This window comes from Actinia tenebrosa, unplaced genomic scaffold, assembly GCF_029948245.1.
Source record: "Actinia tenebrosa isolate PJP-AT-01 unplaced genomic scaffold, QUT_ActTen_1.0 PGA_scaffold4__44_contigs__length_22323623, whole genome shotgun sequence".
NCBI classification, from domain to species: Eukaryota; Metazoa; Cnidaria; class Anthozoa; order Actiniaria; family Actiniidae; genus Actinia; species Actinia tenebrosa.
Genome location: NW_028292581.1, coordinates 8,145,119 through 8,216,183, shown reverse-complemented (window position 1 = coordinate 8,216,183; position 71,065 = coordinate 8,145,119). Strand labels below are relative to the sequence as shown.

The 71,065-nt window shown below is 36.2% G+C and overlaps 5 protein-coding genes across 9 annotated transcripts in view; all 5 read right to left on the bottom strand.

The window, feature by feature from the left end:
• Nucleotides 1–3,184: 3,184 nt before the first annotated feature.
• Nucleotides 3,185–3,955, bottom strand: LOC148906949 (uncharacterized). Its single transcript, XM_089036395.1, has 2 exons — nucleotides 3,735–3,955; nucleotides 3,185–3,582 (listed from the first exon to the last, which is right to left on the bottom strand). The coding sequence occupies exons 1-2, from the start codon at nucleotides 3,742–3,744 to the stop codon at nucleotides 3,185–3,187; spliced, it is 408 nt and encodes a 135-aa protein (XP_088892521.1). The 5' UTR covers nucleotides 3,745–3,955.
• An 8,025-nt stretch (nucleotides 3,956–11,980) lies between these two features.
• LOC116288328 (receptor-type tyrosine-protein phosphatase mu) lies at nucleotides 11,981–38,067 on the bottom strand. 3 transcript variants are annotated; one of them, XM_089036204.1, is made up of 36 exons: nucleotides 37,825–38,067; nucleotides 37,278–37,426; nucleotides 36,317–36,443; nucleotides 34,765–35,111; nucleotides 34,271–34,415; nucleotides 32,978–33,238; nucleotides 31,885–31,955; nucleotides 31,075–31,297; nucleotides 30,406–30,717; nucleotides 29,875–30,218; nucleotides 29,646–29,784; nucleotides 29,070–29,339; nucleotides 28,384–28,454; nucleotides 28,025–28,259; nucleotides 27,622–27,692; nucleotides 27,036–27,255; nucleotides 22,240–22,548; nucleotides 20,326–20,443; nucleotides 19,957–20,084; nucleotides 19,445–19,584; nucleotides 19,238–19,325; nucleotides 18,676–18,752; nucleotides 18,505–18,544; nucleotides 17,925–18,022; nucleotides 17,683–17,799; nucleotides 17,462–17,616; nucleotides 16,650–16,785; nucleotides 15,606–15,755; nucleotides 15,423–15,525; nucleotides 14,981–15,057; nucleotides 14,843–14,890; nucleotides 14,617–14,751; nucleotides 14,048–14,173; nucleotides 13,720–13,865; nucleotides 13,386–13,521; nucleotides 11,981–13,140 (listed from the first exon to the last, which is right to left on the bottom strand). In XM_089036204.1, the coding sequence occupies exons 3-36, from the start codon at nucleotides 36,402–36,404 to the stop codon at nucleotides 13,060–13,062; spliced, it is 5,205 nt and encodes a 1,734-aa protein (XP_088892330.1). In that variant the 5' UTR covers nucleotides 36,405–36,443; nucleotides 37,278–37,426; nucleotides 37,825–38,067; the 3' UTR covers nucleotides 11,981–13,059. The 3 variants fall into 3 exon arrangements, with proteins under 3 accessions (XP_088892330.1, XP_088892331.1, XP_088892332.1); XM_089036205.1 differs by having other exon boundaries at nucleotides 29,881–30,218; XM_089036206.1 differs by lacking the exons at nucleotides 37,278–37,426; nucleotides 37,825–38,067 and having other exon boundaries at nucleotides 34,765–34,941; nucleotides 36,317–36,435.
• A 4,478-nt stretch (nucleotides 38,068–42,545) lies between these two features.
• LOC116293001 (protein sidekick-1-like) lies at nucleotides 42,546–48,791 on the bottom strand. Its single transcript, XM_089036221.1, has 11 exons — nucleotides 48,677–48,791; nucleotides 47,601–47,932; nucleotides 47,083–47,227; nucleotides 46,740–47,000; nucleotides 46,366–46,659; nucleotides 45,645–45,991; nucleotides 44,969–45,110; nucleotides 44,124–44,384; nucleotides 43,869–43,939; nucleotides 43,516–43,735; nucleotides 42,546–43,369 (listed from the first exon to the last, which is right to left on the bottom strand). The coding sequence occupies exons 1-11, from the start codon at nucleotides 48,753–48,755 to the stop codon at nucleotides 42,972–42,974; spliced, it is 2,550 nt and encodes an 849-aa protein (XP_088892347.1). The 5' UTR covers nucleotides 48,756–48,791; the 3' UTR covers nucleotides 42,546–42,971.
• Nucleotides 48,792–50,942: 2,151 nt separating this feature from the next.
• On the bottom strand, nucleotides 50,943–63,800 carry LOC116288481 (uncharacterized). Its single transcript, XM_089036479.1, has 26 exons — nucleotides 63,613–63,800; nucleotides 62,823–63,163; nucleotides 62,162–62,303; nucleotides 61,287–61,547; nucleotides 60,569–60,636; nucleotides 59,951–60,173; nucleotides 59,232–59,534; nucleotides 59,005–59,131; nucleotides 58,772–58,920; nucleotides 58,353–58,480; nucleotides 58,067–58,154; nucleotides 57,756–57,832; nucleotides 57,568–57,607; nucleotides 57,133–57,230; nucleotides 56,926–57,045; nucleotides 56,692–56,843; nucleotides 56,258–56,396; nucleotides 55,827–55,976; nucleotides 55,523–55,622; nucleotides 55,257–55,336; nucleotides 54,980–55,027; nucleotides 54,772–54,924; nucleotides 52,622–52,744; nucleotides 51,896–52,041; nucleotides 51,678–51,813; nucleotides 50,943–51,255 (listed from the first exon to the last, which is right to left on the bottom strand). Exons 1-26 carry the CDS (start codon nucleotides 63,728–63,730, stop codon nucleotides 51,172–51,174), a joined length of 3,594 nt encoding a protein of 1,197 aa, XP_088892605.1. The 5' UTR covers nucleotides 63,731–63,800; the 3' UTR covers nucleotides 50,943–51,171.
• A 5,078-nt stretch (nucleotides 63,801–68,878) lies between these two features.
• The window catches only part of LOC116289217 (uncharacterized), an 18,194-nt gene continuing 16,007 nt past the window's right edge, over nucleotides 68,879–71,065 (bottom strand). For all 3 annotated transcript variants that reach the window (XM_089036209.1, XM_089036208.1, XM_089036210.1), the window contains 5 exons: nucleotides 70,891–71,025; nucleotides 70,535–70,657; nucleotides 69,825–69,970; nucleotides 69,610–69,745; nucleotides 68,879–69,144 (listed from right to left, as the gene is read on the bottom strand). In XM_089036209.1, the coding sequence (XP_088892335.1) occupies nucleotides 69,061–69,144; nucleotides 69,610–69,745; nucleotides 69,825–69,970; nucleotides 70,535–70,657; nucleotides 70,891–71,025 (624 nt within the window). In that variant the 3' untranslated portion in view covers nucleotides 68,879–69,060. The remainder of the gene's footprint in view (nucleotides 69,145–69,609; nucleotides 69,746–69,824; nucleotides 69,971–70,534; nucleotides 70,658–70,890; nucleotides 71,026–71,065) is intronic.

Sequence of the window (71,065 nt, the reverse complement as noted above, 5' to 3'; positions counted from 1 at the left end):
AACTCAGTACCCTTATCCTTAAGTTGGACAAGGTAGTAGGACATGTTTAACGAATCGAAGTGTCTTTTCTACGGTCGGTCCTCCTATTGAAGAATGGCGTCGGCAAATAATCCAAACTAAAGTGCATGGAGCGCAGCGAAAAAAAGATATTAAAAATGTGCGGCAAAAGTTTGAAATAACGGTTTCAAGCGCGCGCTTGAAAATCCCTTTCATTTCCTTTCCATAAAAAATCCCTTTCATTTCCTTTCCACAAAAAATCCCTTTCAATTATACTTTATGCAACAAAAAATCCCTCAAACACTTAATACGCAACAAAAAATCCCTCAAATACTTAATACGCATCAAAAAATCCCTTTCATTTCCTTTCCACAAAAAAATCCCTTCATTTACTTTACATAACACAATCTCTTTCATTTACTTTACATAAAATTACTGAATGTGTGAAACTGAAATGCAATTCGATATCCGACATCGTTATTATTAAATGTCAGACCCCGAGAATTAGTGTCAGACCACGAGAATGGAATACCGGACTTGGATAATAAAGTCAGACCACAAGAATGGAATACCGGACTTGGATAATAAAGTTCAGACCCCGAGAATGGAAAACCGGATATGGATAATAAAGTTCAGACCACGCGAACGGAATACCCGATATCGATAATAGAGTCAGACCTCGATAATGCAATACCCGACATCGATAATTGAATAACCGATATCGATAATAACCCGGATGAATTTTGAACGGTTTCGTACGTCATATGTATCCGAATTTTTTCGGATACGATGACGTCATGATTGTCATGGGAATATGGCGGGAAGGCTAAAAATTAACTGCGGGCTCAATTTCAGCTTCGATGCACATGCTCAGATGTGCAATGAAGCGTAAAGTGTGGACGCGAAACATTTTATTCGTTTTCATGTGTGGACGGAAAACTTTTTTTTCGGTTTCGGTATGAAAATTTCGGATTCAAATTCATCCGGCATAGTGTGGACGGGGCCTTAGAATAGTAGCACTCTTACCGAAAGCAAAACGCTGGTAGAAAACATGTAGACCAGGCTATCGTTTGTCGCTTTGGCGACCTGCAGGTTTTAAAACATTAAAAAATCGATAGCAGCTTTGCTTTCACTTTTACTTAGAAACATTTATACTATACAAGAAGCAATTAATTAATGAGGCAAAGGGGTCTCTAGTAAAGAAAGCACTGTTTCTGAACAGGTCTGGCATGAGAACAAGAACATAATCAAAATGTATCCTGACTTATCCATTTGGGTCTTGTCAATTAAACTAAATGTATTATGGTTAAAATTTCATTGCTAAGATCAAGCTACGATTTTAAAATTGATAGAAAACAATAACGAGAGCGAACATGCAATTTCAACATTTTGTAAAAAAATTTCAAAAAAATTCTTCGTTATCTCTTTTTAACTTTGACAGCTGAATACAGTATATGAGAGTATATTTACCATGTGATGTTTTCATTATTATTCTTTTGCTTGGATAGTTATTAAAGATGTGAATTATTTTTCTTCAAGCAAATTTTTCTCGTAAAGAAATTCGAACACTTGACATTCTGTTTGATAGTCAGACGCATAAGCATCTGAGCTGTCACAATCAAATTCCACTTCGAGAGGATATCGAACAGCCGTCCGTCCTCACCAACAAGAGGTCTAGCAGCTCAGTTGGTTAGAGCGTCCATTTTGTTTGGTTGCAGTATTAATAGCCTTATTGGTTATTTTATCAACCAAAATGAATCTGTTAATAGCAACCATCCTTATATTGGTCATTTCATCAACCAAATGTACTGGTTGTTTTAACCAAAATGAATCTGGTAATAACGACCATCTTGATATTGGTCATTTTATCAACCAAATGTAGTTTGTTTTTACCAAAATAAAATTTGGTAATAACGACCATCTTGTTATTGGTCATTTTATCAACCAATAACAAATTAGTCAATTTTTGAAATTATAACCCTAAAAGATTGGTTGATGTGATCAATTATTATTCAGAAAGACACTTCAACACTTACCTCAATGACTCTCAGTCTTAAACGAAGGGCTTTATTTTCTCTTGCAGGTTTCCTACAAAACTTTGAGCCAAACCTGAACCTGAGAGAACTCCACTTTTTCAAGATCAGAAAAGGTTTGTTTCAATTTTTCGATAATGCAGTACCGAACGAAAGCTGGATTTTTATTGCTCCCTAAGCCCGGTCCCTAAGTACAGTACCGCTTTTGTAAGGTTAGGCTGAGTGCTAGTTTTTTAATCGAATTATGCAGCTCGTTCCAAGCGGTGCTACCTGGCTTCAATTCTTCTGTCAACCTTTCCTAAGACTAAGCTAGTCTAATCTGTTTTAAAATAGTATATTGTATGCCCAAGTTTATTTTATAGTATACCTTTCATGTAGTATATACTTTCATAGGTATATGCTTTCATATACTATGAAAGGTATGAGAAGCATACACAATGAAATGTATGACTACAAGTATATACTATGAAATGTTTGGCAAGCATCAATGAAATTTATGACATGTATATACTGTGAAAGGTATGACAAGTATATACATTTGAAAGTGTTTACAAAATATTGAGCTGAAATACTTAAAGCTGTCCTTATGGCGAAAGGTTAAAACCCGTTTTTCTGCCCTGTCATATGCTATGAAATGTATAACAAGTATATACTATGCTGAAATGTATGGCAAGTATATCACAGCATATACTTATACCTTTCATAGTATATACTTGTCATATATTACGTAGTATATATTATATTTGTTATTCTTGGGATGACTTAATGACTTTTTGATAGTGATTTTGTCTCGTATTGGGGCTATAATTCTTTTTGGTATGCTCAATGCCAGACTTTGTAGTCTGATTTACAAAATAAAATGGATCTACTTCAATTTGTATACGACTGCAAACCCAGTGAGGAAACAATGTATATCGTAAATATTGGGGTTTAAAAACCACATGTACATTCACTTACAGTGCTACAATCAGGCCGTTTGCATGATGGTGTCATTTTACTATCACAACCAAAAGGATTTGCAAATTTTCTTTTTTTGTTCAAATTTGTATTTCCTCGTGAGAATGGTAAGACAATTGCTGCTAATTAATTGAACAAAGGAAAGTATTCAAGGCCGAATTCTGATAATGGTAAAATGACACCATAATGCAAGTGTCCTATTGAGCTACTAGCTTGGGAATGAAAAAAACAAACAAACAAACAAACGAACAAACAAGCAGCTGCAACTTTAAACACAATGAAAATATAAATATCTTACGCCGATATTCGAGCAGGATTTCTCCTACTGCATGAGGTCCTTCCTTGATTGTAGTCGCACTAACATTGTATGACAGCATGCCCCTCCTTGCTGTATTAATGATACAGAGATCATTTGCACCATTGACGTTGACGATGGTTTTGTTTGAAGTATCCTTGTTGTAGTAATATACAATGGTGTACTTCCTGATTATGCCATTCGGGTCACGTGGTCTATTCCATGTGATTAAGACACGTGATGTAGTTGAATCTTTTGAAGGTATCAAAGTGGCCATGACATTAGCTGGAGCTGAGGGGGCTATTTAAATTAAAAAAAGGAGATATTCAAGAATATGCTATATCCCAAAGATTGTGAATTGGAAAAAAAAAAAGAAAGAAAAAAAAAATGAAAATGAAAATGACTAGAAAGAAAGAAAGAAAGAAAGAATTTAAAATTTCGAGTAATCTCACCGTCCTCCATTGTTCTCACTCTTCGCTCTGTACTTGGTGAACCAATGTACTTTGTGTTTCTGACTGCTATAGTGATGACGTAAGTTGTATACTTGAGTAGTGACGTCAGGGTAAAGTTTGTGACATCCCCTACGTCAATTATATTGGTCTTTCCTCCTCGTGGTGCATAAGTTATCCTGTATCCCTTTATCGGTCCATTAACCAATTCTTGCCTCTCAAGCTTCAATAGATTTTAGGAAATATTTAAAACATTTATTACATGCAATAAATATGGTAAATATGCTAAACATAAATATGGTAACTATTAATTAAAATTAAAAAGAAAAAAAGGAACACACAACTAAATTATTTACCTTCCATTTAAGTAAAACTTTAAGAGATGAAGTTGCTTCAGTGGTATTCAAGAAAGGAATCGCATCTGGTTCTAAATGAAATATTATTCAATTAGTAGCGACCATTTTAAACTATTCTTAAATTCAAATTTCTTTCACAATAACAAATATTTTTCTTTCTAATGCATTCCAATTATCAATTGAAAAGAACTATGTAAACCTGTTTGAACTGGGCATGGTATCTTCACTAATGGAAAATCAAATTATATTTCGCACCTGCAATAGCAGTTCTGATTGTTGTGACGTTGCTCCATACTCCATACCCTACTTGCTTGATGGCCTTTATTGAGACATTGTATTCAGTGTATGGCTTTAAGTCGGTCACATTATAGCTGAGGTTATCGCCAATGACTTTATGGGTTCTGTTTCCCACTTTCACTAGGTATCCAGTGATATGGTCAGTAGGACTGCATTTTTCGTAGGTCCACGTTAATGTTATTGAACGTTTGTTAGGAACGAATCCCATGCGAGGTGGTTCTGGTTGAAAAAATAGTGCTTAATTATTTCCAGCATAAGAGATAATATAATTTGTTTTTATTAGGAACATTTAAAGAATCCTAGTCAACTATAATGCACTGCGCGCCGGAAACAATAAAATTCGAAGGAAAGCGCCATTTTCTCTGCCAGGCAAAATGGTGGTTTCGTAGTCGAAGTTTGGGAATCCAGTTCCATAATCCAGTTTTCGAGTCATTTTAGTTTATAGCCAAATAAGTAAATCTTTCGTTATAACAACACACCTTGGTTAGTAACGTAAACGTTGACTCTCATTGTTTTCCATTTACGATATTCCACTGGTACAAATCGAATGTATCTTGCCAGTTGAGGGTTAGTAAGATCATGACGTACTACACTGTTAGAGTCGGTGTTTCCTTTGAAGAGCTAAAAAATATAAAAGTAGACGACGCAAATCCTTCTTTATGCAGTCACAACCTAGAAACCATACAGTTAATAGTAAAATTGTTTGCCTATCCGGGATTCCGAAAACAATACCTTCGCGGGCTAACCCTAATATCTACCAGAATAGCCTTGAAGCATTTAGTAAAGCTAGCAGCTCCTGAGCATCCTGGGAGCGTGCACAACAACGGTGTAGGGAATGACAAGTTAGTTGATTGCGCTGCGGGGCCGCTTCGTCCTGATTTCAATTTGAAACCATCTGGATTTTTGACAATAAAATATCTTACGCGGTGACAAAATACATAATAATGAATTAGTTGTTTCCCTATTTTGGCGAAGCACCATTCGGTTCATTAATTAGTTTTGATTATATTTATGTATCAATGCAGATGTGAGAACCCATTTGCTTTACACCTCCAGTCACGTGTGGATTAAAGCAACGCGGATCTGTTATTGTTGGTTGTGGAAGATTCTAATTAACAAACGAAGCATAAAGAAATAAACAAAGTGCTCCTACCTTGAAATTTCCAAATCCACCTTTATAAGTATACCACCGCGTTATGTTATTTGGTGCTAAATACAGCTTGTATTTTGTCACCCATTCTCTATTCGCAGTGCGACCACTTCCTTATGTTGCTACAGCAGTAATAACACGTGTAGTACCGAGGTCAATCTGCAGGTAATCATCAGGATTATTATTACCTCTTGCTGCCCATCCATATGAACCATTCAGCTTGGCGTTGTAAGGTACGTATCGAACATCGCCTGAGATGCTTGAGTTTTTATGATATGATGATGCTGTATAACTGCTATCTAATATATTCAGATTGTTTTTTCCTACAAGAGATTGCTCTACACAACCTAAAAGGCAATTAAATAAATATATCAATATTGAATAGACATTTTCTAGGTACATTATGGTCTAGCTTCGGTACAAACATCTTTTGTTCATCGTACCTTATATGGTGCAATACCAAAACTATGCCACAGTACGTAAGATTTAAGAGGATTTAGGAGCTCAAAAAACGCTTATGATGGAAAGTATACAGGCTTTCTACAGTCAAAGTTAGAAAACCATGAAAATCTAAAAAAATTTCTTGAATGTTTGACATCGTGTTCTAACCAATCACACGAAATGAATTCATTCTCGCAAGCGATTGGTCAAAACATTTTTAAACTAAAAATCGTGTTTTTTTATTTCGTGTTTTATTTTTTATTTTTTATCACTAGCTATCATAATAATAATATTTATTATTATTATTATTATTATATCATAATAATAAGGCAGATAGTCATCACACATCCTTTCCTCTGCATGCGGTTTCGCTATTTGTTATTTTTCTTCCCTTATATCCCACCCTTCCACTCATTCAAAGTGGTACTGTTCATTTGCTCCGCCAGTTAATAATAATAATAATAAACTTTATTTAACACAGAATCCATAAAGTTAAAACTTATTTACAATGGAGCTGTGTAAAATACACACACACACACACACACACACACACACACACACACACACACAAAAAAAAAAAAAAGATTAAATATTATGTAACTATATAAATATAAGAATAAATAAATATGAATATATATATACACCTACCCGCAAGAACGCTGCCACAGGAAAAGAAACATCAGCAATTCAGCGAGAAAGGAATAAACCACAAGACAAAGAAGATCTCTGAAGCCGAACTCCAAGAGACAAAGGAAAGAGTTCAGCCTCAGCGACCCTCCCCCGCCATGCTGATTCATTCACCCCCACCAAACCACAAAAACCACAAACGTCCCCTCCCCCATGACAACGCCCTCGCAAGCAGGCACACATATGTATATATAGAGGATATTACATGGGTGCGCGGAGATACGAAATTTATCTTCGAGTGTTGAAAAGATCTCTCACAAGTGAGCGCAGCGAACGAGTGAGAGATTTTCAACACGAGAAGATAGATTTCGTATCTCCAAGCGCCCATGTAATATTCTGTTTATTATATTATTATCAATGAAGTATGTTTTGGCTTTTTCAAACAATTCTTTCCGTGTATTTTTGAATAGCCATCGCAATGGTGTTATTTTCACGTGTGAAGATATCAATTTTTCGAAATAGAGAAAAATAGATACTTCATTGGTAATTATATAATAAAATATGATATTAATTATAAATGTCATAAGATATAAACCCCCTGCCTCCCCCCCCCCCCCCCCCCCAAATTGAATTTATGACCAATAAGTAATTAGCCCTAACTACGTAACTTTGTGGATATGAAGAATATTTCTAGAACGAGTATCATACTTATGTACTAAAATTAAATTAAAGACCAATAAGTATTTGTGAAAGCCCTAACTGAAGAAGATTTCTTGACACTATCATCAAGACTGTTAAACAGTTTAGCAGCAGAAAAGGAAAAAGAACGAAGGCCTGACTTAGACGAAACTTTGTGCATATGAATATTATTTCTAGAACGAGTATTATACTTATGTACTTCTGAATTCAGACAAAAAATGTTGGATAAATAAGAAGGACAAAAGCCATTTAAGCATTTAAAAACAGTCAAACATTTTTGAAAGTTCCATCTGGCGGTTAAACTAACCCAGCCAAGACTTCTAAACAATGTTTCTGTACGATCTTCTCTGACTCTCTTCTTTAAGATAATGCGAGTGCCTCTTCTCTGTAAACGATGGAGTCTTTCAAGACTTGTAGGATCTGCATTAGTCCAAATTACATCACAATACTCGTACAAGGGCTGGATTAGGGACGTATGCAACTGACGACAGGTGTCCTCGTTCAGGTATTTTCTAATCCTACTCAGTAGACTTAGCCGGCGTGAAACCTTTGAAGCAACCGAGTCAATATGGGAGTGCCAATTCATAACAGAGTCGAATGTCAAACCAAGGTACTTCATGGTTTCAGTGAAGTCAAGAGCAGATCCATTAAAGGAAAGAACAGGTTGAGCACATCTGGCAAGTCTCTGTCTGCTTCCAAACAACATTACCTTCGTCTTCTTGCAATTTACTATCAACTCGTTGACATTGAACCAATCATTCAAACGGTTTAGATCACGCTGTAGAGTAGACTGTATGGTACCAACATCTTTATTTAACATCTTTCTGCTCATATATACTTATAGATGAGGCAGTGATAGGTTACCTCAAGAGAAAATAAACTAGCTCATATTCTCTTGGTTACCTTGTTCTGTAGCTTTATCACACAAAATCGGACCACGTTCTTAACTATTTATGTCTAATCCACGTAAAAAAATTCAAATCACATAATATTGAAATATATTTCTAGTACCTGTATTTTTCTTGCCTGGAATGGTTAAAATTAAGCCAAAGTGATAAAATATCAGGGTAAGAAGTATTATCTTGTCCATGATCAACGGTATCTGGTATGCGAACTGACCATTTCTCTTAAGGGGTTAAAATTAATAGCAAGAGTATTCAATATAAACGAAACAGCTATGCTAATATTACTCGTATCAGGTCGGTCAGAATATTTTGTTATGCGCTTTAATTCACGGCTGTAACAAAACAAAATTAATGTTCTATTATTATTATTATTATTATTATTATTATTATTATTACTATTATTATTATTATTATTATTATTATTACTATTATTATTATCATTATTATTATGGTTTAACCGGCCAAAACCTGAGAGATCAAGCCTCAAGACTGCAAAACACACAGAATCGCTCTAATATGACGATTTTAACACAAGAAACCGAAGAAAATATCGAAAATATCGAACAAAATGAGGACGAATATGCAGCTAATCAACCAAGACCGACACCGAATTTGCATACTAGTGTATTGCAATCCCCTGAGGCATTTCTCGACAAATAAGGAAAAACGTCAAGCAAAATTCAGCCAAATCTACCTGACTTTGATGTGCTTCCCTCTAAAATAAAAGAGAAAAGTTGGGGGACCATAACTCAAGAACAGTTCTGTAAACAAATCCAGGACATCTACGATGAAATTGTTCAGTGCTTATAACCTTTATAGGATTATAATCAATTTTGATTTTCTGTGTGCTGGAGATGAATAAACAAAAAAAAATTTTTCGATTGACTAAATATTCTCGGAGATATAACGCCCTAAAGTACGCAGTTTTGCCACGCCCCATCAATTTGGACGGGATTGCGAGGTCTGGTACCTAGTTGGCGTCAAATGACGTCACAACAAGAACAACTCGGCTCCCAATAAGTAAAACAAAGTAGAGCTTGACTGTTCCTTCCAGTGTTTTTACCTGTTTTGGTCGCTTTATTTGCCTCTTTGTATGTTTGAAATTAACCAGTTGTCAAAGAAAGGCTGTAAGATGGAATCCACTGATAATGCTGATGAATACTTTGATTCAAGCGACGAGAATGAGAGTATTTACGACCTCGAGGACGAAGAATTAGACGAAGCCGTTCATGGATATCCCGAACAGGAATATTCTGATTAAGAAGTTTATGACACTTGGGTTATATCCTGTCAAATAGTTCCATGCTAGTTTCTTTCATTGTTTATAGCTGGCCCCAGTTTTATAGTTACTTAAAAATAGGACTTACTGAATCAACAAAAGAAAACTTTTCCCTACAACTAACCACCAAATGTTGTATTAGATTAAAATTATTGTTGTTGTTCGACCACTTCTCGCACCGGCAACTCAACTTCTTTCGGTGAAGACACGGAGGCAATTGCATCTTTTAAAACCATTGGAAAATAGATAATTTAAACAGTTTGAAAAATAAAATCAGGGAATTAGAACTATCGAAAAAGTAAACATTCCTGGAGATTTGACCAGCGACACTTTTCGGCGATTACGATCCGAAAGTTAGGTTTGCTTTTCATGGTTGCAGACATACATCCTTGGGATGGCAACAGTCCCAGCCTCATCTTTAACTAACTGAGGACGATTTTACGAGACAAAATCAAATCTCTGATTATAATCCTCTGATAGGAAGTGTGTAGAAAATATGACGGAGGTAGCCGAGGGGTTGAAATTTGCTTGCTTTCTCTTCACAAAATCAATCCATCTTTGCTTCTGGGCGATTGTCGTTATGAAATGGGATCTTATGTAAGTATATACCTTTCGTAAAATCTGGGGTGTTTGAGCACCCAGCAACAACATATCTAGTCGGCATTTTCTCATATTCTGACCGAAGAACTAGTAAGAATCTTTGCTTATCAAAACATTCGTTCTTGTTGTGACGTCACCACTCAGCGAGACTGCTCGGTCCCAGTTTCCCTTTATCCCGTCCAAATTGATGGGGCGTGGCAAAACTGCGTACATTAGGGCGTTATATCTCTGAGAATATTTAGTCAATCGAAAATTTTTTTTTTGTTTATTCATCTCCAGCACACAGAAAATCAAAATTGATCATAATCCTATAAAGGTTATAGGCACTTTAAACGAAATATCTTCAATATACCATCGGGTAAAGCAGGCAAGAATTTCATAACCGAATTGACGTATTGGCTAAAGCAATTCAATTCTAATGCAGATCTAAATTATATTGCCTTGAAAGCCTTTATGGTGCTCCCAATGTTGATTCTACAAAAACCCTCAGCGACATCCCAAAAGCAAGGAACACAGTGAGGCTATTGAACGGAGGTTGTCCTTATGGAGAGCGGGGGATCTATCTCTCCTGTTGAAAGAAATAAGGTTCATACAGAGCAGGTTTAGCAAGACGAGGAAAGCAAGATCCATGGAAGATATATCCAAAGTATTCGCCAATCTAGTTATGCAAAGAAAGCTATCAGCCGCTATAAAACTTCTTGACAGAGAGACATCTACAGATGTCCTTACTTTATCACCCGAAGTCTTATTTGCACTTTCGTAAGTCGTTATGGTTATGTTGCACTTCTAAGTATTAACCACGCTTGAGTAAATGTAATTTTAAGAATGTTTAGACCACTCTTTAGAATAGCTCTCGTTTTGTTGGTTTTAAAAATACAGTTTCGAAAACGAAACATTTATTTGTGGTTGGGAATGGGCGAATGAGGATTGCTGAAAAGGAAATGAAAGACAAAACTGTTGCATTTTATTGAATCATATTCTCTTTATTTGTTTGTTACTATTTACTATAATGGATAGTTGAAATCTCTCTTAGCTGTCAAAACGATACTGCCAACAATTAATGCAATTAATGAAAAGATACAATAATAATCAATAATACTATAACTAAACAAACCGATCGTATCACCTCTTGCTGAGTGTTATTTGGCAGCACTTGTGAATAATAATGACATTTTCACCGCAAACACAAAATATCTGACACCTTTTGGCGCATGCTCGTGCATTAGTCAAGTCCATCAATCTCGTACCCAGAGCCGGCGTTTCTTCTGACCTGCGGCGAAGAACGAGGGCTCTGGGATAATCCATATTTTGGCGCATGCGCAATTTTCGAAAAGTGATATATAACCTATCAAAATAATCAAAGTAAATATTAAATCAAAGAAAGAAAACAACAACAAAAAAAAACAACAAAAAACAAAGTAAAAATCAAATTAAAGATCATAGTAAAAATTTGAAATCGGGAAAATATTTTTTAATTTTTGGCAAGTCTTCGCACACATGCGCTGTTATACCGGAAGTCCAAGAAACCCTTGGTTCAAAAAATGGATTATGCCAGAGCCCTCGTTCTTCGCCGCAGGCCAGAAGAAACGCAGGCTCTGGGTACGAGATTGCCAAGTCCATATGATCTGAGTACTGATGTGTGGCTACCAAACCAAAAACGGCTTCAAAAACGATTGCAGATACAATTTTTTTCAAGAGACGTTTTCATCAGTCGAGCGGTATATTGCGTAATCTCATAGTTACGCAGCCGCTTTCAGGAGACTATATATTGCGGGACTTTGCATATCACTGTGACTAATCTGCATAGAGCAAAAACACTTGAACTGTGAAATAGAATCAAACTAGTTACTAACAAATAGTTAGTTTATGACACAACAAGAAATACACAAGAGACCAATACAAAAATGTTTTTATTCAGTTTTATTCTAAGCATTAGTGATATTTCTGTAAGGCAGTCAAGGCATGGAAGCAAAACGCTGAGATGTTCAAGATATACTCGCGTGAAACTGAGGGAGGAAGGACATTTACAGTGACGGCAGTGAGGGAGTGGAACCAACTCCCTATTTCTATTAGATGCAGCAAAAATGTTAAATTATTTAAACAAAATTATGTAAATTCCCTTAAGGAATCTTATGTGGGGCTAGATTGTTTCCCTTTTTCTTAATTTACTCTTAGTTTATAATTTGTTTATATTTGTTCTAAACTGGGGATGGGTGAATGGATAGTTGGGGTGCAGTAGAATAATACAATCATATTTTTTCTTAATTATCCTATGTATGCATGCAAATGTATGTATGTACGTTGTGTGTACTGGTGTGTATAGATATATGCCTAGATATATGTATAGATATATGCCTAGATATGTGTGTGTATATGCCTGTATATTTATATATATATGTGTGCATATGTATATATATTCTTAGAAATTTTTTTAATACTCATATTATTGTTATTCATTATATTTATATATAGCTTGAGGGCCACTAGTTTATCAGTTTATAACTGTAAAGTGTTCTTACCCTCTGTAAATAGAGTTATAAAGTTGGGGAAGACGGCAGTCCCATAAGAGGCTGAATTAATATTCTCGGTATTTCCTGTTCTAATAGTTCCTTGAAACTCTGATTCAATCTTAAACTGCTATCATATTAAAACCACAATGTTGGTGTCATATAACACAGTACTCTCTGATCGATGTTTTATTGGTGAGTTCTTGAGTCCTGTATAAACAACTAACGCATGCATGATGACCATAATTAAGGTACCACCCACCCCACTCAACACCAACACTCTAAACTAGTCACAGGCACCTTAAGAGCATTTTTAACAATTTTGCACAACCACTTTAGACTCGCTTTAAAAGTCATGCGAAAATTCAAGTAAAATCTTGATACAGATTAACAAACTCTAATTTAACTTTGCTACGCATATATAGAATGGCATATGACTTATACTGTTCAGTTTATTATAAGTAAAGTTAAATGTCCCCAAAATTGGCATAATCACGGAACGAATCCAGATATTTTTGGATGATGTTGTAACAGAAGACATACTGAGCCTGTAAATAGATGGAAAGATAACAAAAGGTTATATTAAATATTCAGCAATACTATCTTAATACCAATATGATCGTTTTTGATTCAGTTAGTAAAGCATGCGATCGATTTGCTGGGATGGAATTTTCATTGTGGTACCGCGGTTGTACAACTCTTGTGCTTTCACGTCTTCTTCAGCATATTTTAATAGAAAATAACTTTTTTCTATCTTTTTTTCCCGGAAAGTCAATTTGCTCTTAGTACTTACCAATGTTTCTACAGCTCCTGGTCTGTTGACACGAATACTCTTAATAGTCTGAAAGACGTCCAGTACTTGTTCTTGTTTGACTCGTTCAAGACACGAAGCAATAGCACAGAATGTACCGCTACGACCAACACCGTTGCTAAAATTAGGCAAGGAATATAGTATGATAAGTAGGTCGCTTTGGTCAAGTATTGTGTGGTCTACCCGACTGTCTGTCCGCCTCCTCCTCCTTCCCTAGGAACTCTTCTTTTCGTGTCACTAAACAGCAAGCGGTCCTTGCAACGAATCGTTGCTGAAAAGGCGATCAACGATGGACAAATACGAAAACTTGACATACCTGCACTGAACGACTATTGGTGAATTCCCACTCTTTTGCTGTGACTTTTGTACTTCATGAAGCAGCGTCAATACACTCTGTGGATTTGTTGGAACGCATTCGTTTTCCCAAGTCAAGTGCTGGAAGTGATTTACCGTGAGTTGTTTCTAGAATAAAAAAGTTAAAAGTATATATCATGGAAAAGAGAGAGATTGGGACAATTTCTATTCTCTTCCTTACATCACGGGGACACCAAAAACAAACGAGTTAGCCATAAGATTAGAGTCGCCCTACCACTGTTATTGTTTGATTTACGAGTACAATAAGGTTCATGAGTTTCTTCGCTTACCTTTCGGTTCGAGACTTTAAGAATTCTTAGAATGATGTTGCCAGCAAGATGCTTAGTTTCTACCAAACGAACCTTGATGCTGTCATAGGTTTTAGCTTCATGTAGCGGCCAGTACTGAGGAAACACCTTTATAAAACACGGAAAATATACGATTACTAGTTTAATTTCTAAAATATTCATTAAATACATCGAATACAGTATAATTTAACAAAGAAGAAAAAGCTTTCATAATTAATGCTACCAGCAAGGCCGACTGGTATTTTTTTAATTGTCTTTTGAAACTCAAGTAAGTAACATTAATTGCATAAAAGATGCAAAAAGCTGACAAGTAAATCGTTTTTTCTTTTAACCAGTTTAACGTTGTATGCACAAGTTTGTTGAGAGACAAAGCGTGAAGTAGATTTTGACTTACGCCATCGTGTGCCAATAGTATTCCACGTTCCCACGGGTCGTTGTGAGAACTGGGTATAATAGGCCTAGGGCTCCTTCTGCTTTCAAAACGAACCCTTATCTATGGCATTGATCCATACATATGTCGCTGACGTGCAGTCATTTTAACTCAGTCTTACCTCACGTTCTTCTTCCGAATTGTTCAGCATGACGATGGTTCCGATCTTGTAGTCCATAACCATTCTCCAGAAATCTGCTATCGTGTTTTCCATAGGAGCTTGTGTCATTATAAAAGCATTATGTTCCCTGTAAGTCTTAAAAATAGCGATGTGCACAATTTAAAAATGTTCGTGGAGTTCACGGTAGCTTCTTATTTACATGAAGGTTTGCTTCCTAAACACTTACATCCACAAATGAAGCATTGATGTAGTCCCCCTTGCGTTCCTTGTAAGCCTATGCAGAAATTCAACAAGCGTTTTATTAGCGCAAACATAGCTTTTTTTTCTAGTTTCTCTTCATGACAGAGTTGAAAATTATACTAACCTCGATAACTGAAGAATTGATGTAGTCTCCGATCTCAGTATCGTTCTCTGTACTGAGAATCACCCGATTTCCATTTGCTGTAAATGTTAATGACAAAGAAGAATTTTACTAGACGAAGACATAGATGCTCATAAAGCATGCGATATGAAGTTGGTATTCAGTTCTTTGTCTTCGTTACTGAGTATGACTCTTTCTTTCGACTAACACGAAATTGAAAAAATAGAAAACGCGCGCGCGTGCTGTGTGCAGTTATAAAGCACGCGGGGATTGGCCAATCCCCGCGTGCTTTATAACTGCACATAGCACAGAGGGCAAGTTTTTTATTTCTTTTATAAAATGCAAAGGGCGCTTACGTGCTGTGTGCTCTCATAAAGTACGCGCTCCCAACCAATCCGAATGCGAGATTTATGACAGTTATTTCATAAAATATATTGTAACTTACCAGCAACAATGTTCGGGTATCTGTTTTTCTTGACGTTTTTTCTTGATAGTCCAACATCAAAATTGCCTGATTGTATGTCTTCCGATGTAACATCCTCTAAACGCTAACATTAATTTGTTGTAGCGGTTATTATGAAGAACGAGACATAATTTTCGAGGTCTAATACAGATGGACTTTACTTACCTGAAACTCCAGTGCATAACCAGTAAGCTTGTGACGCCTGTCCACGACGGATAGTTGCTGTATGGCATAAAGCAGATTTTGAACTGGTACTTCTGTGTTTCCACAAGTGAGAGCATCGTAAATAGCCATGTTCACGAATATGTATTGTTCCTGTTAAAGACACATAAAAAGTAAAACATTACAATACTGATCCAATACTGTGCGGATACTCCAACCGGGACCACTATGATAAATTAGTATCATTAACGAAAAGAAAACTATTGCGACATTAAGTTCAATATTTTAACCGGCCAATCAGATAGCGCATCGATATAATAAGAGCATGAAAACGTGATAATATGATTGGCTAACACTGTTATCAGTTCAATTTCTGTCTAGTTTAGCGTTATCTCATTGGTCAGTTTTATTCAAGAGGTCCCGGTTAGTGTGTCCGCACAGTAAAAACATTTTCTATGAAATAAAACTGTCAAAGAAAAGTTTTTCCTGGGTTTTCACGATTTGAAAATATTTCGATGTCGTCGTTGCTTTGCACCAATTTTGCTTCCTCTTTTCTTTCTTTCAAACTTGTTTTCTTTTGTCAGGTCTTGTCTTGTTATGTTTTATTTTGTTTACTTTTTCTACCCTGACTTTTCCTTTCTTTTATTTCTTGAAAGATAAAGTAAATAGCTGCCTTCTTCTAAATATGAGAGTAAAAAAAACAACAGACAAAGAAACCAACAATAACAACAACAAAAGACCAAACAAAACAACAAACAAAATTATAACGGTTAATATTTACTTTGGTTTTCTCGACCCACCCCAAGCAGAGATTTGATGTTGTTGTTAAGTGTATGCTACATCTACCTCCTCCCGTAAATCCTCAGTGACCGTGCGGTTATGAGATCTCGTCTAGCAAACGAGTGCTCAGTGGTTCGAGTCTCGCGAGAACCCAACCGAGGCAGATTTTTTAATCTGCTTATACACTCGATGTAGCATACACTTAACATATAGATCTTTACCGAGTGACAAAAACACATTTCATAGATTTGATGTTGTTTTACTTACAACAGTCTGAACCATATACGGCCTATCATTTCTTATGGTTCTTAGGTAATCGAGAATGTCAACATGTTGTTGCTCTTCCGCTTGACGTAGCATTGCGTCAATCATGATATAGGTACCAGTCCTCCCAACGCCAGCACTGAAAGTGAAGAAACAAAGGAAACATCAATAGGAGTGGATCGACCATTTACTAACTTTGTTACTCTTGCTGCCAAAAAGAATCAAAAAAATATCGGATATTTTTCATGAGCAATGTGATCTTATAGACGAGGAAAGCCTTCTTAACTGACACTATTGCTTATATGTCAGATTAGCATTATTTGAGGTTTTGTGAAAACAAGGTTTCGTGAAAACAGAGCGTGCGTTTTAGTGCAAACCTTCACGCCAAATTTACTGGATCTCATCCTAAGCCATGGAGAGTCGCAAAGGGACATGCAGCAAAATCACTAGGCCTTCGTGCATGTAACCGTGGCCAAGGTAAAAAAAAAGGTGAGTGGTCAGTACCTTGATGGGTGACCTGTAACTTGCTTCCTACTAAAAAATTTATTCCTGTTTTACCAATTTTCTTTTTAATTCGTTTTAAATGTATGTATTTGTTTTGTTTTGTTTTTGTTTTGTTTTGTTGTTGTTTTGTTTTGTTGTTGTTGTTGTTTTGTTTTTGTTTTGTTGTTGTTTTTTTTTATTTTAGCCGATTTCTGTCTACCATTTGTAAATTGTTTCCCAGTTTTCACCAAGGCATATAAGTCCCCAATTTCCCATTCGTTTCTGTAAAGGCAATGGACAATGAATGACATGAAAAACTAGTTGCATCTTACCTGCAATGGACAACTGTTGGTCTGCTGTTGTCGCTTGAAGACAATGCAAGCACCTTTCGTCTAAATGAGAGTACGGCTGTTGCATGGTCAGGAACTCCTTTATCAGGCCAGGCGGTGAAATGAAATTGTCGAACACGTCGATTTTGTGAGCCAGTCTGCAAGAGATTAGAGATTAAAAGAATACACCATTGAACCATGTTCAACGCCATGCCTTCATTTACCTTTGATAGAAAGAAAGTCCGGATGGTGAAGTCTGCAAAAACTTCAGTCTTGTGATTGGTGATTGTGATGTCTGAGTACTGATCATAGTCATCAGGCCAGTACTGATAACACTTTTTCTGTTGAAAAATGGAATTATACTCTATTTTAAATCTGTTTCATTTAATAAAATATTGGAACAATTTCTTCATACGAATCTAGAGCAAAACAAGTGTGTATATATTTCTTTTCGATTTCGACATACCTTTCCTAGCTCCCGAAGATTGGTCAGCATTACGATTGAAGATACGCTTTGCTCCCAAATCATTCGCCAAAAGTCGTTCAAAGTATTATCCAAAGGACCTTTGTAAATTGTGCATTGCAAAGATTAGTATAGGTAATGATATGATTTCGAGTTCAATTTGGGATCAATTCAGTTCCCTCAATTCATGTCATACTTTGTTTTCTTCTCACTATTTCTTCCATATATTCAGCAATAACGATATACTTTTACTTGTGTATTCTTTTTTGAACTGTTTTTTTAGTTCTTTGATAGTAAAATCCGTAAAATCTTTGCTTACTTTCACCTAAGATAAAATGGCTGCCATTTTCCCTCTCGATTTGCTTCAAATTTTCCTCTGAAATTCTCAGTCATAAAAATCTGTAATCTTAGGTACGAGTGATGCTTCGAAAGTTCTTGTAATTGCACGAGCCTTTAGGCAAGTGGAATTTAAGAACTTTCAAAACATTACGAGTACCTATTATTCAAAGCAAGTAGAGAAAAAAAGTAAAGTAATTCGACATCGTATATATGCCTCCTAAAGAGCTTGATTTTAAATCCGTACCTTGAGTTGCAATGTAAACCTCAGGAGTGCCGTCATAACCCTAAACATGGTATTTCATTTGGAGGAAAAAACGGTAGGAAAGAAATTAAACCCTGGTCATATATAAGTGCTCAAGGGCAAGATGGTTCCATTTTCATGAAAGTGCCATATATTGCTGGTCAAAATACTTACATGGATGTAGTTAGCATTTATGTAAAAGGATTCCGAGTCGCCATAAACCCATTCCAAGGTAACAAGCGAATGGTCATCTAAAATTTAAAGAAGTATTCAAACTAACTAATCAAGAGTTAGATAATGAACCCAAGGTGTTAGTTATGAGATGTATTATATATCCCGAGCATTGAATACAAAGGCTGCGAAGCCTGAAGACCAATTCAACGGCAGCAACTTCATTTGTACCATAAACACCAGGATTGCATACGTACAAATGTACGAATAAAAGGCCAAAACACTATAGAGACAGATATTTAGTGTCAGCTTTCCCTGCTAGTACAGACTCCCCGCCCCCCCCCCCCCTTATTGGCAATTATTGGCAGAGAAAATGTTCTCTGGCCAAGAATCACCAACAGCGGAGACCCTACTACCAGGTAAGTGTCAGCTGGACAGACACAACAATTCTACTCTTTATGAGAGGTCTGTGTTACATGTAGGCACATGCATAAGTCTTTGCAGATAGTAACCGCACCTATCGAATCAACGACATATATTAGTTAGTATGAATGGCATTACTTACATGCAATAATGTTCTTGTAGCGGTTTTTGACCTTATTTGCTGATTTGGTTCCTTCTTTGCAGTCAAATCTTGGCTCTACTGGAATACTCTATAACAATACATCATAAAAAACAAGGGTACTGGCTATTAGATGGGTTGTTATCCCCTTGATGAAAAGCGTATATGCAGAAGTGTCGAGCGTCCTTTGCTTCTCGGGAAATGTCTCACCTTGAATTCCTTTTTCAGTTTGTTTATATCTGGGGCGGGAAACTCAATAGGACGTTTAATTGACTTGAAGGACGCTGATCTATAAGAAGGCCTTCTAGATGATCGATGCCTTTCCATTTCTGCACTGAACACTGAAGGAGCTAAAAATAATACAATATATTACGATAAAACACTTACGTCTCAAAACTAATATCATGTAGTTCACTTTCCAGTGGCTTTCTGCATTTTGTCGCATGTGATACACATATCATTCAATGTCATCCTTATGGCTTTCATTATAGGCCAAGCAAGAAACAAAGGTAGTACTCACAAAGGTAGGCACAAGACTAGAAGCCATTAAAGTTCCCTGCTTCTGTTCCGGGCAACACTCTATTTCATGCCGCCTCATATATTAACGCATAAAAAAGGCAATAAAAAGCGTTATGCGATGCACCCTCCAAACTCCTGCGATAGATTACATCCTGCAAAAGTTCATAAATTCTGGATCACTTGATGGCTTTCTATATACCAACCTATTTCTGGGGCTGTTTCCTGTAAGAAATTGGAGTTGCTAGTTGCTGAAGGAGATGTATCATCCACCATTGCCACTTCCAAGGGTAATGGCTCTGCAGCCTCATACTTTCCGTGGTGGGTATGCTTGCTACAATAGGAATGAAATTTAATGTCGCGCTAGCTTCTCAAACATTAAGAAATTTTCCCCCTTACTATGCACACATATCCAGCATTTAAAAGTACTACTGCAAGAATTAACGATCGTTCTTTGTATCCCATGAGAACTCAACTCTCTGAAACTGAAGGCCTTTAATATTTAGACAGTGACGTCGTTCAATTCCAGATTATATTCATGGTATAGTAGAGCAGAATTAGTTATTAGTTATTACCGTTTCCAAATTAAGAATAGGAGGACGAGGAACAAGATTATGAGAATAATTCCTACAACTAGACCTGCTGCCAAGCCACTTGCGGCAGATCCACCTTGGGTATTCTTTTGGGATGTTCCTGAAAGTACATTCAATGAAGTACATTATTGTGCAATCGCTACAATAATTATGTAAAAATGACCTGATTCAAACTACCAATTGAAATGGTTATAACCATTTCACATTCATTTGGTTAAAGCTACCTATTCCTAAATTGGCTAAACATGTAACCATAAGATATGGTAGATGAACAAATCATTATTGCTTTAAATAACCTTTGACGTTGGTTGTATTAAACTACCACAATACATATGTTAAAACTACCAAATATCAGATAAACTACAGCCTGAAAGCCGATAAATGGCTTATTTCACTACACCGGAGAGGTTTTCTGACTACCATAATAATAAAGTCATGCTTGCCACTTTAGTGACACTCTGGTTACAATATTTAAAGAAAGAAAAGAAAGGACAACGCGACGTTCCAAAGAATTTGCATTTTATTAAAATTTCTAGAAAAAGCTGATATCGTTAATCACATACCTTTACGGTATTGTACTGTAACAAAAACCTAGCGTGCGTGGACTTTCTGTGCTTTTACACTCTATTTTGTGTCTTGAGCATGCGTAGTCCTTTGTAATTGAGGCACTCACTTCGCATCAACAAAATACTTCACCTGTTGTTTCGCTGAAATATAATCTGGGCACAGGGTTGATGTGTAAAGTATCAGCCCGTGTTTGTACTTAAGCTGACCCTTTGCCATGCGCAAACCCCTGCTAATTAAATATGTAGGGAAATCTACATTATAGTATATGGAAGAAGAATATGTCATATATTCATATATGTCTTATTCCACTTGCATGTTAATGCATATTCCCTTTCCATATCTAATTGTTTCGTTAGCCCACAAATCTTACCTGGAAGATTTCAAAGCTGCCCCCAGCTTTGCGACACTTGGGAATAGGGCCAGGGGCTATGAGATATATTCAACCGAGAACAACAAAGTAAACCGAGCTGACAAATAAAACTATGAATAGAAATGGTTCTATCAAATTTGGTTATAATGGATGTTTCCACCAAATATTTTTTAACAATTTTATAATTGGTTGAAACAACATTTCTCAACCATTGATAATAGCTGCCTTAGACTTAATCGATTTATAATTAATAATTGGTTATTTTTTGTAACAACCAAATCATGATAGTGATTATTATGACCAGTATAAAAAGTTAAATCAGCCAATTGATTTTTAAACAATTTGGTGTATTCATTAATGGTTGTGAGAAGCAATTGTTTGATGGTCACTTCTACCATAAACAAAAGGTTACCTCAGACTCAATGTTCTACCAATTTTTTGGTAGTTTTAACCAGGTCATTTTAATAGCGTTAAGGAGTCGCTGTAAACAATGTCTTTATAATCTTAAGTTTACTCACAATTTAAATTTCTGATTTTATGATAATGCAAGCAATTTTGTGATTAATGGCCTTGCATTATCAGTTTTAATCAGCATAAATTCCAAGATAATTTAATTTTTGATTTATTTTTTCGTCTTCCCACATTCACATGAAGCTGCAGGGGCGGATCGAGGGAGGGGCAAATGGAGGCTTTAACCCCCTCTCCCTTTTCACAACGTTGGTTAGGTTTCTGGAAGTGGAATAGAAAACATATTTTTTAGCTAAAACATGTTTATTTTTTAATTTTTTAATTTTTTAAAATTTTCCAAGTTCTGTAGTGTCATTTGCATAATTCGGTCAAGATCCCCTTAATATTTCTGGCTGGATCCGCCCCTGCGCTGAGCTTTCCTCAGTTTTTTTTTTCCAGTTTTACTTAGCTATCGACCACTTATTGTTTAGTAATAATTACAAATTAATCACCTTTACGATCGGAAGGTACTTCTATATTGTTTCCCATTTGATAAGGTCCTTCCTTGATTGTAGTTGCTCTGATCTTAAATGATAGCACTCCACTGGTTGTAACATTCATGGTGTATTGAAGATCACTCGTCCCGTTGATTATGACTGTCTTGCTATTGGATGTATCCTTGTTATAGTAGTATACGATGGTGTATTTCCTGATGATGCCATTAGGTTCTCGTGGTCTATCCCACGTGATAACAACTCGTGGTTCAAAGGAACCTTGTGCAGGTATCAAGGTGCCATTGACATTAATTGGAGCAGAGGGGGCTTAAAAGACACAAACGTAATTGATATAATGCCTCATAAAGACCAGAGGGTTGTGGATATGCAGGGATGGCGGAGCACGTTTTAGGAGAGCGGGGTTGGGGAGGGTTTGGGGCAAGGGCTAAGAGGCATTTTTTAAAGTGGGACGAATCTCTCTTTTTCTTTATATTGGAACTAAAACCAAGTAAGGGTTAGAAAATAAATGCAAATGCTTTATTGAATTCAGAGCTCGGCCGAGCATTGATGGAAAATGACTTGCAAGCATCTCTAAATTCCATAACTCACGAGTGTTTAACTATTCTCTAACTGATTTAGAATGAATATGACCATCTTATACTCATTAATTATTCGTTCATGAGCTCATCGACCAACCAGGGTTTCTCTTTTGTACCACATGCAGTAGTTTGAAACCCCCATCAAATACGACCGCACCCATTTCAAAGTTCTAGTATTTTGAAATATTTCAAAGTCCTACTACTCGGACTTTGAAATATTTCAAAGTACTAGAACTTTGAAATAAAAACAAACATAACAAAAAGAGTATAAGATATCGTGTCAAATACTCGGCTACGCCACGGCATTTGAAATTTCTCTCGGATTTTGAAACCCCAATAGAATACAGCAACTCGTATTTAAAACATTACATAATCACGAAACTAATTGTGTATTCATATGCTTGGTACGTTATTTGTTCCTCTCCCAAGAGAAAAGGAATCTCTGAATAGACGTAGTAATTACACGATATATTTTGTAAGCCTTGAAATAACAGAAATGAAATGTTTTGTTTATTAAGAACATTTTATTTTTCGTATTTTAATTTTCAAAAATGTTGAACAGTCTCATGAGACTTGCAATACTAATCGAGAAGTTACATAGTACTACTGAGTCATTTATAACATGGAGAGACACCGAACAGGACTAAGGTTTCTGCCAAGTTTCAGTATTCAAGACAGATTTGTAAGTACATTTATTATACGACTATTACGTAATTTTACCTTATAAGGTCAAGAGAACTCGCAAAATATGGCACCGTATTATGCTAGTCCTGTCCCGGTTTAACCGGTTTAACCGGGACAGGACTAGCATAATACGCTCGTAACTTTTCGCAACTTTTTTCATCATGTTTCGAGGTGAAAGTGACCCAAATTTTGACCTAAATTTTCACTATGACACGAACACTGACCTAGATTTCCTAGAAATCAATTTTGAAATAGATGACAATGTTCTTTTAAAAGTTTTTGAAAACCCGCAGGATACGACAGTCGAAGTACAGAAGGACAACGAGCTCGAGACCACTAATTTCGCCGATGAAGATGAAGTATCAATATTCATAAGAGAAAACAGGAACAAAAACACTGCAAAAAAGACACATAACGATTTACAAGTCTTCTACAGGTGGGCAAAAACGATTAAAGAAACAAGAAAAATTGAAGAGATACCGCCTAATGAGCTGGACAAACTACTAGCCTGTTTTGTGGTGAAAAGTACGCAAGCAAAATGGCGATGAATTTGAACCAGATACTCTTACTTCCTATTTCCGTAGTATCGACCGCTTCCTTAGAGAACAAGGCAAACAATACTCCATTTTGCTGGATAGAGAATTCAACCGTTCTCGGGAAGCCTTGGCTTGCAAAAGAAAGGAGCTCCGTAGGTGTGGGAAAGGCCAGAAGCCAAACAAGGCACAGGGGCTGAGTACAGACCATATTCAGATAATATGGCAAAAACAACAGCTTGGCAACAATTATCCTCAAGTCCTTCTGCGTACAGTTTGGTTTCACAACACTGTTTACTTGGGTTGGAGAGCACAAGATGAGCACCATCGTGTAAGATACGGCGACTTTGAAGTCAAAACAGATGGAGAAAGAGAGTACGTGGAATGGATTAAGGAACGCGGAAGCAAAACTGGAACAGGCGAAAATGAGTTCGTCCCGGATCGTCCGTTCAATCCTAAGATGTTTGCAACTGGTGGACCTCGTTGTCCAGTGAAATTATTCAAGGAGTACATTTCTCATGTACCACCAGAAACGAAAAAATCTGAATCTCCTTTCTACTTGGCAGCCATTCAAAAACCATCATCAGAGATATGGTACAAGAGACAACCACTTGGAAAGCACTCGCTGGCACAGTTCATGAAAGAGATGTGCAAAGCCGCCGGTATTGAAGGCCGTTTTACCAACCACTCGGCACGAAGAACCATGATTTCAACGCTACGAAAAGAAAACGTAGAGCCTCTGAATATAATCGCCCTGGCTGGCCAGAGAAACCTAAAGTCTTTGGATAGTTATTCAGAAGCGTCAACAGAGCAACAGCACGTTATGTCTTCCAAATTAAGTGAGCACATCGAAGGAAGAAAATTAACGAAAGATTCGGCCTTGAGTCCTAAAGTACCGCTTCAACTTTCCAGTACTCTGACATCCAATCCATTAGAGCCTGCAGAACAGCCAGAATCCAATCAAAGCATGTTTTATGGAGCTGTTTTCAATAACTGTTCTATCAACTTTGGTAGAGATCATCATGCTTTGGCGGTTAAACCATCCCCCAGTTTTAAGAAGAAATTCAAGAGAATTGATCCATTAAACAGCGACGATGAGCTATAAGAACTAGTGAACTCACTAAGCTTTTTTTTTTTTTTTTTTTGCTGGAATTCGTCTTCATGATTCTAACTTTTCAAAACTTTTGATTGTTAGTAAACTTATTTTGAATCGATGCAAAGTGTAATTTTACGAAGATCATATCTAGTTTGACGAGTTTCATGTCAGTTGTCATGTAATTTGCCTATTGACCAATAAGATTAATGGGTTTCCTTGTGTTTACGTTTTTTCTGAGATAGCGTGCGGACCTTGAAAACTCAAAAAATACTGATAAACTCGCTCAAAAAGGGACAAATACATATCAATTTTCAATGTCGTATAATAAATAACTTATTTGGGTTTTTTCCCGTAATACGGGCTGATATTTTACTCATTACTCGTATTTTCCCTCGTCCCTACGGGACTCGGAAAAATACATTCGCAACTCGTAAAATATCAGCCCGTATTACGGGAAAAAACCCAAATAAGATATAAATATTTAAACAATATATAAGTCTGATAAATTGTTAATATATTTATTTCGAATTACAGTTCCACTAGATGTAACACAACTAACTAGTTCAAGAATGAAATCAGTTATATCAAGTGAACCGTACTAAGGTCCGTAAGGTCAAAAAAACTTCAATGCCACGTGGAAGCGCCGGTAAGAAACATTGGCTCATCTATAAAGTGTACGCCAAAGAACGCTAATATTTGAAGGACATCGAAGTTGCAGTGTATCCAGTAGAGTAAAATTGTATAACTTTTAAGGTGTCAAGTGAAGGTCTTGAAGCCCAAAGAAAATACGGGATTATGAAAAGTATTTTCTGACTTAGACATTAAAATTATCTATATGCATGGTAGAGAATATTATTAAGACCTTGAAACGAAGTTAAAAGAAAGCAAAAGGCCTTATTTTAGTGATGAAGGCCATTGGTAAATTGTCGAAACAAACGTCTAGTAGTTATCATTAATTAAAACCAGAGCAGAAAACTAAATATTATTGATATGATGTATCCTGATTGCAAATTTTAGATAAAAGACCTCATTATTATTCTCCATATAAAGAATGCAAATCCATGCCAATAACCCCGTTTTCCCCCCTGTGCTTTACACAAGGACTCCACCACTTAGTAACCTTAGTAACTCTATTGATGGGTTGCAAGCATTCCCAAGAGAGTTAAAGTGCTTATAAGCCTTTGCACAATATTTTCAGAATTGATACTTTAAATAGGGAATAGTTGATTGTGAAAATAATTCATCATTTGAATGTCGGGCCTTTGAGATACGAAGGTTTATGTTCCCAATATGTTAATGACTATGACGTAACATAAGGGATCATTTTATATACAACACTGCACTCGTTCTGGAATACAGTATTTTAAAAGCATCACCCTTTTACTCGTGAGTCACGTAAATGTTCTTACAAATTTGTTTTCAAAAAATGTCCAGCGTTCAATATTAAAAGTTGCCACAAAATAACTCAAATCCCTTATGTTACGTCATAGTCATTAACATATTGGAAATATAAACCTTCGTATCTCAAAGGCCCGACATTCACATTCACGAATTATTTTCACAATCAACTATTCACTATTTAAAGGATCAATTCTGAAAATATTGTGTAAAGGCTTATAAGCACTTTAAAAGACAAAAACATGGCGGTCATTGTGGTACCGTTAACATTGGATGCTAATGAGAAATCTTTTGTTAAATGGTACCAACATGGCCGCGATGACGTAACGTGCAAACGAAGAATATGGGATACAAAACAGCAACGAAATGCCGAGTGCTGATTGGTGGAGCGAGTATAACTATATTGTAAGGTTCGATACATTTTACTCTTTTTTAATATTATTCTTATCAGCCGTCTTCCCTCCCTCGCAAGTCTTCCTATCAAATTATTTGCAAAAAACTCACCGTCTTCTAGAGTGCGTGTGCTCAGTTCCGTACTTTGAGGACCAACGAACTTTTCATTCATGACTGCGATAGTGACACTGTAAATGGTGTACTTAAGTAATGACGTCAGGTTAAATGCTGCAGAATCACCCACGTCAATAATATCGGGACTTCTTCCTTGTGGTGTGTAGGATATCCTGTATGCTTTGAACGGTCCATGAATTTCATCACGATCAACTTTCTTTGGTTTTAGTTCCGGGAAGAATGAAAAATAAAAGTTGTAAAATATTTCCATATTTCGAGTTTTGAAGGTTATTTGATGATAGTAAGATCATCAATAATAGTTGCCTGCCAGGCGTCCCCAACAAACTAGGCTAAATTTCTTTTGTGCCTCGTAAGTATTCATATACTTAATTATTTCGCCATATATGGTATAGATGGTAGAGATCATTTGTGTTCCATTGTTGATGACTTTTTTTATTAACTTTTTTAATGAAAGATTCTTAATGGTCCACCGTTAAACATGGCTATATTCATCCATTGGCGCATGGCTGAAGTCTGCAGTTCAAAAATGCACTCACTGCGATAAAACACCCCTTACTATTACCTTCCATTTGATGAGTATGAATTCTGATGATATTGGTTCCATGCTGGTAATAGCGGGAGACTTGTCGGGCTCTTGAAGAATCATAATTAAAAGAAAACATGCAATTAAAAATATTCGTAATGCTCATAAGTAATGATAATGATAATAGTATAATAGAGAATAGTATTTCTGGTGATTATAAATGTATAATCCCACCAAATGCCATTCACGAACACAAGTGTAATATAATAATATATATATTTTTAATATATAAAAAAAAAAGAATTATGAAAAATAATATAATCGTGATCTTTGGCGCTTTCTGTGCATCACGCATTACATTGTGCTTCTATCTAATTTTTGCTCATAAAATTCCTGATCAATTTAAGGGGAAAAAAGAAATTATTTCGATAAGCATTCTTACTATCTTGCATCGTCCGTGTGTGCTGTTCTGTACTAAATGGACCAGTGAGCCTTTCATTCATTACTGCTACTCTGAAACTGTAAGGTGTATACTTGCGTAGTGATGTCAGAGTATGCGTTGTACATTTCTTAACCACCTTACAAACCACCTCTTCCATCTTGGTTTCTCCTCCTTGTGGTTTGTACTTTATCATATATCCCTTGAATGGACCATTGATTAAATCCGTATGTTTTAGCTAAATTGAAATTCATGAAAAAAACGAAAAATAACAATATAATACACTTTTATATAAAAAGCAAGAACGTTTCTACGTTTTCTCTAGCAAATGATGATCTTAATTTTGACAATGGAGTATTTACCTCCCATTCCATGGTCACGGATTGAAAAGTTTTCGTTTCAACCTTTATGATAACTGGAGCTTCCTCGGGTTCTTTGGGGGGGGGGGGGGGGGGGGGAATGCAAGATAAAGCGTTATTAGTACCTTCTTTTACTGTTTAGAGAGTCAAAAAGTGAGAGAATATGTTCGAATTTACAACCGTTTAAAATGTGGGAAAAGAACCAAATGAAGAGAGACAACTTGTTGGTCCTAACTAGAGCCTGTATTCTCCGTCCTTCAAATATCGATCTAAAGCAATAGATGAATGCATTGTTGCAACTTTTACAAATTTTGATATCCATATTATGTTAAATGTTGAGGAATTAGCCAGAATCATTAAGAAGCTAGCAGCTGACTAAGTTATATAGCTGCCGTTACAGACTGCATATGTTTCTCGCTCTGCCAACATAGTTTTAGAAAAATGTTGCATTAGTTTATCATAAGACTGAATACCAGTTTACCGAATGCTGCGCGCAGAGAATTTGTTTCTATTAAAAGACCACCAGCGATTGAAAACTCCTAAAAGCAGGATTTTTCAAAGTAAATGCTTTATGATAAAAGTCCCTGGAATTGCTTTTTTGGAATATTGCACGAATCCTTGAAAGCAAGAGAAAATGAACTAGTTTGTTGAAAGTTAATAACGCAACATCATCATTTTACCAATTATACCTGCAATATCAGTTCTAGTTGTTGTGATGTTGCTCCATACTCCATATCCTACTTGCTTGATGGCCCTTACCGTTACATTGTATTCAGTGTACGGCTTTAAGTTGCCCACAGTACATTCTAATTTTTTAGTGATTCTTTCGTGTGTTCTCATTTTTCCTGTAAGCTTTACTTCATATCCCGTAATAGGGTAGGTTGGACTGCATTGTTTGACAGTCCAGCTCAGCTGTATTGATCTTTTTCCAATGGCGAGCAGCCGAATACGAGGAGCTTCTAAAAAAGAAACAATATATTGATGGCATTTATGAAGTAAAATGGGGTAATGAAGTAAAATGAAGTAAAATTGTCCCTGTCAAACTGCCTTTTCAAGGAAACGGGTCCATGCGCCTGATTCTGGTAAGGTGATATCTTTATATTGAGATAAAATATGGACGGCCATGAGCGGCCAATTAACACTGAAAAATCGTGCGTTGATTGCATAAAATGACTTAGCCGGAAACTGGCTTATTTAACATAAAAATAGTACTTTACCAGCTATATCGAAAAGGGACTCCGGCTCTTTTAAAACTGTAGACTTACCTTGTAACGAGATGTAAACGTTGACACGCATTGTTTTATTTCTGTGATATGCTGTTGGAACGAACCTGATGTACTTCGCAGTTATGGGATTTTCTAGATCATGCCGCACCACACTAGAAGAATCTGCATTACCTTTGAACTGAGAAAAGAGAAAGGATACTACTGAACGAGAAAGAGAGAGAGAGAAAGGTTGTACAATAGTTAAATATTATCATTTTTAGTTATGCACCATCACCTTGTGTGTATCGTCTTCATAGCTGTTCCAATTTGATGCGTTGTTTGAGTATTGTAACTTGTATCCTGTCACCCATTCATTATATGTAATGTGAGGTACCCTGTCTGGATCACCACCATTTCCTTGTGTTGCTACAGCAGTAATAACTAGTGGAGTACCAAGGTCAATCTGTAGGTAATCATCAGGATTATTATTATCTTTTGGTGCCCATCCATATTTGCCATACAGTTTGGAGTTATGAGGTTGATAGCGATGATCAAAATGTGATGAGGCTGTGTAACTGATGTTTGTCGTATTTAAATTTCTTTCCTTTCCAACAAGAGATTGCTCTGGGCATCCTTAAAAGAAGGTAAACACTATACATATCAGAACCTAAGAAGTATATTTATCTAGCAAAATTAGTCTGTATAGCCTTTTCAAGCAAAATTCAATAAGCAATTAGCAGTCATCTGCATTTTTGTTTCATCATTGATGGGTAATACACTGTAAAGCATATTAGATCATGAAAAAATCAAGAATACTCACTGTATTCAGGGATCTTAATGCTTTTCCCAACAGCATAAGGACCTTCCTTTATGGTAGATGCGCTTATATTGTAAGAGAAAGTTCCGCTGGACACCACGGTAATAGTATACGTGAGAGAACTTGTTGCGCCTTCTTTGATAGTAACTATATTCTTGTTGGTTGTATGCATGTTGTTCAAGTAGTATATAATGGTGTAGGTTCTGATGATGCCGTTTGGGATAAATGGTTTCCTCCAAGTGATGACAACACGTGGTCTAACCAAACCACTTGCAGGTTTGAATAAAGAGTTGAGGTTTACAGGAGCAAAAGGAGCTGAAATAATAGTTCAAGGAAAATCCAAAATCAGCCAATCCGTCAATCAAACAATCCACGAATTGCTTACTATCAATCACAATGAGTTTTTGGAGTTTGACTTGGGGGCAAACAAGTGGTTGACTGAGGAGTAACTAGCGGATGTTAAGTCAAAAACATGTCAAAATAAGTCCTCAAACTATTGTATTTGACTATTTTCACGACATCAAACCAGAAAACAAGAGATCAAAACAACCTACAAGATTCTACAAGGCATTAATTAAAAACACAGCTATTACTGGAAGTGACGTCTATTGATAGCAACCTATAGATGGATGCATACCGGAGTCTACTGGTAAAGAAACAAAACAGGCTCACCATCCTCCATCGTTCTCACGCTTCGCTCTATACTTTGTGGACCTATGTACTTTGTGTTTCTGACTGCTATACGGATGCTGTACATTGTATACTTGAGTAATGATGTCAAATTATATTTCGCAAAATCCCCCACAACGTCAATATTCTTAGAAATTCCTCCTTGCGGCTTGTAACTTATCTTGTATCCTTTGAAGGGTCCATTAATTGTATCACGAGCAGGTTTCTGAAATCAAATATATTGCATTTATAACACCAAATAAATAAAAATGTTTTTTAACAAATCACATGCACACCGACTAAAATTATACATACACAGTTCAGGGAAATAGTTTGTTTATGATTAGTTTTATGATTAATGATTTATATAGCACCCTATATGGATATAATCGAAGGCGCTTTATATTGAGTTGTGAATGACAGAATACGTTTTACAACCATGAAAGATAGTTAATATAAAATGTAGGCACTGAGGGTGGTCACTGCCAGGGTTTCTTTACGTCCTCGGTGGTTCTTTTACGTCCCTCCGATGTTGGTTAGTAATGATGAAGTATAGAGTGGTCATCGGCTGAGCCACTTTCTTCTCAGTTATTTTAAGACCCTGAGTGTTGGTCCGGCCGGGACTCGAACCACGACCTCCCCGAAAGTCCGTTACTCAACCAACTGAGCCAACCGATTTGCAGTTTGGAAAAATAAAAAATAAACACAAGGACAACTGAATTAAGGTAGGGATTAGTGAGGGTGTGAAGAACGGAATCAAAGGGACAAAAACAAAACTAAAACAAAGAATAGAGAGTAAGCACTAATGAATACCTTTAAAGCAATGCTTATGCAGTTTGATGATACAGCTTCAATGCTAATGATGACGGGGGCTTCTGTGGGTTCTATGAGCGAATAGAATGTGTGGCAAAATGAGAAAAAAAAAAGACAGTCAATTAAATATTAAATTAATCATATCAACTTTCGTGACAACAAAGTTGTATTAAAATGTCAATAATATTATAAGTCGGTTACCCAGAATGATCAAATGGAAATTAATCGGACTTTATCTATTTTATTTTACTTTTTTTGTATCTTGACACTTTTACGAGAATGTTTCTCAAGACTATGTACAATATCAACTTAGAGAAATGGTCAAACACGAAAGATTATTCGTAAAATAAGATCTCTAAAATTTACTTGCCTATGATGGCAGATAAATTTTATCCTATTATGCTCGATGTTGGTTTGATTTTTTATTCTTTCACTCATTTAATTTTTTGGCAATAAATATATAACTAATTGAAGAACGTTAAGTTGTCGTACAAAATAAAACTCGGGACTTGGTTTTTAAATATTTAGAATTTCTGGATATATTTATGTTCAAGAAAAGGCCTTGTTACTCGGGCTTTCAAAGAAATGCCCGAGGTATAAATTGGGCTTTATTTGCGTTTAATCGCAGTTGCGTTCAAAGCGCATGCGCAAGTTCTATGCGCGTGCGTAGTATGCGCCACGTAAACACATGGTCGAGCAATGGCGGAATTTTTCAAGGTTTCTCACAAGGATGACAGTGTTCACGAAGAATTCTTTCGATTTTCTGCTATGAAGCCCGAGTTCACGCAGATATGCGTCTAGTTTCAGTTTAGCTTGGGAGGCATTCTCGGGGGAGGGTCATGAGATTTTTGGCCAATGGGAGCTAGGGTCAGGAAATTTCATTCCTATTGCTAGAGAGGGTCACATAATCTTCGGAGCTCAATTTCAAATCAAATCTCCGGCCACCCCCACTGCTCCCCTCATCCCACGCTAATTTCTGACAAGTCCCTAACAAAACCACAGTCACATTCCCAGTCAGTGACAACTATATATTTATATATTTTTCATTAGAATAAATGCGGGCGGCTAGGTTTAACACTATACATCAACATACCCTCAATACTTGTCCTGACACTTTTAACGTTACTCCATAGGTCATCTCCTTGTTGTGTTTTTGCTTTTACTGACACATTGTATTCAGTATATGCTTTTAACTTGCTCAACTGATAAACGTTTTTGTTGCTGTTCACAGGGAAATTCTTATTTCCATTTAGTGTTACTGTATATCCCGTTACGTTAAATAGGCTACACGGTATTGTTGCCCATGTCAAGCGAATTGACTTTCGACCAGGAAGCGCTGTGACACGAAACGCTTCTATATAGAAAAACATTACAATATGGGTAATTGATAATATGGCTGCTTAAAAATATTTAACAGCTGATTTACGAATCAGACTTAGCTTTTCTTGACCTCGTATTAAGTTTTGCTTTTGTTTTCGGAGCTAGGCAAGAATAAGCACTTGAAGATTATTTTAGGAGGGTGATAGAAATTTGGTTATTCAAAGAAATATTTAAAAAAAGTATATAGACCAGGGTCGGGTTGTTCAAAGCTGGATTAGCGCTAATCCAGAATTAACTCCATAGGTCTTATTAGAGTTAACCCAGGATTAGCACTAATCGGGCTGTGAACAACTGGGCCCAGGATGTAAAAATCTAAATTTTCAAATGTCTGGTTAGCAAAGACAAAAGTAAAAACATAATCAACATACATATGCCGACTCAGTACAGCTCTTCTCTAGCACGCTTGAGGAAAGATATTGTCCTTAGTAAACTCAACAACGCGCAACTGAATGTCTTGTAATATAATTATATAGCTTCAGTCTCGTTCCCAGAGCCTGCGTTTCCTCTGGCGGCCTTCGGCGAAGAACGAGGGCTTTGGCATAATCAATTTTTTGAGACCACGATTTTTTGGACTTCCGGTAAGAGAGCGCATGCGTTTAAAGACTTGTAAAACAATGTGTTCCCGATTTTTCTAATTTTTATTTGGATTCCAGATTTTCATTGATTATATTTCACTTCCGGAAAATTGCGCACGCGCCAAAAAGTGGATTATGCCAGAGCGCTCGTTCTTTGCCGCAGGCTCTGGGTACGAGATTGCATTTAGTTTGTATTAGATTGGGGCGGACGAGGGAACGCCTGCACGCAGCCACTAAGTATACTGCTTAATTTGTTGTGTTTCATGCGTGAACCAAGCTAAATGGCTTAAGCAAAGAGTAGAGGAGGAATTTGCATTAACCTAGACGATTAAATGATCAACTTCTCAAAGTATGTTATTCCAAAACCCAACACTTTTTCTCTTTAATGCAGATGCTTCTTCAAATCAAAGAAATATTTCCTGCAGGCATACCTTGTATTTTAATGGATACGTAAACATTCACTCGCATTGTCTTAGCAGTTTTATAATCCAGTGGTATAAATCTTATGTACCGGGCCGTGATGGGTGTTTTGAAATCATGTCGTACCACCTTGTCTGTGTCGGTGTTTCCGTCGACCTAAAAAGAGATTAAGATCATCAAACAATCTGTATTATGCTGATGCGGGTTCTTTCTTTCTTTTCTTTTCTTTTCTTTTTCTTTTTTCTTTTTTCTTTTTAGTTAAATGGTACGGAATAACCTGACCACTGTCCTGTGCAGACTCAGCTAAAAGCAGCTTTCAGACTCCTACATCATGTTAACAATGATCATACCTCATCTTCATATCTTATCCAACTTGATTTGTTATTGTAAAATTGAAGTTGTAACTTATTATTATTATCCAGTCATTGCTTAACATTATGACATGTACTTGAATAATAAACAGTATTACTAAAATCAGGGCTCTCTTCTAGTAACTTGTTATTACCTTGTGTGCACCGTTGTCGTCTTCATAACTGATCCAGTTTGACGAGTCATCTGAGTAGTTCATCTTGTAACTTATCACCCACTCATTTTTTACTTCCTTATGGTCTTCGTCATCTTTATCACCACCATTTCCTTGTGTTGCTACGGCAGTAATAACACGTGGAGCACCAAGGTCAATCTGCAGGTAATCATCAGGATTATTATTATCTTTTGGTGACCATCCATATTTACCGTACAGCTTGGCTTTATGAGCTACATAGCGATAATCAAACGATGATGAGGCTGTGTAACTGCTGTCAGGTATATTTAGATTCCTCTCCTTTCCAACAAGTGATTTTCCCAAACACCCTAGTTAAGGCAAAACAACATTATAATATATATATATATATATATATATATATATATATATATGATAATTTTGATACACTTGTTTGTATGTACGAAAGGATCAGAATTTCTGCATATCGCTGTATAAATTATGGCCGCCTCCAATATATATATACAAGTATATCAAAAGCATATCAAAAATTGTGGTACGTGCTCTTTACAACTAGGAACAGAACTGCGAATACAAACAGTTCTGCTCCTAGTATTGTAAATAGCATAGTTTTGTACTGAAGAAGGCCGATTACGCCGAAACGTCTACAAGAATAAAATCCATTTGACCAGCAAGTTGCAGCAAGTAGTTCGTGGATGTCTTTCACTTAATTCTTCTTTATCAAATTTATTGGCATCATCGTTGTGTATCTTTTCCTTATCTTTTCCTACTCGCTAGTGGCTTGGTTGTTGGCAGTACGACTACTTTTTATACAATTTATATGTATATATATAATAATATATATATATAATATGATTTAGAAGTCTTCCAGATCAACTTAAGTTTTATCATCCATGATTAACGAATAAATCTACATTTTGCGATCAAATAGCCGAGTCTAATTAGTATTGTACAAAAAGAAAATGCATCGCGTACACATTGTCCTCCATTTTTGAATGCATTGGATAATCATAACAAAGTATATAGAAATGAGCTATGTAATAAGGGTTTGCATCCCATCACACTTCAGTCAGCAGGGGCGAATATTACTCGATAAGAATAGCTGGAAATGATTCAAAATTCGTGACTACTAGTAGTTGTTTTAGGAGGAATGAATTTTCGAATTTCGAATACCAAACAAAATTAAAAGCGGTTGAATATTAGTGGTTTCGCAGTGGCATTTCTACAGACAAGCCATCAGTCGACTAAAATGTAATCTGGATTTAGAAGCTGATCTTAAATTTGTGGAGGTAGGAAATCTTCGCAGAAACCCAAGGACGAAGAAAACCCTAGAAAGAGAATGCAATTTGACTCCCTTACGACACCGAGTTTTCACTCGAATGTTACACATTCTAATATTGAAGTGGAGAAAAAATGCCAAAATTCAGGGGTGGGTACTGTGCGCGAGTAAAAATTTGGAACCTTATTTTCGGGCACTAAGTGTCCAAAGCATATGTGAACACCTTTTTATTAGTGATAGGCAAACTAATTTTAATAAGTAACACTTCTAATTTACCTGGGTATTTCTCCCATTGCTCCTTAGATACCTTTATGAATATGGCAAAAGAGTATACCATTAACCAGAAAACCATTCGTCCATCCATTTTGAAATCAGAGAGTTACTGCAATGACAGGAGTATTGGCTACGAAGAAAAATCGAAACAGCTCAGTCATGATGAGACAGTTCTAAATTAAATGTGAGGTCAATACGCATGTACGTTACATGCCATTCTCAGCTTAATCAGAACCAGTTATATATTAATTTTACTCCTGAGTACTAGGAAAATGGATTGTGACGTTTTTTTAATGCAATGATGCAGTATTGCATATCAGAATCATAAAAGTTGGTCATTTGCAGACGTGTAACTGAACCTACATGCATTCATTCGGACATTTAGTTTTTTTAAGGACTTGTCAGCTGACCAAATTAAATCATCATACCTTTTCAATTTTCAGCAAAATAATCTAGGGCATATAGTAAAGTAAATAACCAAATGACTTAATCACGGATAAACAACTCGTGTGCAATTTCATATCAAATACTAGGTGTTTTTATTTATATCATAAGTAAGAATATTTTCTAATATTTATTATTAACAAAGAGTCAAATTAACAAAACTGTCACTAGCAAGGTGCTATGTTCAAGCGTCAGCTTGATAGAAAAGAGATTTTAATAAGATGCTCTGAATGTAATTTAAAACATTCATTATAGCATTATACAACTCGTTCAACATTGAACGTGATATTATACCCATAACTAGTTATAATTCAAGTTGTTTGGATTTTAGGCTTCTGTCAATCCGAATTCCAATGCACTGAGTTTTGATTGAGCCTACTATCGAGAGAGCTACTCTCGATCTGGCCGGCTGTATGATATGAAAATAGGTGTAATACATTAATGTCCCCGCTGAATATTAAAATGCATGACACCCAAATTTCTGAAGCTCTTAATTTGAATCCTAGCCTTTAATACATGCCTTAAGGAAGTAATCTCCCGAGCTACTACATCAATAGCTCTAAGCATGCATGTATCTGTCCAGTGTCTTAGCCTTATTGTTAGTACTCTTACTGGAAACAAGTTGATAGAACACAGGTAGACCAAGCTATCGTTTGTAGGTTTGGCTACCTGCAAATTTAAAAAAATCAAAGATTAATGGCCTTTTTATTATAAACATTAATACTAAACAAAAAGCAAAGGGGTCTTAATTAAAGGAAACATTGTATCTGGTCAGGTCTGGCATGAGAATGAGAATGAGAACATAATCAAAATGCATCCCGACTTTCCATTGGACTTTTTTAAAAATCCAATAATTACATACATTAGCTTTAGAGCGGAATGAGTAAAGATAAATCAAAACGTAAAAGACGTACCTAGAACTTTTTTGTAAAATATGTAAACTATAAGAGTGACTGCACATTATCGTGGAATTTGCTTTGTTAGATCAGGTTTGGATGAGCATGTGACCACGAGTAAAAGATCGGTTGATACGACCATACACTTTAGAAAGGCACGTCGACACTTACCTCTATACTGATTACTCTAATGCAAACGACTTTATTATCAGTATATAACGACTTTATCTTCTTTTGCAGTTTTCCCACAAAGCTTTGAGACAAAGTAACAAGCCAAGACCTTCGCTATTTCAAGAAAGGTTTGTGTTGATACATGCCCCGAGGAAGTGATCTGTTGAGCTACTACATCAGTAGCTCAACGCTTGTATCTGTCAAGTGTCTTAGTTGCGTTATTAGTCGGGCTACCTTTGGTAGGCCGACTCTAGGTTTACCTTTTCTATCTTCACGTCGCGAATGTGGCATTAAAACGAAGCAACCACGTGATTAAATGACATCATAAACCTAAGAGACACGCCAAGGGGTTTAGGAAACTATATCATGCTTTCTTCGTTTCAATTTACCTTCCATTAGCGACCACTGGTTTTCTAGAATTTGACACTTATGGCGAGTACCTTTCCTTCTGTGGCGCTCTAAGTACATAAACAGGCACACGCCGTTCGCGGTAAACCCACACTAAAAGTTGTCGAGCGTCAGTTTCGAAACGGGTCGTTCAGCGAACTCAAAAGCAAAACTATGTACTTAAACGAAACTTAAATGAACTCAAATTATGCAAATTCTAATGATTCTATCGTTTAATTAGCACTATTTTGTACTATTTAGTAATAAGTATTTCACGGATTAATTGTTTGCACTCTACTAGCGATAAGTTTGCTATGAATTATTTTGTTTTCGTTTATAATGTTGAATAGTGTGTGGCTTGTTCAAATCAGCATCATAACGAGCGTGTTAATAACTGTTTTGTACGTGGCTTTGTTTGTACACCAGTTCATAATAACAACAAAGACTATGATAGATTCTATAGAAAATGACTGTGATGAATGGTACCTTAGGGGATTTTTTTGTAATTTTATGAGCACATATTTTCCCCCAATCATTTACAGAATACAGAATACACCTACATTCAATCGATCATCAGTTTTGACTGCCAAATAAATTTCTATCCATGGATGCTATCATCCACAATACATATACTAGTTATTCTCCCACATGTAGCCCGACTACACACTCTTAGAGTGTCTAGTTAGTAGTATATTACCATGCTAACAATACACGCGATTATGCATATTTATAAGATATGGACATCGCGTACAATTTCGGGTCATTTCCGGTGATTTTGCTCATTTACATACTATATCACGGAACGGCTGTCACATTTCATGCTCATTAACCTCAAGGAAATACAAAGAATAGGGAAGAATTCGTACTTTCCACTCTCGATCGCAATCACGGGTAAGCGTCAAGAAAAAATGTAGCACCGGAAAATAAGAGTAATACAACGATAGTTTAGTGTGCTTTAATCTTGCCTCTTAGCTCTTGGTCGATCCAGCGATTTTCTTTGAGTGAATACTGTGTCAAAATGGCGTCCTTTTGAATGGAAAGTACGACAATGCCATTAAGAAACGCCATAGTATGTCTTCGTAAATGCGCTTCTGAAAAATGTAGCACCGGAAATTTAATGTACATTCACTGCCTTAAATGAATCCTGCATTTGTTTCTTTCGGCTTTGAATGTGATATGCGATTTTTAAAGTATTTGTTCAGTCACTGACACTGTGGAGGCTGGTTTTGAGATTAGAAGTCCAGAATCGCTTGAGATTTGCGTCAAATTTACAATCGTTTTATCATTCTTCGTCCGCCATATTGAGTAGTCAGGTTCCACGTTGGCTTGGAAACAACGCTCTTATTCACCAGTTTCTATTGAAGACGCACTTTTTTAAACCGAGCGAACCCCGTTTTGAGGTTTGGAGTCAAGGAAGGAAACCGCGCGAGGCTTGGGACCAAAATTGTTCGCGGGAAATCTTGAAAGTTGTTGTTGGCGCGGATAGTCATGGCATATTTAATGTCGGACGATAAATGATGAAAACGTTTATACAAGCTCAAGGAGTAAGGCGATTCTGGACTTGTAAAACCATAACGCAACTATAAGGCGGCCATGACCTATATTAGTTTTGAGTGCAATTGTACGACATGAAATGCATGAAAATGGGTAGCTGTTCACAGGAGTAGACAGCGGTATACTCGCGTGTGTGGGGAAAGTTTTTACAACGCGTCATGTAGGGTGGGGGGCTGGGGAGGTCAGAACCAGTTGTTCGGCGTCGTAGATGAAAGTGACACAAAAGGGAGTGTTCACGTTAATATATGTATAGCAATGCATGATGGGATATCTATTGTTATGTAAATACTCGCTATTATATTCTTAGCACTTAGGCCCCGTCCACACTATGCCTGATAAATTTGAATCCGAATTTTTATTTATTTGGTTAGGCCTACCGTCCACTCTAGTCCGGGCGAATCCGGAACAATTCTTCACCGAAAACGGTTTTTTTCGAATACGGTCTCCAGAGTGGAACAATTTGAAAACGCCGGCTAACCGTATTAGTGTGGACGGAGAACATTTTGTATACGAATTTTTTCGGATACGATGACGTCATGATTGTCATGGGAACATGGCGGGAAGGCTAAAAATTCACTGCGGGCTCAATTTCAGCTTCGATGCACATGCTCAGATGTGCAATGAAGCGTAAAGTGTGGACGCGAAACATTTTATTCGTTTTCATGTGTGGACGGAAAACGTTTTTTTCGGTTTCGGTGGGAAAATTTCGGATTCAAATTCATCCGGCATAGTGTGGGCCTTAGAATAGTAGCACTCTTACCGAAAGCAAAACGCTGGTAGAACACATGTAGACCAGGCTATCGTTTGTCGCTTTGGCGACCTGCAAGTTTTAAAACATTAAAAAATCGATAGCAGCTTTGCTTTCACTTTTACTTAGAAACATTAATACTATACAAGAAGCAATTAATTAATGAAGCAAAGGGGTCTCTAGTAAAGAAAGCACTGTTTCTGAACAGGTCTGGCATGAGAACAAGAACACAATCAAAATGTATCCTGATTTATCCACTTGGGTCTTGTAAATTAAACCAATTGTATTATGGTTAAAATTTCATTGTTAAGATCAAGCTACGATTTTAAAATTGATAGAAAACAATAACGAGAGCGAACATGCAATTTCAACACTTTGTAAAAAAATTCCAAAAAAAATTCTTCGTTATCTCTTTTTAACTTTGACAGCTGAATACAGTATATGAGAGTATATTTACCATGTGATGTTTTCATTATTATTCTTTTGCTTGGATAGTTATTAAAGATGTGAACTATTTTTCTTCAAGCAAATTTTTCTCGGAAAGAAATTCGAACAATTGACATTCTGTTTGATAGTCAGACGCATAAGCATCTGAGCTGTCACAATCAAATTCCACTTCGAGAGGATATCGAACAGCCGTCCGTCCTTACAAACAAGAGGCCTAGTAGCTCAGTTGGTTAGAGCGTACACTTTGTTTGGTTGAGTATTAATAGCCTTATTGGTTATTTTATCAACCAAAATGAATCTGGTAATAGCAACCATCCTTATATTGGTCATTTTATCAACCAAATGTAGGTTGTTTTAACCAAAATGAATCTGGTAATAACGACCATCTTGATATTGGTCATTTTATCAACCAAATGTGAGGTCGTTTTAACCAAAATAAATCTGTTAATAACAACCATCTTGATATTGGTCATTTTATCAACCAAATGTGAGGTTGTTTTAACCCAAATGAATCTGGTAATAACGACCATATGGATATTGGTCATTTTATCAACCAAATGTAGGTTGTTTTAACCAAAACAAATCTGGTAATGACGACCATATGGATATTGACCATTTTTAATATCAACCAATAACAAATTAGTCGTAATAATCCTTCATTTTTTTAAATTATACCCATAAAAGATCGGTTGATGTGATCAAATATTATTCAGAAAGACACTTTGACACTTACCTCAATGACTCTCAGTCTTAAACGAAGGGCTTTATTTTCTTTTGCAGGTTTTCCACAAAACTTTGAGCCAAACCTGAACCCGAGAACTCCACTTTTTCAAGATCAGAAAAGGTTTGTTTCAATGCTTCGGTAATGCAGTACCGAACGAAAGCTGAATTTTTATTACTCCCTGAGCCCGGTCCCTAAGTACAGTACCGCTTTCGTAAGGTTAGGTTGAGTGCTGTTGTTTGAAAGACCAATCTATTGTTTTTTAATCCAATCATGCAACTAGTTCCAAGCGGTGCTACCTGGCTCCAATGCTTCTGTCAACCTTCCCTAAGACTAAGCTAGCCTAATCTGTTTTAAAATAGTATGTTGTATGCCTAGAAATGCCCAAGTTTATTTTGTAGTATACCTTTCATGTACTATATACTTTCATAGGTATATGCTTTCATATACTTTGAAATGTATGAGAAGCATACACAATGAAATGTACGACTACAAGTATATACTATGAAATGTTTGGCAAGCATCAATGAAATGTATGACAAGTATATACTGTGAAAGGTATGACAAGTATATACATTTGAACGTGTTTACAAAATATTGAGCTGAAATACGTAAAGCTGTCCTTATGGCGAAAGGTTAAAACAAACCGTTTTTCTGCCATGTCATATGCTATGAAATGTATGACAAGTATATACTATGAAATGTATGGCAAGTATGGTCAGGTATCTATAGAATAAAATGTATGACAAGTATATACTATGATAAAATGTATGACAAGTATATGCTGTGAATAGTATACTTGTCACACCTTTTACAGTATATACTTATACCTTTCATAGTATATACTTGTCATAATATTACGTAGTATAGATTATATTTGTTATTCTTGGGATAACTAAATGACTTTTTGATAGTGATTTTGTCTCGTATTGGGGCTATAATTCTTTTTGGTATGCTCAATGACAGACTTTATAGTCTGATTTACAAAATAGAATAGATCTACTTCACTTCGTATACGACTGCAAACCCAGTGAGTAAAAACAATGTATATCGTAAATATTGGGGTTTAAAAACCACATGTACATTCACTTACAGTGCTACAATCAGGCCGTTTGCATGATGGTGTCATTTTACTATCACAACCAAAAGGATTTGCAAATTTTCTTTATTTGTTCAAATTTGTATTTCCTCGTGAGAATGGTAAGACAATCGCTGCTAATTAATTGAACAAAGGAAAGTATTCAAGGCCGAATTCTGGTAGTGGTAAAATGACACCATAATGCAAGAGTCCTATTGAGCTACCAGCTTGGGAATGAAAAAAACAAACAAACAAACAAACAAACACACAAGCAGCTGCAGCTCTAAACACATTGAAAATATAAATATCTTACGCCGATATTCGAGTAGGATTTCTCCTACTGCATGAGGTCCTTCCTTGATTGTAGTCGCCCTAACATTGTATGACAGCATGCCCCTCCTTGCCGTATTAATGATACAGAGATCATTTGCGCCGTTTACGTTGACGATGGTTTTGTTTGAAGTATCCTTGTTGTAGTAATATACAATGGTGTACTTCCTGATTATGCCATTCGGGTCACGTGGTCTATTCCATGTGATTAAGACACGTGATGTAGTTGAATCTTTTGAAGGTATCAAAGTGGCCATGACATTAGATGGAGCTGAGGGGGCTATTTAAATTTAAAAAGGGAGATATTCAAGAATATGCTATATCCCAAAGATTGTGAATTGGAAAATAAAAAGAAAGAAAAAAAAATGAAAATGAAAATGAATAGAAAGAAAGAAAGAAAGAAGTTAAAATTTCGAGTAATCTCACCGTCCTCCATTGTTCTCACTCTTCGCTCTGTACTTGGTGAACCAATGTACTTTGTGTTTCTGACTGCTATAGTGATGACGTAAGTTGTATACTTGAGTAGTGACGTCAGGGTAAAGTTTGTGACATCCCCTACGTCAATTATATTGGTCTTTCCTCCTCGTGGTGCATAAGTTATCCTGTATCCCTTTATCGGTCCGTTAACCAATTCTTGCCTCTCAAGCTTCAATAGATTTTAGGAAATATTTAAAACATTTATTACATGCAATAAATATGGTAAATATGCTAAACATAAATATGGTAACTATTAATTAAAATTAAAAAGAAAAAAAGGAACACACAACTAAATTATTTACCTTCCATTTAAGTAAAACTGTAAGAGATGAAGTTGCTTCAGTGGTATTCAAGAAAGGAATCGCATCTGGTTCTAAATGAAATATTATTCAATTAGTAGCGGCCATTTTAAACTATTCTTAAATTCAAATTTCTTTCACAATAACAAATATTTCTCTTTCTAATGCATTCCAATTATCAATTGAAAAGAACTATGTAAACCTGTTTGAACTGGGCATGGTATCTTCACTAATGGAAAATCAAATTATATTTCGCACCTGCAATAGCAGTTCTGATTGTTGTGACGTTGCTCCATACTCCATATCCTACTTGCTTGATGGCCTTAATTGAGACATTGTATTCAGTGTATGGCTTTAAGTCGGTCACATTATAACTGACGTCATCGCCAATGACTTTATGGGTTCTGTTTCCCACTTTCACTAGGTATCCAGTGATATGGTCAGTAGGACTGCATTTTTTATAGGTCCACGTTAATGTTATTGAACGTTTGTTAGGAACGAATCCCATGCGAGGTGGTTCTGGTTGAAAAAATTGTGCTTAATTATTTCCGGCATAAGATATAATATAATTTGTTTTTATTAGGAACATTTAAAGAATCCTAGTCAACTATAATGCACTGCGCGCCGATAACAATGAAATTCAAAATGGCGTTTCGTAGTCGAAGTTTAGGAATCCAGTTCCATAGGTCTTGTTATTCCTGCTAGATGTATTGCCATCATGTGATGATGATGCGCATTTTCATGTAAAGCTTTTCGCGAAATTTGAGAAATTTCTGCAAAGAAGGTAGATTTCGAAAGTTGTGATGTCTAATAGTTGGACGACGATCATAAGTCCACAAAGAGAATATCTGAAAATGTTTGCCTAGGTGCTGTGGAATGAAAGGAAGGAAGAATTGGGAATTTGAGGACATTGGAATATTTAATTTTCAGAAATTTTGCCCCACCAATGTTTGGAAGAGCTAAGAAAACGACGTAGGCGAACGGTGTAAACAATAATATATAGGGGCAACAATTCGTTCTTTTTAATTGTATGTTTTCTTTTGAGTTTTTGAGTCATTTTAGTTTATAGCCAAATAAGTAAATATTTCGTTATAACAACACACCTTGGTTAGTAACGTAAACGTTGACTCTCACTGTCTTGTGTTTATGATATTCCACTGGTACAAATCTAATGTATCTTGCCAGTTGAGGGTTTGTAAGATCATGACGTACTACACTGTTAGAGTCGGTGTTTCCTTTGAATAGCTAAAAAATACATAAACAGACGACGCAAATCCTTCTTTATACAGTCACAACCTAGAAACATTACAGTTAATAGTAAAATTGTTTGCCTATCCGGGATTCCGAAAATAATACCTTCGCGGGCTAGCCCTAAAATCTACCAGAATAGCCTTGAAGCAGTTAGTAAAGCTAGCAGCTCCTGAGCATCCTGGGAGCGTGCACAACAACGGTGTAGGGAATGACAAGTTAGTTGATTGCTCTGCTGGGCCGCTTCGTCCTGAATTCAATTTGAAACAAGCTGGATTTTTGACAATAAAATATCTTACGCGGTGACAAAATACATAATAATGAATTAGTTGTTTCCCTATTTTGGCGAAGCATCATTCGGTTCATTAATTAGTTTTGATTATATTTATGTATATCAATGCAGATGTGAGAACCCATTTGCTTTACACCTCCAGTCTCGTGTGGATTAAAGCAACGCGGATCTGTTATTGTTGGTTGTGGAAGATTCTAATTAACAAACGAAGTATAAATAAATAAACAAAGTGCTCCTACCTTGAAATTTCGAAATTCACCTTTATAAGTATACCACCGCGTTATGTTATTTGGTGCTAAATACAGCTTGTATTTTGTCACCCATTCTCTATTCGCAGTGCGACCACTTCCTTGTGTTGCTACAGCAGTAATTACACGTGGAGTATCGAGATTAATCTGCAGGTAATCATCAGGATTATTATTATATCTTGCTGCCCATCCATGTGAACCATTCAGCTTGGCGTTGTAAGGTGCGTATCGAACATCGCCTGGGAAGCTTGGTCGTCTATAATATGATGAGGCTGTGTAACTGCTGTCTGATAGTTTCAGATTTTTCTCCTTTCCAACAAGAGATTGCTCTGGACACCCTAGTGCAACCAGCAAACATAAGACATTCATAAGAACAAAATAAGGTACTGATCGTAGCCTAGTTGCATACACCATTTCCCATTTCCCATTTCCCATTTAACCCTTTCTTTGTTTCTATGTTTTAGTATCGTAATGTATAGGGCTACACTTTAATAATGTTTTTTCCCTTTGACGTGCACCTTCTTGAAATGAGACTTAATTTCATTCCCCGATCCATAAAATTAACTCAAAAAAGATCGAATCGTTTTGTCTATTATCATGAGATGTCAACATATAACATTTTGCTCGTCTGAATAATGGCGCTAACTGATCAAGGTTAAATTGAATGAATTAAACTTAATACCTATCAGAGGATTTATATATAAGTTTTTACCATACTCAATGTCTTTCCCATCTGCATAAGGTCCTTCCTTGACCGTAGTCGCACTTATCTTGTATGATAGTATTCCATTCTTTGTAACATTGATACTGTAGTTGAGATCAGCTGATCCACTGATAGTGACTGTCTTGTCATTGAATGTTTCCTCGTTATAGTAGTATACAATGGTGTACTTTCTGATGATACCATGCAGATAACGTGGTCTTTCCCACGTGATAACAGCACGTGGTCCAAAGGAACCTTGTGCAGGTATTAAGGCACCAGTGACATTCACCGGAGCAGAGGGGGCTTAAAACAGAAAAGTATAGAATTTTTAAATAATGCCTTATTTTTGGGTTAGGCAACCTCACTTCAAGACAATATTTTACCATCCTCCTTTGTCTTAATCTTTGTTGTCTCGCTCCATGATCCATTTACACGTTGTGTTTTTGCTAGCAACCTTACGTCATATTCTGTGTGTGGCTTCAGGCCCAGTAAAGCGTACTGCCTATCACTGCCGCTTACGTGAAGATCTTTACTTCCATTTTTAATGACGAACCCAGTAATGGGACCTGTTAGATTGCACTGTTTGATAATCCAGCTTAATTGGATTGACCTTTGTTGAGGAATTGCTGACACTACTGGTACTTCTGCAAAGCATGAGACAGTATACCATTCAAAATGAAAACACTCAGCTGCAATTAATTTGTAGTGTATCTAAAATTCATATACCTTGATAAATCACACTTATGTCAACTCGCATCGTCTTGTGACCATTGTATGTTACTGGGACAAACCTGATGTACCTTGCTGTTATCGGGTTTTGACTAAGATCGTGACGTTTTACTCCATTACTGTCTGTATTGCCTTCAAATATCTATAAAAAGATCCGAAATAAAGAAAAAAATGATAAGACCGTTATAATTGTAATTCAGTATCAGCCATCATTTGAATGACATCACTACGCATCGTTGAATCATCATCAGACATTATCAGAATTCTCATCAGACATCATCAGAATTGCCATCAAACATCATTAGCTGATCAAGGTCCAACTTCATTAGAATCATCATTAGAATCACCATCAGATCGTCCACTCGAAACATCATCAGACATCATTAGAATCACCATCAGACCACTAGAATCATCATCAAACATCAGTTATCATACGGACACAAATCACTAACTAACAATCATGCATCCGCTTTGTATATATTCCATAAATTTTTAGAATAAAACTCGGAATTTACCTTCAGGAAATGATTTTCTGCATAACTTGTCCACTTTGTAAGGTTATTGGAGTGATGAATTTTATACTTTGACACCCATTCATCAGAGAAGCCATTTCCTTGTGTTGCTAGAGCAGTAACAACACGGGTAGTACCGAGGTCAATCTGCAGGTAATCATCAGGATTATTATTATCTCTTGCTCCCCATCCATATGAACCATTCAGCTTGGCGTTGTAAGGTGCGTATCGGACATCGCCTGGGATGGTTGAGTTTTTGTGATATGATGATGCTGTATAACTGCTATCTGGTATACTCAGGTTGTTTTTTCCTACAAGAGATTGCTCTAAACAACCTAAAAGGTAATTAAAGAAATATATCAATATTGAATAGACATTTTCTAGGTGCATTATGGTGTAGCTTAAGCTTTGGTACAAACGTCTTTTGTTCATCGTGCCTTATATGGTGCAATACCAAAACTATACCACAGTACGTAAGATTTATGGAGCTCAAAAAACGCTTATGATAAAAAGTATACTGGCTTTTTACAGTCAAAGTTAGAAAACCGTGAAAACCTAAAAAAAATTTCTCGAATGTTTGACATCGTGTTCTAACCAACCACACGAGATAGTTAATTAGAAATGAATTCATTCTCGCAAGCGATTGGTCAAAACATTTTTAGACTAAAAATCTTGTTTTTTATTTCCTGTTTAATTATTATTTTTATCACTAGCTATCATAATAACAATATTAATTATTATTATTATTATTATCATTATATCATAATAATATAGCCGATAGTCATCACACATCCTTTCCTCTGCATGCGGTTTCGCTATTTGTTATTTTTCTTCCCTTATATCCCACCCTTCCACTCATTCAAAGTGGTACTGTTCATTTGCTCCGCCAGTTCTGCTCATATATACTTATAAATGAGGTAGTGATAGGTTACCTCAAGAGAAAATAATCTAGCTCATATTCTCTTGGTTACCTTGTTCTGTAGCTTTATCACACAAAATCGGACCACGTTCTTAACTATTTATGTCTAATCCACGTAAAAAAATTCAAATCACATAATATTGAAATATATTTCTAGTACCTGTATTTTTCTTGCTTGGAATGGTTAAAATTAAGCCAAAGTGATAAAATATCAGGGTAAGAAGTATTATCTTGTCCATGATCAACGGTATCTGGTATGCGAACTGACCATTTCTCTTAAGGGGTTAAAACTAATAGCAAGAGTATTCAATATAAACGAAACAGCAGTTAAACGCTTATTGGTCGTTGCTATGCTAATATTACTCGTATCAGGTCGGTCAGAATATTTTGTTATGCGCTTTAATTCACGGCTGTAACAAAACCAAATTAATGTTCTATTATTATTATTATTATTATTATTATTATTATTATTATTATTATTATTATTATTACTATTATTATTATCATTATTTTTTTTTTTTATTATTATTATTATTATTATTATATACGACAACCGTGGATGGTTACACAAGCGTTTGCTTCCACCCACATATAAACTGGGTTAACTAGCGGCGAAGGACAATTTGCACTTTCGTAAGTCGTTATGGTTATGTTGCACTTCTAAGTATTAACCACGCTTGAGTAAATATAACTTTAACAATGTTTAGACCACTCTTTAGAATAGCTCTCGTTTTGTTGGTTTTAAAAATACAATTTCGAAAAGGAAACATTTATTGGTGGTTGGGAATGGGCGAATGAGGATTGCTGAAAAGGAAATGAAAGACAAAACTGTTGCATTTGATTGAATCATATTCTCTTTATTTGTTTGTTACTATTTACTATAATGGATAGTTGAAATCTCTCTTAGCTGTCAAAACGATACTGCCAATTAATGCAATTAATGAAAAGATACAATAATAATCAATAATACTATAACTAAACAAACCGATCGTATCACCTCTTGCTGAGTGTTATTTGGCAGCACTTGTGAATAATAATGACAGTTTCACCGCAAACACAAAATATCTGACACCTTTTTGCGCATGCTCGTGTATTAGCCAAGTCCATCGATCTCGTACCCAGAGCCGGCGTTTCTTCTGACCTGCGGCGAAGAACGAGGGCTCTGTCATAATCCATATTTTGGCGCATGCGCAATTTTCGAAAAGTGATATATAACCCATCAAAATAAGCAAAGTAAATATTAAATCAAAGAAAGAAAAAACAACAACAACAACAACAAAAAACAAACAAAAAAAACAACAACAACAACAAAAAACAAAGTAAAAATCAAAGTAAAGATCATAGCAAAAATTTGAAATCGGGAAAATATTTTTTTAATTTTTGGCAAGTCTTCGAACACATGCCCTGTTATACCGGAAGTCCAAGAACCCCTGGTCTCAAAAAATGGATTATGCCAGAGCCCTCGTTCTTCGCCGCAGGCCAGAAGAAACGCAGGCTCTGGGTACGAGATTGCCAAGTCCATATGATCTGAGTACTGATGTGTGGCTACCAAACTAAAAACGGCTTCAAAAACGATTGCAGATACAATTTTTTTTAAGAGACGTTTTCAACCGTCGAGCGGTATATTGCGTAGTCTCAAAGTTACGCAGCCGCTTTCAGGAGACTATATATTGCGGGACTTTGCATATCATTGTGACTAATCTGCATATCAAAATATTCGATAAATTATCTTGAAGTTGGGGAAGACGGCAGTCCCATAAGAGGCTGAACTGATATTCTCAGTCTTTCCTGTTCTAATTAATAATTCCATAATATTGCCACTGTGATTCAATCTAAAACTGCTATCATATTAAAACCACAATGTTTGCATCATATAACAGAGCACTCTCTGATCGATGTTTTATTGATGATTTCTTGAGTCCTGTACACACAACTAATAGTGCATGACAATGACCATTGCCATGTCCATGACCATGCCACCCACCCCACCCAACACTCTAAACTAGTCACAGGCACCCTAAGACCCTGGATTACCTCCGAATCATGAACAACTTTCATTATTTGCACAAAAAATATACTTTTAATATGAAAAAAAAAAAGTATCAGCTTTTGAACTGATTATAGGCTTAAGAATTGTAATGTAGGGACAGCTGCACAGTATTCTAAGTTCTGCTGCACCCATTTTGCTTTTATGTATATATAAAATCACATTAAGCCTAAGAATCAGAGTGATCTTTTTAGTCCGTGAAACAAAAGTGTAATTAGTGTCTAACACTAACAGTCGAATTAAAACAAAATAAAATGACATAGTATGGCTACTCCTATGTGTCCTTCCATTTTTACTATATTATTGTGTGTTACCGATTATTTGCCTTCTGAGGCAAACTTATATACTTACTAGTTTGACACAGGCCAAGTAAAATCTCTCTTGTTACATACAACTTTTAATAAAACATATCAGTCAAATAGTTAAAAAAAATTTTTTTGAATATAGATAAAGTTCGTATTATTGAATTTTATTGAATTATTGATTTTGAATAATTGAACGAATCACTGATTATAATAAGCCTTTTCACAGTTTAAGAATCGATTCCACTGCGCATGCGATTTTATCCTCTGGCTAATTAATGCACCATTATTGTAATGCACGCAGGATTAATTAACGTCACCAAAATTGGCGTAATTACTGAAGGAGTCCAGATATTTTTGTATGATATTGTAGCAGAAGACGTACTGAGTCTGTAAAAAAAAAAAAAAGAAATCAAACGAAAAAATCAATGAAGGAAAAAAAAGAATGAATACATTTATTTCAAACGTAATTATTAAACATTGTTATGATCTAGGGAAGTGGAAATGATCACTTGGAAAAGGAATTTAGGAATCATTGGAACCAGGAATTGATAGAATGTCGTAAATATTGTAGTAAAACTAAAGTTTCTCTCTAGTAAAGTTGGCGGCTACGCGTCGTGCTTTTCCTTAAAACTTAATTCTCTCGCATTCTGGTAATCCCCACTACGCGTGCTTCAAACTGTACGTCAGTATATAGTAATAATAGCACGTGCGCGCGTGTTTCATATCTTCATTTTTTAGCCACCGGAATATCTAAACTGATGAATTGTTTCTTTCTATTTTTACAGTGATTAGCATGGCTTAATTCATACCAATGTTTCTACAGCTCCTGGCCTGTTGACACGAATACTCTTAATGGTCTGAAAGACGTCCAATACTTGCTCTTGTTTGACTCGTTCAAGACACGAGGCAATAGCACAGAATGTACCGCTACGACCAACACCATTGCTATGAAAAGAGGATCAGCATCGATTTAGTAAAGTACTAGCTTATGCTTGGGCTGAGTAATAAATTTCAATAACACAAGTACCTGCACTGAACTACTATTGGGGAGTTTCCCGACTTCTGTTGATATTTTTGTACTTCATCGATCAAATTCAACACTGTCTGGGGATCAGCAGGGAAGCATTTGTTCTCCCAAGTCAAGTGTTGCAGATGAAACACAATACGACGAGTCTGAAGAAAAAAAAACAAGTATTGGCAAGACTGAGGATAATGCGATGGACCATACAGTAAGTTTTAACTAGTATTTATTTTTTCTCGAAGATCCTACAAGTCAAATGTTACGCATATACTTTGTCGTAACGAAAGCAGTTGCACCGTGTTTCGTTTCCACTGCATGTACGTTACAAGGATCAATTCAGTTTTACAAATGTCGTCGCAGAAACAGTTCACGTATTTGAGCTTAGACTTCTGTGACATTTTTTCCGTCGTAGAAGGCATAAACGGCAATGAAATTAACAAATTAATAAAGCATAAATTAAACATAAGATTCTACGTTGCCAGTGGTAGAAAAAATTGCAGGGGTGCAGACAGCCGGCTTATAATCCGCCCACCACACAAGGTACATCAAATAGTCAGGTTTTTTTTTACCACAATAATTAAACAAAGTTTAACTATTGTGGTAGTCAAACTCAAATGTTTTTAGCACGCACGGTACATGTGTTGTTCGTCCACTGTTCTTAATTGTAGTTGCGGTTTAAGTGAAAGCTATTCGACTATTTTGTCAAATCAAATCAAACACTTTGTTACTTGCCCCTTGCTTTGTAACTTCAAACTGCCTTGCAATTATACTATCCATGTCCTTGGTCTCTATCAGTTTAACAGTGGCATCCCCATACTTTTTAATTCCATGTTGCGGCCAGTATTGAGGAAAAGACTATATAAGAAGAAACATTTTTGTTTACAAAATTTAGCCGCTTGTTAGAACTGATATGTAATCGTGGAACAAGGGCCTTCAGTAAAGGGTAAATTCGATGAACTTATTAAGGTGGCTCGGTATATCCAAATGGCCGAATCGCTTATGTCGATTTTGGACTCACAACTTTTGCGCCCTTTTAGACAATTGCCATAAAACTTTACCAACATCTAAAACAATCATTTAGTTATAGTATGGTATATTCTGATTGCATTTCAGGTTAATAATTTGTAAGATGTAAGCGATTAAGCAAATGCACTGTTTTCACAAAAAACTCGATTTTGCGAAAAATCTGTCCGTTTTATTTCGACGAAATTTTTGGGATCCTTTTAGATAAACATAACACACAATCTGGCCAAGTTTAAAGAAATTCCTTGGCGCTGAAATACCGCTACAGAAAGTTCACCTAAATTCACCATTGTGATAATTTTTTAAAGTTGTGAACTAAATAGTCTTTGACTAAACATGCTTGACAGCCATAGTTTTTAAAAAGTAACGGCAATTTAACATATATCCAAATGTCATACCGCGATTACCAATCAGGCTGACAGTTTCAAAGTATTTTAAAGTAACGTTAATGTAATAAAAAGCTCAAATACCTGCTTAGGTCCACGAAGTTGCGTTTTCTTCAATTTCTTCGTGGTTATCCAGAATTGTTCAGTCACACGGGTGAAACACGGGGTGTTCGAGACGGTCTCAGAAACAATATAGGAGAAATTTTATTTTGGATGCTATGCATGAAATTAAGACCGTCTCAAACAACCCCCCTAACAAGCGTGTGAATTGTTGACATATTTTACACCTTAGGCTCATTTCGTATTCAACAACAAATCAGCAAAGAACTTCGACTGAGCTTCGACACGGAACAGTGTTCGACCCAATACGTTATTTCTCTTATTCAAAGCGATAAACAGCAGCTAAATTTGATGATAATTCGTCACAGTACCTTGAAATTTATGTGGGCAAATTATGACTGAACAATTCTGGATAACCACGAAGAAATTGAAGAAAACGCAGCTTCGTAGACCTAAGCAGGTATTTGAGCTTTTTATTACATTAACGTTACTTTAATATACTTTGAAACTGTCAGCCTGATTGGTAATCGCGGTATGACATTTGGATATATATATATGTTAAATTGCCGTTACTTTTTAAAAACTATGGCTTTCAAGCATGTTCAGTCAAAGACTATTTAGTTCACAACTTTAAAAGATTATGACAATGGTGAATTTAGGTGAGCTTTCTGTAGCGGTATTTCAGCGCCAAGGAATTTCTTTAAACTTGGCCAAATTGTGTGTTATGTTTATCTAAAAGGACCCCAAAATTTTCATAAATAAAACGGACAGATTTTTCGCAAAATCGAGTTTTTGTGAAAACAGTGCATTTGCTTAATCGCTTACATCTTACAAATTATCAACCTGAAATGCAATCAGAATATACCATACTATAACTAAATGATTGTTTTAGATGTTGGTAAAGTTTTATGCCAATTGCTTAGAGGGGGCAAAAGTTGTGAGTCCAAAATCGACATAAGCGATTCGGCCATTCGGAAATACCGAGCCACCTTAAAGGAGAGTAATCCGCGCTAACGAAGCGACGCCGGCGCTGCTTGGCACGGATAGTGCAGCGGTAAATACTCAGAGCGATCAGCTGATTCAAACCAGAAAGACCGTTGGTGGACGTGTTAAATATATTCATATCGCACGGCTGATTCGAACCAGAAAGACCGTTGGATGGAAAGATGAGTGAACACTATTTAGTATCCACTTAGAAACAAACATATATCAATTCAATTAGAAATCTACGAATAACTGAAACAATCACATATATTTAAAACCCAATCCGTCTGTCCTGGCGCCCCTGCGCGGAAGGCATGCATAAGCTGCAATAAAATTAATATTGACAAAAATATAGACAAGAAAAGATTCCTAAACGTAAAGTCGTCATATAGCTTTATTAAGAAATTCAAATCAGTATGAATGTCTCACCTCACATTCTTCTTCCAAATTGTTCAACATGACGATGGTTCCTATCTCGTAGTCCATAACCATTCTCCAGAAATCTGCAATCGTGTTTTCCATGGGAGCTTGTGTCATTATAAATGCGTTATGTTCAGAAAACAACAGGTCAAGCCAAATGGTCTTTTTTATTTAATAGAGTTTTATATGAAATTTGAAGTTCCCCAGAGCAACTTACATGCACAAATGAAGCATTAATGTAGTCTCCCTTGGCACCATCCACCAGCTGTGAAGAAACGAGAATGTCATGTGATAAATTCGTGAAAATGTGCCAACTGATTAGGTAATTGACTACAAAGAAAATAACTTTAACAACAATTGCTTTTCATACATCTTTTTGTTTATAATTTCGGCATTTCGACCAGCAACTCAAGCTAATCTAAGTACATTGATTCTACCTTTCGCAGTCGTATCCGGCACAGTTTTCGTATTATATAGTTTCATTTAAGACTTACATCGATAATTGAAGCTGCATTCACGTAGTCTGCCTGGTTCTCGGCTTCATCTGTGCTGAGGATTACGCGGCTTCCATTTGCTTCAAATGTATATGAAACATTTAACATATATAATATATAAATATAATATAATTAATGTATAACATTTTACGCGATCTATTGACTAAAGCAGAAGTCTGGTGATGCAGAGTTTGAGCGTTTTTTTCCGTCAACCAGAAATAAAATACCCTGCACTAAAACTGTAGCTGGATGTTAGTTCCACATACTTGCGACGATGTTTGGATATCTGTTTTTCTTTGTGTTTTCCTTTGCCAGTCCAATATCAAAATTCTCTTGACTATTTTGTGAAGTAACAGCTTCTAAACGCTACAATGACATGAATTTTTTGTTATAGAATTGTCTTTTATGACATTTTATAATTTTTTCCCCAAGAAGAAGCTGGTGAATATACTAACAAATAAACACGCTACACAGACTAAATGGAAGGAAACTAAAATAGCATAAAAATATATTTAGGTGATTGTGTCAGGACCGTAAACAAGTGCGCGATTGAAAGGATAAATTTTATACCTGAAACTCCAGCGCATAACCTGTACGTTTGTGGCGTTTATCCACAGTTGACAACCGATGCATGATACTATGGAGGCCGTGGGCCTGTATTTCTGTGTTTCCACAAGTGAGAGCCTCATGAACAGCCATGTTCACGAAGATGTACTGCTCCTAATGAATCAAAGCAGTATTCAAATAAGATACCTATTTTATCGCCAAATATTTTGGCCATGCACCGCTCGCCAAGTTATCGGATATAATGTATAAAATGATAATAATAATGATGATGATGATGATGATGATGATGATATTTTCCTAATGATGAAACCGGATCGAAAATATAGTCACTTAACACGGGTTTAATCTTTATGAGGGCTAGTCCTATGTTTACTGTGGTTATGGATCTGCCCGATTATGTTTTAGTGTCCAAAAAAAAAAGTAAGATGTCTTACAAGGGTTTGCACCATGTATGGTCTGTCGTCTCGTATTGCATGCAGATAACCAGGAATATCCAGAGTTTGCTGTTCAGTTTGGGCTTGTCGAAGCATTGCGTCAATCATTATGTAGGTACCAGTCCTTCCAACACCAGCACTGTCAAATTAAACACATATACAGACAAACATTTACGCTATGCCAAACGAGCTTTGAGACTAAACTTATCATGTTTCTGTGAAAAAATTAACTTCAACACCCATTAGCTTTATTTCCGATCATCCAATAGTGTATTTCATTATTGGATGTGAAACTAAAACCAAGAGGTCTAAATATTAGTTAGGTATAGGACTGTAAAGACAGTAGAAATGTGAAAGAGTTCATCATGTATGACGGTAGCTTCATCATGTGTAAAATCTTTTCTTGGATACTCATTTTCTACTTTGGTACTAACCTGCAATGGATAACCATTGGTCTGTTATCGTCAGAAGACATTGCAAGCACCTTTCGCCTGAATGCAAGTGCAGCCGTTGCATGGACAGGAACCCCTTTATCAGGCCAAGCGGTGAAATGGAAATGAAGAACTTTTCGGTTTGGCATGCCGTCCTTGAAAAAAGGTAGAAATGAGGTCATTCTAATAAAAAATCACGTTTTTAAATTGAAACTAACCTAACTTCATTTTGGTTACCTTCGACACACTGAAAGTACGGATGGTGAAGTCTGCAAAAACCTCTGTCTTGTGATTGGTGACAGTGATGTCTGAATACCGAGCAGAATTATTATCAGGCCAGTATTGATGACACTTTCTCTGAAAAGAGAACCCGATACATTTCAAAAATCCACATGTTGCCTTGCCTTGTGCCCTAGGAATGGACATTGTGTTATACATACATACCTTTCCAAGCTCAAGAAGATTGGTAAGCATAATAATTGAAGATATTTCGTGATCCCAGATCATACGCCAAAAGTCATCCAATGTATTGTTCAATGGACCTAAAGTTATATTGTAAGATTGTAATACGTTACAGTTCTAGACCTCTATTGTATAACGGCGCCGACTGCCGGAGTGAGGGCCGGGAGAGCGCACAGGGAAAGCAAATGTTTTTCTGTTATTCTGACATGAAACAATACAGTTTATTGAACATTTCGAATTTACGTAAGGGAAAGGAGAGGTCTTTGACAGGCAGCGTTTAAGTTTTGGAATGCTTCTGACACTTTTCGGCGTAGAAAGTACTATTTGGCATAATATGGAATCTGAAGATAACCTTTTAAGTGCAATATTTAACTCTAGTTTGTATATTGCATCCCTCTGTACGTTAATTTTCTTTACCTTGTGTTGCAATATACGCTGCAGGAGCTCCGTCATATCCCTGTACATATAGAGTCAAAGAAGCATAAGCAAGCGTTGTCAATGGCAAAACTTCGTAAATTGGAAAATTAGAATAGAACACCTAATTATCACTAATAATCACTAATTATGTATACCATAGCCATATTATGATCCGGTGGGAAACTTACGCGAATAAAGGATGCATTGATATAACACGAGTCTTGATCATCATTAACTGGTTCCAAAGCAACAAGCAAGTGGTCATCTGAAGTTAGAACATATATTTCATGGAAACAATTTCCTTATCGCAAACCACCTACTCAAAAATGATAAACACATAAATCAAAAAAGTTGTGAGCAAAAATTCATTCAAATGTTGAAGGAAAAAGCAGCTGCAAAAGATCTCTGTAATCAGAATTTGCTTAACCATGAATGTACCTGATTTATCAGCAGAGAGATACCTGTTATGAGGGAAGTGATATAGGCATTTATGACTTACACGCAACAATATTTTTGTATCGATTCTTTATCTTGTTGGCAGGTCTCTGTGCCATCTTGCATTCATGCCTCGGCTCCACGGGTATGCTCTGTAGTTGTTAATCAACCAAAACAAAAAAAGCCTAATAAGTTTGTTATGTATTTCTAAGACTCATTGGACGTACGGTAACGATTTTCGTGAAAAAACATGGTTTCTATTACATCCAAACGTTTAAAATATATAATACATTAATAAATGAGAGGAGATATGAAGGAGTTACGTTTACATAAAGTTGGCAAAGACATACCTTAAATTCTTCCGTGAGCTTACTTTTGTCTGGCGGAATAAATTCTATTGGACTCTGGGCAGGTATCATGATCAAATCAGGAATGGAGCTTTCAGCTTCGTCATATGTATGATCTCCTATGTTGTTTTCTTTTAGTCAAAATAATCAATACGTTACCAAAATAAGTGTCTATTGTCTAATTGTCTATCTGATATCGATTTTGCCATGACTAGATCGCAATCTCAATCTCCAGAGCTTCATCGCAGCACCGACCATTACTCAGTTGGGAAAGGAAGACATCAACGTTTATCAAAAGAATGTCAAAAACGTGCGAAAAAAAAAAAAAAAACTAGTGTAGCTGTCTGGCTGCGGTGCGGCGCAAAAAATTGAATAAATCTGCTGAACTCAGCTTCATATGATTTCTAACTAGATTTATTTACCTGCGTCAAAAGAACTTTTTGCAGAAACCTCCAGAAGATCATCATAATCATTATTCTCTGGGACTGGTGTATCGTCAATGACAGCCAGTGGTACAGGTACTGGGTCCATAACTATAACTTCGTGTTTATTTTTACGATTGCGATTTCGACTACATATATGGGACAAAAAGTACTTTAGATTTTATCGAACATTTATGTTTAAAATCGTTATTGGATTGCGTATACGTGTTTACCGTTTATATAAAGTAATCACAACAATGAGAATCAGCACTAGGACAATAAACCCTGCGACGAATCCGGCTATCATCGAGCGGTTGAAAGGAGAGGTAGAATTTTCATCTGCATTACGTCTTGATTTAACTGAAAAAATCAAACAACGCCAAATATAACTCGATATTTTTTGAGAGGAAAAGTCATGGATTTTTTAAATTTTCTCAGTAAAAACTTAATATTCACTTACCAAGTGAAAGTATAGTTATATTATCACCACTTTTGTAAGGGCCTTCTTTGATTGTGGTCGCACTAATCTTGTATGAGAACGTTCCGTTTCCGGTAATATTCATGGTGTATTGAAGATCACTCGTCCCATTGATTATGACTGTCTTGTTATTGGATGTAGCCTGGTTGTAGTAGTATACAATGGTGTACTTCCTGATGATGCCATTAGGTTCTCGTGGCCTATCCCACGTGATAACAACACGTGGTCCAAATGAGCCTTGTGCAGGTATCAAAGTACCAGTGATATTTACTGGAGCAGAAGGAGCTTTAGGCAAAAGATAAAAGTAATCAGTAACATTTTAGACATGTCATTACTTTAATACTTAAAATAATATCCTTCCCAGAAAAAGTCTTGCCCTGCTGGACATGAAGCCCTAGAGTTAATGTTTAGGAATTTCCAAAAGCATGAAATGTCTTTAAGTGTGCAGACCAACCATGAAGCTCGGTGATAGTGAGTTATTCATTCCGAAGCAGAGCCATATACTGAATCGAAATATGGCGATTCATTTGAAAAACTATCGTTCTGAACTGACTAACCTCTCTTACATGTGAAAACGCTTTTATGTTTCCATGAGGCTAGTCAGTCCAAAACAATAATCATTCAAATTGGTTGCCATATTTTGATAAGATTTACACAGATGTTTAGTTTATTTTACGGTTTGATAGCTTTTAATATCTCACCATCCTCTAACGTTCTCACTCTTCGCTCTGTACTAGGTGAACCAATGTACTTTGTGTTATTGACTGCTATAGTGATGGCGTAAGTTGTATACTTGAGTAGGTACATTAGAGTATAGTTCCCAACATCACCCACGTCGATTATTATATTAGACTTTCCTCCTTGTGGTGTATAGGTTATCCTGTATCCCTTGAGCGGCCCGTGAATAAACTCCGACATTTGAAGCTATAATTATTATTTTAGTTTTTGGAAAAAAGGAAAAAAGTTAGATAGGAGTGTAACATGGAGCGCAAGTTAAAAGGAAATCGAAATAGTCAACCAGAACATTTTGTTGGCCAAAAGTTTTTTTTTCTTTTCCTTTAAACTAGAAGGGGAAGGGCTGGTTATCTCTGCTTTATATACACCTGCTTGCAAGAACGAAAATAGACCAGTGATTTAGTGGGATAGGAATTATATTAAAAAACAAAAGAAGATCACTGAAGCTGAATTTTGCTTTTGTCTTTTAATGTATTCCTTTCACGCTAAATTACTAATGTTCTATTCTTGTATGACAACCTTCTTGCAAGTAGGTGTATACATGCAACAAATAGGCTATTGGTTAAATTATAACAAATACCTACCTTCCATTTTAGCAAAATTGTTTCTGATGACGTTGTTGTAGCATTTAGAGAAGGTATCGATTCGGGTTCTAAGTAAAACACCAATTACAAACTGAAAAACTTGGAGCGGTTTTCGCAAGATGCAAAACAACAAAGTATTATTTGCCACAATGTAAGCATGATCACGATTTTTTTAAACTTATTTGACACTACCTATTTATTCCTGACCATGATAACATGCTGCTAAAGGTAAAATTGAATGAAATTGAATACAGTATCCAACATTCACATTTTTGAGCAAATATTTTGCTATTTTGATTCTGTCTGCCAAGAAACAGGAATTTACCATGTGACCCGTATCTTCCCGCGCGCGCGCTCTTAGAAAAACCCTCGGGAAAATGGCGTGAGCAAGGCCGTAGGGCTTTGAGCGAGCAGGGCCGTACAAATCCGTACGGCCTTGCTCGAAAGCTGCGATTTTCTTTTCTTTTAATATTTTTCTTTTCGTGAGGGTCATATGATAAAATGCTTATTGACTGAGTTAGGTCGGGCCGTACGGGAAATTATTTGGCTCTCGGTCTTTTGTACGGACCTCTCTACGCTCGGTCCGTGGCGCGTACTGCATCACCTCGAGCCAAATATTTTCCCGTACGGCCCTCCCACTCAGTCAGTAAGTACATAGTATTTTATTATATTCACATGAAATAAGATGTTATGAAAGTATTACGTGTTTAATATGCACCTGCAATAGCAGTTCTGATTGTTGTGACGTTGCTCCATACTCCATATCCTACTTGCTTGATGGCCTTTATTGAGACATTGTATTCAGTGTATGGCTTTAAGTCGGTCACGTTATAACTCAGGTCATCGCCAATAGCTTTATGGGTTGTGTTTCCCACTTTCACTAGGTATCCAGTGATATGGTCAGTAGGACTGCATTTTTTATAGGTCCACGTTAATGTTATTGAACGTTTGTTAGGAACGAATTTCATGCGAGGAGATTCTGGTGGGAAAATATTAACAAACTTGAAACGCAATCTTAATGAAGTTGGTTCTCTTTTCATTATTTCTTTTGAAAAGCTCGAATTTCCAAATTTTTATTATCTGAAGGAATGTTTTTTTTTTTAAAACCTTTTTCTATGATGGTCATCAACTGTCGTCCAAAAAATGTAGTAAAATGGCCAAAACATGCTGCGTAGAATCATCACCGTTATTATCGCTCTTCTCTCCGGATCACACATATAGTCACACACTCTAAATTAAAAAAAGCGTACAGGTAGGTAGGACACATATGCCTAAGTAATTCAAACCGGTTAGAGCTGTGACTGTATAGCGGTTGCCAGAGACGCCTTCACATGATTTCAGTTCTATCCCGTTGAGATGCGCCACTGCTGTACTTGCAGTGGTGATAAGCAATGGCGAATGGCATAATGATATGCGCATCGACCGACACCTCTCACAAATATGACTAAGATCTAAAGGTTCACACATACTGATGTGCGCCTTAACCATTACTGTACAATTTTAGTGCTTTACAAAAATGAGGAAAGGGAAATCCACGAAAAATAGAGGTAGTCGAGCACTGTTTAAAATGCTAGAATGATGCAACATAATTACCTTGGTTAGTAACGTAAACGTTGACCCTCATTGTTTTCCATTTACGATATTCCACTGGTACAAATCTAATGTACCTGGCCAGTTGAGGGTTTGTAAGATTATGACCTACTACACTGTTAGAGTCGGTGTTTCCCTTGAACAGCTGAAAAACAAATGAACCATCAGTAAAAGACTAGAATGTGAAATTGGTTTAAATAGACTACAATTTAGGAAACAATTTTTTTTTACTATTTTGTAATAAATATATAAATTGCCAGCACCCTAAGAATCCCTTGTTAGCAATAATTATATAAGCAAAGATCGAAAACAATTAGTAGGTCGAACATATAAAAACCTCTCTAGTTTTCTTCATGATTTTTTAAGTTACTTTGAAATTTTCAAGTTCACCTTTATCAGTAAGTATACCGTTGTGTGCTATGCTATTTGTTGCTAAATACAGCTTGTATTACCCAGAGCTTCCCCTTTCTTAGTCGTTCCTCTCCGAAAAAGGCGGAGAAACGAATCGGAGTAGCTCTGGTTGCGAGAATAAATCTTTATTCAATCAGTCCTAATTATAAGCATTATGTTTAATTTACCCAAAGATAAAAGACAATTCTTATAAGCACATAGTGGCATATATTTTCTAAATTCAGCTTCTACTAGTAGTTACTCTTTAAACTACCTTGTGTATACCGCTTTCGTCTTTATATCTGATCCAGTTCGACGAGTCATCCGAGTAATTTATCTTGTAACTTTTCACCCACTCTTTTTTTTCTTTGTGTTGCACGCTATCTGGATCACCACCATTTCCTTGTGTTGCTACAGCAGTAATAACACGTGGAGTACCGAGGTCAATCTGTAGGTAATCACTAGGATTGTTATTATCTCTTGGTGCCCATCCATATTTACCATGCAGCTTGACGTTATGAGCTTGGTATCGATAGTCAAAATGCGATGAGGCATTATAACTGCTGTCAGGTATTCTCAGATTGTTTCTCCCTACAAGAGATTGTTCTACACAACCTAAAACGGTATCAACATATGAAGCATTAAATTGTACTTAATTGTATTTTACCTATTATATTACATTTTCTAACTTTACTATATTACTTACTAATACTTAATAATAAATATAGAGTGATTTTACTTAATCCGTCAACGCAACAATTACTTAATTTTTCTTTTTTCTTTTGTTTTCTGTTTCCCCCCGTAAAACAGTGAAATAGACACGGCTAAAGACTATGGAAACATGATCTACTCGCTTTGGTTAGTGTACCAGATATTTTACGGGAAGCAAAACCCTCTAATATCTCACGTTAAACACTGAAGAATGACTGCCGACAATCTAATGTATTGTATTTTATTGATAATTAGTTTTAAATCGAATGAAAATTTGTGCATTTTAATAACTTTTAAGAATACAATTATTATTCAAGTACAATATTATTTAGAAATACAATCATTTTCCTTACCAGTGTTCTGTCCTCTTACACTAAAAGTAAAACAAATAAAAGTTAGAGTACGAAAAATTGCCTTGTTCATGGTCAATGTAATCTGTGCGTTAAAGACTGTCCAACTGTCATGAGTCATGCAGTATTTGAGCGCCAGAAACTAATCTATATCGAAACAGTTGCCCGTGCTACAAACTATATTATGAATTGTTTATTTTGATTCTGCTGTTTTTATGGTATCTCTTTCCATCTGAGGAATCGAAACAGCTAACACAACCATGCAAAAGTAATAATTCAAAGAAAAGATATATTTTACGATTTCACGATTCAAGGCTTTGTTTACTTCGATTCTACTACTGCCTAGAGCATATATGTATATATAATAATTGGCTAAAATCTACCGAAAGAGAACTCGAAAATGAAACAAACTTAAGTGCGAAACTTATATTTTCCCTAAATGAATCGCCCACGTGTTGGTAACTAGTGTCTATGCAGTCGCTATTAATGTCGTCACGCACCGCTTACTCCCCTAAGTAAGTGTGCGTTGCGTGACAACAACGCTCACTTACTTAGGGGAGTAAGCGGTGCGTGACAACATTAATAGTGGCTGTCATGTGTTGCCCACGGACAGAGTTTATCTATTGAGAACACTTACAAGAAAATCATAATGTTAACCCGAAAGCCGTGGCTCTGACTGACAACTTTACCATCCTTAGGAAGTAGTGTCAAGGAAAACTCGACTGACTTATCTTCGATTAAAAAGAACAATCCTAAATATAACATCCAATCGGATTCTATCTGCGCTCGAGTGTTTACTTAAGTTACACCTTGCTCTATTTTTCTAATTGAACATTATTATTGTGCTAATTCACAACATGTTTATTTGTATTCATGTTCACTCTTTTTACTTTACTTTATGATGATGACAAGATGTAATGCCGGAAACGTCGTTCGTAACTTTTTGTAACTACTGTTTTTCGATAAATTCTATTTCTAAAGTTAGCCTCATAATAACCAATGATTTGAAATACATGCGACTATTTTCCTCTGATGGTTTAAAAAAATATAGTTTCGAAAAGGAAACATTCATTATTTGTGGCTGCTGAAGAGGCAATGAAAAGCGAAACTGTTGCATTTGATTGTCTCATATTTTCTTCCTTTTTTTTGTTACTATTTCCTATAATGGATGGTTGAAATCTCTCTTAGCTTTCAAAACGATACTGCCAAGTGAAAAGATATAATATATGCCATCACATAATACTAAAAATCAAACAAACCAATCGTCTCAACCCTTGCTGAGTGTAATTTGGCAACACTTGTGAATATTAATGATAGTTTCACCGCAAACATGAAGTATCTCTTTAGACACCTTTGCGCATGCTGGCATATTGACTAAGTCACGGTATCATATTAATCATATGTGGGTTACATCCCTAACAGCTTATTATTTTGGCTTCAAAAAATGTGCGTTACGCAGTGCAAGGTAACAAATTTGATTCTTTAAGACACGTTTTCAACAGTTGGGCGGTATGTTGAGATATTTTGTGCTCATTGTAATTCGCTTTGGCATTTGCATGTTAAAATATATTATTAATTATTTCTTATGAGGTGATTATCAATTGCACCTGGTTTTTTTTTTTGTTTTTTGTTTTTTTTTTGATCGCTCGTACGTAAACTGAGTTGGGGCCGACGGACTCCCAGAAGAGACGTGATTGTTAATCTTAGTATTCTTGGATCTGATCAATAATTCCATAATTGCCACTGTGATGCAATCCAAAACTGGTACCATAATAAATTCTCAGCGTTTGCATCATAAAATAGAGCAGCGCCTGATCTGATGTGTTATTGATGATAACTAAACGCACGCATAAAGTGACCCCACCCCACCCTACCCTACCCCACACTCTAAACTAGTCATAGGCACCCTAAAACCCAGGATCACCTCTGAATTATGAACAACTTCTATTATATGAAATGTGTTTCCAGTAAAGCCTCATTCGCCGAGCGGTTAAGATCTCGCGAGAACCCAACTGAGGCAGATTTTTTAATCTGCTTATACACTCGATGTAGCATACACTTAACATATTCGCCACAAGCGTGTGGGAAGGAAAAACTCACCATGGATCACAACGGAGCTAATACAGAAAATGCGGTCACGTGACCAATTGAAAAGGAAAGCAATTTCCACTGACAGTGACTTATTTTGGAAAAAATACAAAGAATCGAGAAACAGGATTAATAACGAAATTAGATTAGCGAAGAAAAAATACTTTACGGAAAATTTAGCACTAAATAAATCTGATCCTCGGAAAACATGGCACCTCCTTAATGATCTAAGTGCTCGAAAGGCTAGCAAATTTTCCGGCGTTTCCCAAATTAAAGTTGCCAATAAATCAGTAACCTCACCAAGTGAGATGGCCGAGATTTTCAATGAACATTTCACAAGTATAGGCCAGACTCTAGCCAATAAATTACCTCCATCTGACATTAAATTTGAATCATTTCTGAAACCTACAACTGGTAAAACTTTCGCTATCCAACCTCCAAGTGAGCAAACTGTTTGCGACTTGTTAGGAAGTATAAAGGAAAAGAAAGCTGCAGGCTTAGATAACATACCCAACAAATTGCTAAAAATGTCCGCCTCTATAGTGGGACCATCTCTCACTGTGATTTTTCGACAATCTATTAAAATGGGCATTTTTCCTAGGGAGTGGAAAATAGCGAAAGTAACGCCTATATTTAAAAAAGGGGAGAAAACTGACCTAAACAATTATCGCCCAATCTCGGTCATTCCCACTGCTTCAAAGATATTTGAGAAGATCGTTTATGATCAACTATACGATTATTTGAATGAAAACCAGTTATTGACGGAATGCCAGTCAGGCTTTCGCTCCCTGCACAGCACTGTCACCGCGTTGCTCGAAGCAACGAACGAATGGTCAGTTAATATAGACAAGGGACTACTTAACGGAGTAATCTTCATAGACCTCCAAAAAGCCTTCGACACCATAGATCATGAAATTCTTTTGTCCAAACTATCGAATTATGGTGTAGATGAAGGCTCACTCAAATGGTTCCGTTCTTATTTACTGACGATGTCTCAGCTGTGCAGTGTTAACGGAAGTCTGTCTGAGCCTTGTACTGTGAGCTGCGGTGTACCACAAGGCAGTAATTTAGGCCCACTTTTATTTCTCCTGTATATTAATGACTTACCAAATTGTTTGGCGCAAGCCATAACAAGAATGTTTGCTGATGATACCAGCATCAGCGTTCATGGTAAAAATGTAGGAGACTTGGAACCAAGCATCAACACTGAACTCACTAATATACATCAGTGGTTGTTAGCAAATAAGCTAAGCTTGAATGTAGCGAAAACGGAATTTATGATTATTGGGTCCCGCCAAAAGTTCACAGCGCAATGCGATTCCACTATTAATATTGCGATTAATGGAGCTAGCGTTAAACAAGTTGATCACACCAAATCTTTGGGTGTCACTATCGATAAAAACCTTAATTGGTCAGAACATGTTAACAACATTTCGAAGAAAATCTCTTCAAGTATAGGGGCTCTAAAACGTGTTCGCCCATTTATTTCGACCGATAGTGCCATCCAAATCTACGAAGCCTTAATTCTACCCAAACTGGACTATTGTAGTGCAGTTTGGGATGGATTAAGTGATAAACTATGTGTTCAACTACAAAAGCGTCAAAATCGAGCGGCTAGAGTTATCACAAGATCTAACTATGACATAAGATCTAGCCATCTCCTTGACCAATTAAACTGGGATACACTTGCAGTTCGTCGTAAAAAACAAAAAGCCCTACTAATGTTTAAGACGATGCAGGGACGTACACCAGTTTACTTACAAAACCTTTTCTCCGACTACCATACTAAATACAACCTTCGAAATCATGATCATAAACTGTCAATACCTAAGCCACACACTGAATATCTAAAACGATCATTCAGCTATAGTGGGGCAAAATTGTGGAATGACCTACCGTTAAATATAAAAGAGGTCAAGTCAGTACGAAAATTTAAAACGGAAATTGATAGTTTGTACAGTAAGAAAAGTTGTAACTAAGGGCTCCACGGCAAACATGTAAAACAGTAACTAGCTTTTTAATCGTAAATCTTTACTTTTAAATATTTTTAGGCAATCGACTGATGTTTTTACCGTGGCAAAATAAAGAAGCTTCCTTCCTTCAAAAAAAAAATATATATATACTTTTTATTATTTTCACACATACATACTTTTAATACGAAAAATGGGTGATGCTTTCGATTTGACTAAATAAAGACTTAAGACTTGTTACAGCGATACCTGCAAAGTAATACCTCCGCACATTTTGCTTTTATTTATGAAATGACATTAAGGACGTTCATGGGCATTGTTTCTACGCATTTTCATGGGCATCCTTTCTATGCATGAATTTAGTGCGGCGCGCGCTTATCGTGAGGACGTCATTCCAATGTTTTGATAAGCAAAATCTCAAAAAACGTCTTTCATCACTTATAGCTCTAAAACGAAGTTAGGTACCCTTTTTTATTTCGTTTTTTGAGAGTATTCGGTAATACCTAACTTTAGAGGAAAAATGAAAAAATCTGACGATGGGATCAAAAGGAAATTGCATATTTTGTGTATAATTGGAATATGATTTCACGTAACGGGAAGGCTTCAAGTCCACACTTATAGCGCAATAACATTTTATATTTCTAATTTTTAACCTAAATTCAAAATACAAACTTGTTATTTGATTATTTTCTAGTCTTCTGTAAAAAATGGGGACGATCAATTTATTTTTTCAGTAAATATGACTTATTTTTGACGGCTTTCCATGTTTACGTTGTTTGCGCGTTTTTACCGTAAAAAGGGTGAACTTTCACGTATTCTGACGACTAAACGAAGTTGGGGACCCCCATTTTGTATTTGCTTATTTTACTTCTAGTATAATGTTCTTTCATCATGCAAAATTAAAAAGAAAATTGTCGATGGGATCTTTTGCCCATGAACGTCCTTAAGTCTAAACATAAGTGATTTTTTTTAGTCAGTGAAATAAAGGTGTGATTAGTGACTAACAGTTAAATTAAAACAAAAGAATACAATATAGAATTGCTATTGCTATTTGTTAATCAGTGCCCCCCCCCCCCCCCCCCCCCCCTTATTCATTGATGTCTTTTGCCTCCATTCTTACTAAATTATAGTATAAGTTACCGATTACATGCGTTCTGGATCAAACCCCTATCGTATTGTATACTTACTATTTTGACACAGGTCAAGTAAAATCAATCTAAAGTAGTTACAAATTTTAATTAGGATAGCAGTCAAATAGTTAAGAAGCTCATTTTTGAATATAGTTAAAATTCTTATTCTTGAATATTCTTGAATTATTGAATCTGAATAATCATTTTATTACAATATATTCTCAAGAGTGTTCTCTCTGGTCAGTAATATAATGCACGCAGGATTAATTGACGTCATCAAAATTGGCGTAATTACTGAAGGAGTCCAGATATTTTTGTATGATGTTGTAGCAGAAGACGTACTGAGTCTGCGAATTAAAAATAAAACATAAAAACCAGGAAAGTGAGAATGGATCACTTGCTTGGAATGGGATTTAGGAATCGCTGGAATCAGGAACTGATAGAATCTTAAATGTCGGGATAAAACTTTTTTTTTCTCTCCTAAAGTTAAGATGGCTATGCGTCATGCTTATTCTAACCCTTCTCTTGTATAGACGCCTTAATGTGACGTCAAACCAGCTCGATCTGGGGGACAAAACGAAAGAATTCCAATCTGCTGAGAATTAGAACCTATTGTTTTGTCCTCCGGATTGAGCTGCATTCCAAAGTGCTGCAGGGGGTGTATTTTGGCACTTTCGCGCGCTTCAAACTACACATGTATAGCCATAGCAGGCGCACACGTTTTCTATTTATTCATTTTAGCCACCGGGTATATATCGACACTGATGAAATTTTTTCTAGCTTTACATTAATTAACAAAGTCTAATTCATACCAATGTTTCTACAGCTCCAGGTCTGTTGACACGAATACTCTTAACGGTCTGAAAGACGTCCAATACTTGTTCTTGTTTGACTCGTTTAAGACACGAAGCAATAGCACCGAATGTACCGCTACGACCAACACCGTTGCTGTGAAAAGAGGATCAGCACAGATTTAGTGAAGTGCTTATGCTTGGGACTGAGTAACAAATTTCAATAACACAAGTACCTGCACTGAACTACTATTGGGGAGTTTCCCGACTTCTGTTGATATTTTTGTACTTCATCGATCAAATTCAACACTGTCTGGGGATCAGCAGGAATGCATTTGTTCTCCCAATTCAAGTGTTGCAGATGAAACACAATACGACGAGTCTGGAAAACAACGAGTATTGGCAAGACTGAGGATAATGCGATGGACCATAAAGTAAGTTTTAACTAGTATTTATTTTTTTCCGCAGATACCCCGCAAATCAAATGTTAAGCATAGACTTTGTTCTAGTAAAAACAAACAATTGCAACGTGTTTCATATCCACTGCATGTATGTTACAAGGATATATGCAGCTTTACAAATGTCGTCGCAGAAACAGTTCAAGTATTTGAGCTTAAACTTCTGTGACGTTTTTTTTTTTCCGTCATAGAAGGCATAAACGGCAATGAAATTAACAAATTAATAAAGCATAAATTAAACATAAGATTCTACGTTGCCAGTGGTAGAAAAAAATGTAGGGGTGCAGACAGCAGGCTTAATCCACCCACCACACAAGGTACGTCCAATAGACAGTTTTTTTACCACAACAATTAAACAAAGTTGACTCAAATGTTTTTAGCACGGTACATGTGTTGTTCGACCACTGCTCTTAATTATAGTTGCGGTTTAAGTGAATTGAAAGCTATTCAATTATTTTGCAAATCAAATCAAATACTTCGTTACTTGCCCCTTGCTTTGTAACTTCAAACTGTCTTGCAATTATATTATCCACGTCTTTGGTCTGTACCAGTTCAACAGTGACATCTCCATACTTTTTAGTTCCATGCTGCGGCCAGTATTGAGGAAAAGACTAAAAACAGAAACAAAAACAAAAACAAAAACAAAAAAAAAGAAAATTCTTTGTATACAAGATTTGGCCGCTTGTTAAAACTGATTTGTAAGCGTGCAAGGCATCAGCAGATATTTTAATAACAGTACAATAAAATTAATAATATTGACAAAAATATATTGAAGAAAAGAATCTTGAAGGTAAAGTCATGATATAGCTTCATTAAGAAATTCAAATTAGTATGAATGTCCCACCTCACATTCTTCTTCCAAATTGTTCAGCATGACGATGGTTCCTATCTCGTAGTCCATAACCATTCTCCAGAAATCTTCTATCGTGTTTTCCATGGGAGCTTGTGTCATTATGAATGCGTTATGTTCTCTATAGGTCTGTAAGACAGAAAACCACAGGTCAAGCCAAATGGTCTTT

Bases quoted from the DNA above. Each gene is read 5' to 3' on its own strand.
- LOC116288328 (XM_089036204.1), bottom strand. From the start codon at position 36,404: ATGGATGGACGAATGGTTTTCTGGTTAATGGTATACTCTTTTGCCATA. The intron at 20,085-20,325 runs GTAATAACTAAT...TTCCTATTGTAG, and splicing joins CTATTCTTAATTTGGAAACG to CAAGCATACCCACCACGGAA. The intron at 15,526-15,605 runs GTAAGTAAAGTC...AATTAATGTTAG, and splicing joins GTTATGCACTGGAGTTTCAG to CGTTTAGAGGATGTTACATC.
- LOC116293001 (XM_089036221.1), bottom strand. From the start codon at position 48,755: ATGGACAAGATAATACTTCTTACCCTGATATTTTATCACTTTGGCTTA. The intron at 45,111-45,644 runs GTAGGAGCACTT...TGTATTTTTTAG, and splicing joins GTGAATTTCGAAATTTCAAG to CTATTCAAAGGAAACACCGA. The intron at 43,940-44,123 runs GTGCGAAATATA...TATTTCATTTAG, and splicing joins AATCAGAACTGCTATTGCAG to AACCAGATGCGATTCCTTTC.
- LOC116288481 (XM_089036479.1), bottom strand. From the start codon at position 63,730: ATGACTCATGACAGTTGGACAGTCTTTAACGCACAGATTACATTGACC. The intron at 58,481-58,771 runs GTAAATAAATCT...TTTGACTAAAAG, and splicing joins AAAAAGTTCTTTTGACGCAG to AAAACAACATAGGAGATCAT. The intron at 57,833-58,066 runs GTAAGTCATAAA...TTCTAACTTCAG, and splicing joins ATACAAAAATATTGTTGCGT to ATGACCACTTGCTTGTTGCT.